This window comes from Amborella trichopoda, chromosome 9, assembly GCF_054954075.1.
Source record: "Amborella trichopoda isolate Santa Cruz 75 chromosome 9, AtrichopodaSantaCruz75HAP2 v2.0, whole genome shotgun sequence".
NCBI classification, from domain to species: Eukaryota; Viridiplantae; Streptophyta; class Magnoliopsida; order Amborellales; family Amborellaceae; genus Amborella; species Amborella trichopoda.
In genome coordinates, this window is record NC_142344.1 from 19,374,185 (window position 1) to 19,446,273 (window position 72,089).

Consider the following 72,089-nt stretch of genomic DNA (forward strand, 5'->3'; position numbering starts at 1 on the left):
AAAAAAAAAAAACATAAAAAAACAAAAAATTTGATCATGGATTACAAAAAAAAGAAAAAAACAATTCGATCATGGATTACAAAAAATTCGATCATGGATTACAAGAAAAAAAAACAAACATTTCGATCATGGATTACAAAAAATTCGATCATGGATTATAGAAAATTCTATCATGGATTACAAAAAATTCGATCATGGATTGCATAAAATTCTATCATGGATTACAAAAAAAAAAAACAAAAAAAAACAAAAAATTCGATCGTGGATTACAAAAAAAGAAAAAAACAATTCAATCATGGATTACAAAAAATTCAATCATGGATTACAAAAAACTCTATCATGGGTTACAAAAAAAACAAAAAACAAAAAATTCGATCATGGATTACAAAAAAAAAAAACAAACATTACGATCATGGATTACAAAAAAAAAAACAAACATTTCGATCATGGATTACAACAAAAAACACAAACATTTTGATCATGGATTACAAAACATTCGATCATGGATTACAAAAAATTCTATCATGGGTTACAAAAATAAAAATAAAAAAGAAAAATTCAATCATGGATTACAAGAAAAAAAAAACAAACATTTCGATCATGGATTACAAAAAATTCGATCATGAATTACAAAAAATTCTATCATGGATTACAAAAAAAAAAAACAAATTCGATCATGGATTACAAAAAAAAAAATTCGATCATGGATTACAAAAAAATCGATCAAGTATTATAAAAAATTCGATCATGGATTACAAAAAAAAAAAAAAAAAAAAAAAAAAAAAAAAAAAAAAAAAAAAACAAAGAAATTTGTTCTTCACAGAGCGATCTTACATAAGCCATTTTAACTCAAAAATCCACCTCTAAGTGAATAAATTACATCCAATTGAGTACATTTTCTGATAAACAACAATATAAGGAATCAAAACCCTAAATTTTTAACACATTATTTCTAATATATCATGAAAAAAAAATCAAAAGGCGGAAAAAAAAAAAAAAACAACGGAATTTTGGTTCCGCAGACATCTCTGTGTTCATCTCAAATTTCAAGCTATAATTGACCAAATTACATAAAATTAAAAATTTTAAATCATAGTAAACACAATAAAGATTAAAAACCCTACAAATTGAACTCATTATCTTCAAAATATGCAGTGAAATTAATCATATGGCGGGAAAAAAAAAAACCCAAACTTCTTACCTGATTTTGTGAACCGAAGCCTTCAATCTCCAAAAAACTCTGTTTTTCTCAACGATTATCACAAATTAGTAACAAAAGGTTTTGATGCACAACTTTACGATCAAAATGCTTACAAATTTTGAAAGATTCATGCCCTATTTGGCATGAAACACAAGGAAAGGCGGAAACCCTAAAAATGCAGGTTTCGTGATCCAAAAACACCAAATTTTTCAACCATTTAATCCGTGTAAAAGCTTAATAAAGTTGTTTACAGCCTGTAAATTAGGTCACATGCCAAAAAAAACAAGAAAAATGATCAAAAAATGACAAATTTCGAAGAATCCCGTGAAGAACACTGTGCAACTCGTGTTCTTCACGGGACTCGCCGATTTCGTATAGTGAATCGGCGAGTCACTGTGTAGAATCGTCCGGTGCTCTCTAGAACCGGACGATTCCCATTTTTTACAGCGATTCAATCCCTCCATGGTGATGCTCGAGTCGAACAGGGCCAGGTTCGACTCTACGTTTTTTTAAACACTGGCTTTAACAGTGAAAATAAAACTTTAAGAGAGTAAGTGGGCTTCAAACCGGCTCCTAGGAATTTTTTTTAAAGTCAAATGGGGTCAGGTATTAAAAACACCGAACAATAAATTCATTCAAGTTTAAACAAATACCAAACAATAAATTAATCCAAGTTTAAACAAACACCTAATAATAAATTCCTCCAAGTTTAAACAGAAATCGTGTCCAATGTTTGCATTGTCGAACAGGACGGCAACTTAGGAAAAAAAATTGCCGTGGAAGATGGGTGGTGCTCATAATTTTGGAGAAATGAGTTCCTAATTAGTAATTGACCCCTCAATAGTGTATGTACCTAATTTGCCCTTGATTTTTTAAAATTTTTAATCTTGAGTTCTATTTAAAAGTTATTTTTTAAAAAAATTGGCATCTAAATAATAAACTAATAGAACTTTACTAGTTGTTTGGTAAGTATGTTTATGATTAAACATAGATATTTTATTTGAGTCTCTGTCAAAATTTAGTCTTCGGAATGTTGTACATTATTCTCAATTAAGATTATTCAGAGATAATGTTGGGGGAGGCCCGAATTATCATCATTATCAAGACATTTTTCGCCCATCAGTAAAATCAAGATAAATTAAAGTTATCAATGATAATTAATTGTGTACAGGTGAGGATCACGTGCATCATGAAACATCAAGTTTTTAAATGTCTTTAAGAAAGGGTGGGCTAGGTCAGGTCTGACGAGCTCAATGGTATCTTGTCTTTTCTCTTTAATATAAGTTAACTTGGTACTTCCAAGGTGCCCCTATTACTTTTATTAATGAATTATACAATAAATCTTGGTCCAACGTTAGATGAAGATGATGACGACGATCAAAATCATCATCATCATCCGAGCCTTATCCCAGCTATTTGGCGTTAGTTACTTGAATCTTGTTATGCCAATCCACTTCAATCAGGGGCCATGCCCTCAATAAAACTATAGGTCACCTTCTCAAGCACTACTTGGGATGGATCATTTCTTGTCAGGTACTACTTGGGATGGGCAATGTTCATCTTCTTCCCCCCCCCCCCTCCCTAAAATGAATATTTTATCCTTGAATGTTACCCCCACACACAAAAAGGATGTTTTGTTTTTTGTTTCTAAATATAAACTTTGGGTGTTAATCCTTCAAGAAACCAAACTTCCTAGCCCAAGTGTCACTGGTGCTAGGGAGGTTTGGGGTTCAGGTGCGATTTCGTATTGTGGTATTGATGCCATCGGGTGGCTTGTGGGTTCTGTGGGACCTTTTGGTTCTGTAGAGTTTTATGACCATTTCCAAAGATAGGTTTTTGTTTATTGGGTTTTAGGGCCATATTCCTAGTTTCTCGTGGGGTTTAATGAATGTTTATGATTCTCATGACTCTTCCTCTAAAGACACTTTTGTTTATGATATGGACATTGTTTCACCTATTAATTCTTTGATGCGCCTTTTTAACCATTTTATTGAAAGCCTCTCTCTCTTGAATTTACCAATTGTTGGGACTAAATTTACCTGGTCCAATAATTCTATTACCTCTCTCTATGTCTAAGCTGGACAGGTTTTTAGTTTCTTCAGAGTAGGCAAATAATTTTCCTTTGGTTTTGGTCAAAGCCCTCCCTCATCTTTCTTCGGATCATACCCCTTTGCTGCTTTCTACTAGCATGAATAGAGGTGGCCCCAGACCTTTCAGATTAGAGTTGGGGTGGCTGGAAGATAGGTTCGTTGTTGACCTCATCACTTCAACCTGGCAGAATTTTATTTCAGTTGGCTCATTGGACTTTCAGTTGCATAAGAAATTGGTTAGCATTAAACATAAGCTTATTGCTTGAAAAAAAGAGCATTGTGTGAACTTCAAAGAAAAAATCAATGTCCTCTTAGAGGAAATTGGATTTCTGGATTACCAGGTTCAACTGTCTGGTGTTTTGTCCATTGAGCTTAGGGAGGCCAGAAAAACTAAGTTCAAAGACCTTCTTAGCCTTCATAGAATTTAGGAGTTATACTGGAAACAAAGATTGAGGATTAAATGGCTTAAGGGGGGTAATTTGAATATCAAATTTTTTCATTCTATTGCTAGTGCGAAGAGAAGGAAAAATGATATATCTGGGCTCATTATCCCAGGTGTGGAGTCGGATAATAGTAATCAGTGGGAGGTGCATATTGTTGCACAGTTTAGGAAGAGTTAAATTTACCCCCATCTTACCTAGAGTACCTTTTAAATGCCTCTTGACTGACTCGAGGTCCTTCTTGGAGTGGGATATTTCCATGGAAAAACTTAAGAAGGCAGTCTTTTCTTTACCAGGTGAAAAGGCCCCGGGTCTGGATGGTTTCCCTCTCTCTTTCTTCCACAGATTCTGAAATCTTACTAAGTCAGAGCTTCTTAAGATGGTCAGAGCCCTTTTTATCAGGGGTGAAATTTTTAAAGGGGTTAACGCCACTTTTATTGCTCTGATCCCCAAAAAGTCAATAATTATAGAGATGTCAGACATTCGGCCCATTAGCTTACTCTCCAATCTTTATAAGATTGTGGCTAAAGTTTTGGCTAAGAGATTGAAGTTTTTCCTCCCCTGTCTCGTCTCTCCCAATCAATCGACTTTCATCCAAAATCGTTAGATTACCGATGGCATTTTGGTGGCTCAAGAATGCTTACATTCTAGGGTGCATAGCCAACGTCCTGGGATTGTTTTAAAGCTTGACCTTGAGAAGGCTTATGATCGAGTGGAATGGGGTGTATTGTTGGAGATTCTTAAAAATATAAGCTTCAGAGAAAAATGGAGGAATTGGATATTTGATTGTCTTTCCTCAGCGCATTTCTCGATTCTTGTCATAGGTTCCCCTTTTGGTTTTTTAAGAGCTTCTAGGGGACTTCGTCAAGGAGATATGTTATCTCCATGTCTTTTCTCTATCTATACCGAGTACTTCAGCCTTATGCTTCAGAATGTGGAAAGATGCGGTAGATTTATTGGATTTAGAGTGGTTGAATCTGGTCCCATAGTTTGTCATCTACAGTAAGCCGATGACATCCTTATTTTCTGTGAGGCTTATGAACTTCAAGTCTCTTATATTGCATGCTTCTTTGATTGTTGCGAGGTGGCCTTGGGTATCAAAGTTAATTCTCGTAAGACATTTCTTTGTGGTATCAATTGTCATTCAGATTTGACCCTATCTCTGGCCAACCGGTTGGGTTGCTCGGTTGGGTCCTTTCCTTTTCGTATCTGGGTATTCCTATTTCTATCTCTAGACATTCTGCTTCCATTTGGGATAGGCTGTTAGAAAGAGTTCAAGTTAAATTGGACATGTGGAAGCCTAAGTATCTTTATCTGGGTGGTAGGGTGACTTTACTTCAATTGTGCTTAGCGAACTTACCTATTTACCTTATGTCACTTCTTCTAATGCATGCATCTGTTATTAAGAAAATTGAAATGACGATGCGCAGCTTCTTGTGGGGATATTTTGGAGTTGTTCGGAAGTTCTATTTGCTTAAATGGGATCGGGTCTGCATCCTCAAGAGTAAAGGAGGTTTGGGCATTCACAAACAAAAATTCATGAATGAGACATTGCTTTGAAAATGGTGGTGGAGAAGTTTCCAGTGTTCAAACCAGCTTTGGTTTCAAGTTTTAGCTTCCAAATATGATAGAGATAGGTTTGGCATGTGGTTAGAAGGAGACCAGCTCAATGAAGCCTTTTACAAGTGTAGACCTATGATTGCTAGCCATTTCCGTTGGAATGTGGGGAATGGTGCCTCCATTTCTTTTTGGCACCATAAGTGGTTAGGAGATGTCCCACTGAAGCTGAGCTACCCTAACCTTTTCGCAAAGGTTCTCCTACCGAATTCCATGGTTGATGATTTGGTTGAGTGTAAGGCCCCAACGTTGCTTGGAATATTTCCTTCCCATATAATCGTCTTTCTGGCGAGGCTTTCAATCAATGGCTTCATCTTTTGGGGTTATTGAAGAAGGTTTACATCTCCCATGGCCACCCGGACGAACTTATTTGGGAATTTAAATGCAATGGTCTTTTTTCGGTCAAGTCTTGCTATAGACTATTTTTCCATGACAGATGGCGTTGGTCTCTACCTACAACAGCCAAAGTTTGGAAATGGCCCATTCCCCACAAGGTGCAGGCTTTTCTATGGCTTGCCATCCAAAATAAAAATTTGACTGTCGACAATTTGATAAAAAGAGGTAAAGTGTTATTGAATATCTGTCTTATGTGCAAAATGGACGAGGAAACGTGTAATCACCTTTTCATTCACTGTCGGGTAGCCTCCAAAATTTGGTATTGGTTTTTCGGATTACTTGGGATTCATGCCCCCATTCCTATGACAATTGTGGATATAGTGTCTCAACTCGCTTTTCATCATTTACCAGCCGATGGCTACGATCTGGCAAATTGCTAGGGCACTTTGGGAAATATGGAAAGAGAGAATAGGCATATTTTTTAGGGGGTAAGTGTCACACCCCAAGTTTTATAACACTAAAATTTCTGAGATGTTACAGTTTATTTATAAAGAACAAAACAAATTCGAAATTTTTATTACATTTTGCTTCAAAACGATTGTTCCATTTAAAAGCTTTTTGTACAAAGTCTATTTCACAATTTGTAATAATAACCTGAGGTCCATATATATATACAAGTTTGATAGACAAAAGTTACATAGGAGAATGTATTCATAACTACATACTTCTTCTTCCAAACACCTCCTGCTGTGATTATTCTGGAAAAAAAATTACCACAGTTTGATGAGTTTGGCTACTCAGTAAGTGACCATCATTAACCTTAAAACAATAATCATAATTGACAAATATAGATATTTTCTAAAAAAATGCATATAAAGCAGGATTTTGACATCTTGATTTCATATATTCTAATATATGCTACTAGACATATTCATTTATGATCTTACACATGTCTTGTATTCCTTATTAGACAATGCAAATAAGCATGATACATAAACCATATGCATACGTTCATATTAAGATCAACCATAAGTATCCGATATAATCAAACAAGCATTCATAGCCATAGAAATCCTGCAATAAGCATTCACAACAACAGGAGTCATGCGATAAGCATTTACAGCAACAGAAGTCCTGCACAAGTATTCACAATAACAGAAGTCCTGCAGTAAGCATTCACAAAAACAGAAATCCTGGGAAGTTTTACAAAATTTGGAACACAAATAATTATGCCAGGTCTTTCAGTAAAAACGTAGGGCCCTGATTTCCACTGATTGCATCGCAGATGTGGAAGGTGATTTAATGTTCCAAAACCACAACCCTAAAAAAGTATGTCATTGTTTATCAGACATTCATCTCCACTGTCTGTAATTCCCTTATAACGATGAAGATTGGTGTCTTCAAAGGTATCAGACAATCATCTCTACTGTCTATAATTCCTTGATAACGATCGAGATTGATGTCTTCAAAGGAACGTTCCTTAATCTTTTACTTCCTTTGAAGACACCAATCTCCATCGTTATCAGGGAATTACAGATAGTGGAGATGATTGTCTAATACCTTTGAAGACACCAATCTTCATCGTTATCAGGGAATTACAAACAGTGGAGATGATTGTCTGATAAACAATGACATACTTTTTTAGGGTTTTGGAACATCAAATCACCTTCTGCATCTGCAATGATATTAGTGGAAATCAGGGTCCTACGTTTTTACTGAAAGACCTGGCATGATTATTTGCGTTCCAAATTTTGCAAAACTTCCCAGGATTTATGTTTTTGTAAATGCTTACTGCAAGACTTCTATTGTTGTGAATACTTATGCAGGACTTCTGTTGCTGTAAATGCTTATCGCATGACTCCTATTGTTGTGAATGCTTATTGTAGGATTTCTATGGCTGTGAATGCATGTTGGATTATATCCGATACTTATGGTTGATCTTAATATGAATCGTGTGCATATGGTTTATCTATCATTGCTTATTTGCCTTGTCTAATAAGGAATACAGCACATGTGTAAGATCATAATGAATCTGTCTAGTAGCATATATTAGAATATATGAAATCAATATGTCAAAATCCTGCTTTATATGCATTCTTTTAGAAAATATCTACATTCACTTGCTGAGTAGCCAAACTCATTAAACTATGATATATATTTTTTTAGAATAATCGTAGCAGGAGGCGTTTGGAAGAAGAAGTTTGTAGTTATGAATACATTCTCCTATGTAACTTTTGTCTATCAAAGTTGTATATATATATATATATATATATATATATATATATATATATATATATATATATATATATATGGACCTCAGGTTATTATTACAAATTGTGAAATAAACTTTGTACAAAAAGCTTTTAAATGGAAAATTTGTTTTGAAGCAATATATAGTAAAAATTTCAAATTTGTTTTGTTCTTTATAAATAAACTGTCACATCTCAGGAGTTTTAGTGTTATAAACTTGAGGTGTGACATTAAGTCTCTCGAATGCCCGACTGCTCAACAATATCAAGCTCTCCTTATGGCATTGGCTATTAGTCACCAAGGTGGTGTGAGGCATTTCTCTCCCAGATGTTATGCTAAATCTACCTAATCTTTTCCTGCTGGGTAAAATCAAGATGAGACCACGGAGCTTTTGGTTACCAATCCTGGTTTAGCTAGTATTGGGGGGGTCTTGCACAATAGTTTGGGGGAGATTATCTTCTCCTATGCTGGCTCCCTCGGCACAACCACAGCTAATCATGCGGAGCTTGTTTCGTTATTGCAAGGTTTAAAACTTTTCATCTCTAAAAACCTTGGCTGTAGTTGTATTATTGAAGGTGACTCCTTAAATGTGATTGGCTGGTGCAAGAAGGAACGGCGTATCCACTGGAAGCTTAGGTCTACTTGGATGGAAATCATAGACCTTTCGGCCTCCCTCTTGATTTCTTCTAATTCTATGGCTGATTCCCTTGCTAATGGTGGGGCTTTTTTTCCTTCTTTGTTGTTCTCTTCCGATGTAATCTCTTTTGATTAACCGCTTTAATAAAATTTTGAAAACTTTGCCAAAAAAAAAAGACTATAGGTCACCATATCTTTTGTTACTAGTTAAATCCATATCCTTTTAAGCCTTCAACTGGCCTTTTTAGAGTTTTCTACTTAAACCAAATCACCTCGCCTAACAAGTTGCATGTGGCTAGACCACTTAATTATAGTTTCTCCTATCTTATCACCTATTGGAGTCATCCTTAAGTTCCCTCGGATGTACTCATTCTAAATTTTATCCTTTCTTGCCTTGGCTAAAACCATCTTAACGTCATCATCTCAGCTATATCTATTTTATGAATATGTTGTTGCTTAACCATCTAACATTTCATCCTGTAAAGCGTGACGCGATAGCTTCATCAATCTCTCCATTTTCATAGATTATCAATCCAATATATCGAAAATACTCTCTTTTAGTTACTTATTGGTAATCAAATTTAACTAATTCCTTGTTTCCACTCATACTATTACTAACCTTGCAATCCAAATATTATCTTAGTCCTGCTAATCTTAAAACCTTTTGATAGTAGAGCATCTCTCTAAAGTTGAAATTACGTATTGATGCCCTCACTAGTCCCATTAATCAAAATTATGTCATTCGCAAACAACAAACACTGCAATACCTTATCCTGTAGATACCTAATTGACTCCTCCATAACCGAAACAAAGAGATACTGACTCAACGCTGACCCCTAGTATAGATCTATTATGTCACTATAAATTTACTTACCACTCCACTAGTCATCCTCACACTAGTTAGTGCTCCTCGTGTACCTCTTACCATGTCAATGTATCCTCTAAATATTCTTTTCTTTTTCAATGCCCTCCAATTAACTCTATAAGTACCCTATCGTATGCTTTTCCAAAATTAATATATTTATTTTCCTTGATTTTCTAGTTATCACCACATTAGAAAGTAAGAAACGTTACATAGGAAAAGAAACGTTACATAGGAACTTGAAAAAAGATGCATTATTACCGCATCAGTCATATTTTACGCTATTTCAGCTATAGGTTCTCTATTTTTCAGTTTTTATTTTTATTTTTTCTATTTTGCAAGCCGAACTTTTGAATTGCCAAAAATATAGAAAGATTGATATATTTGAGTACATCTAAAAAAAAAAAAAAAAAGCAAGAAAGGAAAAATAACTAAGTGTTGAGCGGTTCAAAATTGGAATTCGAATTATCCAAGTGCATCATTTGTTAGTGTTTTTTTATGGCTTGAAAGTCAGAATTTTGAACACAGGCTACAATGGAAATAAAAAAACTCAAAAAAGTCTTACCTCAACGTAACATAGCACAAAATATTGATCATGCGCATCTTATTTCATGTCTACACATAAAATTTCCGAAAACTTACAACTTATACCACATGTGTTTAATGCTAGCAGGAGGGCTTCGGTCCACGACCAATGGTGGTACACATGCAATATTAGTTTCTTACTTAATAGCTTTGTGCCATTCTATTAGTTCTGTATTGTACAGAAGACTCTCCATACTGTAACCATGCAACCACTTCCACTTCGACCCAGCTTGAAAGCCCAGCTTCTAACAAATGACCTAATTATCTGGCTATGGCGTAGTTTGGGTACAAAGCCCACAAGCTGTGAGCCACATAACTGACTTCCAAATCTCCTATACCTTATCAAATACATTTTAGCTGAAGTCTCCAAATGACCCAGGAAAAGATATCGTTGTCAAAGCTTGAAGATACAGCCTCAGCGTTCCCTGAAGAATCATTTCTTTTCCCTGAGGGCCGGGCTACGGCTAGGGCTGCCTGGGCACATTGCCAGGCCCACTAAGTACTAGTTTATTTTGTAAATAGTTTATTTTGTAAATCCCTTTTCTTGTTTTAAGATAACATGAGCTACGCCAAGTCAATTTTTTTAATACTAACAAACATCGTTTAAACAAAATTGTACATGAGTTCCGCTTCTTGGAGGGCATGCATCCAAAACTGTACATGGGTTTGGCTTCGTGGAGGCATCCAAGGCTTGAAGGACTCCCAACTAAACTTGGCAAGGTACAGAATAACTTACAAAATCTAAAATGAGGTCTTTTAGGCTGTTCACTGCACAATGCACAGCACAGTGAGCATATAGTTATCATGTCGTAAGGCAACAGAGGTCGATGATTTTGAATAGGTGAAGAAAACCTTGACAAAGATGAAAGCCGAGCAGTATTGCAAAGATAGCAAGAACCACAGCACAACCAATCTTCAAGGATTTCGGTACTCGCAACGGATGGGGTTTAGTGATGCCTCCACTTGAGTTGGCGTCTACATTGTCATTCCTAGTGCCTAGTCTCGGCTCCACCATGCCTCTCTTGTTGCTGCTTTCTGAGTCAGAATCGGGTATTTCTGAGTCAGAATCGGGTACATGTATCATTCAAGACACGGGCTGCATGTCTCTCTCAAGAACTTCTCTCTCCTCCAAAGGATCAGCATCCACTATTCTCTCCTCCAAAGGATCACCACTCATAGCCCTCGTTGGGCTTCCATGAAGAACTTTCTTCTTGGCATGAAGTTGCACAGGTTGAATTAATTTGATTTGGGCACCACATGGGTAGCTCTCATGTTGCAGACCTTCCTCAACTTCTGCAGCTTGCAGACTTGTAACTGGAGGTGCATCTTTCACTTGCACTGACATCTCTGCATTTCAAGTATCAGACCAGTTAGACACTAATCTACCAGGAAAAGCTGGCTGCCAAAAAGAAGAATCACTTCTTTTGATTTACCAAAATAGCCAACTACTCTGTCAAGCAAAAATTTACCAACCACTCAGTCAAGCAAAAATTTACCAACCACTCAGTCAAGCAAAAATTTATCTCAGGGACCTCATTTGGGGAAATCGAGAAGGCCAACATAAGAAACACCATTCTGGATCAAGGATTCATCTCACGTCAAACACAGTTTGTTTACTTAACAATTTTTGGCACCTACATATGCACAATCTCTTTGAAGTGCGCATAAAAACTAAGGGTTAACAATGAAAATAAAACAACCTAGAGATGGCATTAGTCCCTCCTTGGTTAAAATGAATGTTGTGATTTGGAGAGTACCAGTCTCATCCTCCAAGCCCTGGAGCACAGCAGCTAAAGTGCCACTATCCTTCTCTCTCCTGCACAGTGAATTAGAACACAATTAAGTAACCATTTTGAAAAGATAAAAATAGTTTCAAATGAAGTACAGCGGGGATCTTCAGCTCCTTTCTAATTCGTTGATTTCATCACAGAGAAAGTATGATACATTGAACAATGGAAATATGCAGCCCTAGCTCATTAGAATCGTCCAATAACACGAACAGCGAGTAGGACCCAGCATTGGGGAAAGCCAATATCCTGACTGGTTGTGCCCCATTCTCTCTCCATCAGCCCACATTATTTCATTATTGTTTCGTTATGACCCAACAGTCCATTGAGTATATATAGTTCAATAGAAACTTGGATTAAAGAATACATTCACCAAGAAACAGACACCAAGTTGAACTTAGGGCATGTACAGACCCTTCACCTCCGCCGCCATCTTTAAAACTCCCCAATGATTTTATGCATGGAAAATGAAACATAATCCAATGGATTATGTAAGATGATAGCCATATTTCTTTGCTCGTGAAATGATGGACAACAATGAAGAGAGAGCAGGACCCACCTCAGGGCCGCTTCCCGTTAAGTGTGCTACATTCTCTCTCCATCACTGCCCATTTCATTGGACTGTGAAAAACCCAAGGAACTATGGCATATCATAGTCCATTGAATTTTCCTACTGAAGGTCCTGATCTCCTCTCGTGTTTCAAAGCATTCCCCCAAAATGCCCACTGTTTGTTGGCCAATCCACCTTAGTGCAGTTCCTGTGATTTGCGGATGAGAATACTAAGATCCAATGGACTACAAAGAACCATAGTGGTAGCTCCCTGCGTCATTGTCCAAAGAAATGATGCAGCAAGCTATGAAGAGAGGTGGATCCCCCTCTGGGGTCATTTCCTGTTCAGGTAGGATCTATTTACTCTCAATCGCCATCCATCATTTCACTAGGCATAGTCCATAACAGAGTCCATGATCATAGTATACTTCCCCAGAGAAAAGACAAATTTCAATTGAAGAGTTTGTAAAGGCTCTTGACCTGCTCTTTTCTGCCTCATGGAACGCTCCTCCAATACTTGGCTTTTGTAGGCAAATACTCCTTGATGCAGTGCCCTGGAATGGGAAAACGGGAGGGTTGTACCTAGGAACAGGTTTGACGCTCTTTTCTCACAATTCCAGTCTCACTATCACCTTTAATTGAAGTATTATGACCACCATTCCATTCTCCCATATGATTTTCATCAAAATTGAGAAGGTTATCAAAAAATTCATCACTTGAGACAGAAGAGGATCTGTGCGGGTTAACAACACTTAACCCATCCAAGTCCCCTGTGCTCGCTTCAAAACCCTTACCAGCAAATTTGCCAAGATTACTGAAAACGCTTGATGAGGGAGGCACGTGAATTGGTTTCTCGAGAACAAGTGGCTCGTAGTTGGGCACGGGAAACAAATCCAAGGCTTCCTGCTCCTTATCACCCTGGAGAAAGAGAACAAGATTTTCTATTACCAGCAGAACTGCATCATGTCAAATTGTTTCAGCAAGAGTCAGGACCAGAAAGCCGCAAAGAGGATTTGGTGACCAGATAAGTGAAGCTATTCCTATATATGAAACTAGTCCAACCACATTAAGAATAAAAAATTGAAGAAAGGAGCTGATCCAACAAAGAAAAGTTAAAATTAATATAAAAAACTAACCCGGCCCTACCTCCCTGAGAGGGCCAGGCTAGGTTTAGAGCTGGCTCGGCCCAGGCCGGGCACATTGCCAGCCCTACAGAGTGAGTCAAAATAACTCAAATCCAAATAAAAAGATCACTCATGGATTTTTCCAAGCAGTACCAGATCCTCATTGCCTGAGAAGGGCCTTGCACTAACATACCAACAAATAGCCATGTCGCTTCCAGTCATTGGGAAAGGACAATATTAGAAGACCAAGTCACTTCACCCTTAGGGAGAGAAAGCAATGAAAATAGATAAATCTCAAGAAAAGGGCAATTAAAGATCAGATAAAACCTCCTCATCATCAGAAATAGGAGTAAGAGCTGCAGCCATTCTGTAAATTTCAATGAGGAGAGAATGGCTTCCATGGGGATCTTAGTTCACCATGCAAATGTTTGGAAGTCCCAAATTTGGTTTCATTTATTGTCCAAAAAAAATGGTTTGATTCCACTCTAAGCACACATGACCTCCAAACAACAGAGTATTGCATGACAATTAATCACCATTAACTACATAATATTGGCCACATGGTTGAAAAAGCATTCCACTACAAACATCATGTAAACAAAACTGTACATGGGTTCGGCTTCTTGGAGGGCATGCATCCAAGGCTCGAAGGACTCCCAACTAAACTATGCAAGGTACACAAAAATATACAAAATCTAAAATTGAAACATTTTAAGGTTGTTCACCGCACAATGCACATCACAGTGAAGGATATAGCTATCATGTCATAAAACAAAAGAGGTAGATGATTTTGAATAGGTGAAGAAAACCTTGACAAAGATGAGAACCATGATGACCAGTATTGCAACGATAGCAAGAATCACAGCACAACCAATCTTCAAGGACTTCGGTATTCGCAATGGATTGGGTTTAGTGATGCCTCTACTTGACTTGGTGTCGATTTCTTCTACATTGACATTCAGGGCGCCTAGTCTCGGCTCCGCCATGCCACTCTTGTTGCTGCTTTCTGAGTCAGAATCAGGTACATGTATCATTCTAGACATGGGCCACATGTCTCTCTCAAGAACTTCTCTCTCCTCCAAAGGATCAGCATCCACTTTTCTCTCCTCCAAAGAATCAATGCCCATGGCCCTCGTTGGGCTTCTACAAAGAACTCTCTTCTTGGCATGCTGACGCAGAGGTTGAATAAATTTGATTTGGGCACCACATGGGTAGCTCTCCTGTTGCAGACCTTCCTCAACTTCTGCAGCTGGCAGCAATCTAACTGGAGGAGTATCTTTCACTTGCACTGACATCTCTGCATTTCAAGTACCAGACCAGTTAGACACAAATCTACCAGCAAAAGCTGACTGCCAAAAAGAAGAATCACTTCTTTTGATTTACCAAAAGAGACAACTACTCTGTCAAGCAAAAATTTATCTCAGGGAATCCATTTGGGGAAATCAAGAAGGCCAACATAAGAAACACCATTCTGGATCAAGGATTCATCTCAGGTCAAACAAGGTTTGTTTACTTTACAATTTTTGGCACCTATTTATTCACAATCTGTTCGAAGTGTGCATAAAAAGTAGGGGTTAACAATGAAAATAAAACAAACTAGACATCGCATTAGTCCCTCCTTTGTTAAAATGAATGTTGTGATTTGGAGAGTACCGGTCTCATCCTCCAAGCCCTGGAGCACAGCAACTAACGTGCCTCCATCCTTCTGTGTCTCCTGCACAGTGAATTAGAGCACAAAATTAAGTAACATAAGGATAAGAACCTTAACCATAGAATCATTTCCAGTGAATAACCATTTTGAAAAGATAAAAACAGTTTCAAATGAAGTACAGCAGGGATCTTCAGCTCTTTTCTAATTCGTTGATTTCATCACAGGGAAAGTATGATACATTGGACAATGGATATATGCATCCATTGCTCATTACAATCATACAATGAAATGGACCGCGAGTACGACCCAGCATTGGGGGAAGCCAATATCGTGATGGTTGTGCCCCATTCTCTCTCCGTCAGCCCACATTATTTCATTGTTTCGTCATGACCCAACAGTCCATTGAGTATATAATAATTCAATAGATACTTGGATTAAACAATACATTGACCAAGAAACAGATACCGAGTTGAACTTAGGGCATGGGCATGTACAGACCCTTCACCTTCTCTGTCGTCTTTAAAACTCCCCCTTGTATACAAGCCATGTGTTGGCAAACCCTCCCCAGGGCAGTTCCAATGATTTTATGCATGGAAAACGAAACACAATCCAATGGATTATGGAAGATGATATCAATGTCTCATGAACTGATGGACAACGATGAAGAGAGAGCAGGACCCACCTCAGGGTCACTTCCTGTTAAGTGTGCTACATTCTCTCTCCATCACTGCCCATTTCATTGGACAGTCAAAAACCCAATGGACTCTGATACCAAAAATGAAGAAATGAAGAAGCAAAGAAGCAAAGGTCAAAATGACAAAAATGAAGAAGCAAAGAAGCAAAGCTCAAAATGACAAAAATGACGAAATGCCACTATAAAATAAAGAAATGCTATAAATAAAGAAGCAAATAAGCATAGCTAACAACTCAAAATGAACATATATATTTAAAGAGAAAACTTACATAGCACTTAGGTAGTAAGCACGCAGGTATTACAATTGTTGAGAAGGGGCAGAAACCAGAAGGCTTGATACACAACCAGATATACAATAGGAAAGAAGTATTACAGGGGAACAGAGAAAAAAGACTCAGAGAGAACGAGAGCACTTGAGAGAATATTACAAGACTCAAAAGTAAGAAGCTACAACTTGACGTGCCTTCAACAAGAGAGGTCGTCTCCTTTTATAGACGTTCATATTCGGTAGACTTAATGCTCTTTTAAGTCTGCACTGTAGTGTCGATGGACTTGAAATCTTTGAAAGTCGGCACAATAGTGTCGGTGGACTTGAAATCCTTTAAAGTCCGCACAGTAGTGTCGGTGGACTAGAAATCCTTTGAAGTCCGCACAGTATTTCTCTAATAGTCAACAATGCTACAATGTTTGCTACAGTGACCTCTGCTACAGTAACTGCTACTGTAGTTATAAACTATATTAACAGATCATGTTTCTATTAAAACCTTCTCATAATATTATCGGGTTTTTAAACCATTAGAAGGATGAATATAATCCTTAAGATATATGGCTGCAATATTAGCCAGAGAACTAAACTTGTGTCCATTTTCCACTACGATTAATGGAATTATTGTTGTGCGTATATAAGGTGTTTTTTCACCTTTAGATTTAGGATTTTGTATCCTTATAGGTTGAGGAGATATTTTAATCTCTTTTCTTTGAGCTTGTAATAAAGCTTTGGCAGATTTAGATGGTGATGGTGTTGCCAAGCATTTACTTGAGCTTAGGACGATCTCCATTGGCTATTTTCCTTTCCTCTCCACCCTGCAAAAATTCTCGAGTCAACAAGCAGGGAGAGAATTCGAATGGCCCGTTATATGTTCAATTGTAAAATCGAAGGCTGAAAGAATTGCTTGCCATCGAGCAAATATTTATTTGGAAACTAAATGTTTTACATCTTTTTTGAAAATCTCTTTAACAGATTCACAATCTATGCGGATTAAGAATTTTTTATTGAGTACGTCACTTTGAAATTTAGTGACAGTGAATAATGGCCAAAACTTCATTTTTATCTGAAGAATATTTCCACTGAGTAGGATTCCAAACTTTAGAAGTGAATCTAACCAATTGTTCTCTGTCTTGAAGTTTTTTTTTTTAAATTCCGCCAAATCCATTATCAAAAAGATCAATTTCAACTATTTTAAAGGCATTAGAATTAGAAAGGGCCAAGCATGGTAATTCCTTGGCTTTTAACTTAAGTTTCCAAACAACTTTTGTACGTTCATCAATCCAATCAGGAGGATTCTTTTTAGCCGTTGGAAAAGAGGTTTTGCGTCTAGGGCAAGATTCTTATAAAAATCAGATATGTAATTTAAACATCCGAGAAATCTTTGCTACTCTTTTTTGTCTTTTAGAACATCAAGAAATTTATCAGCAAATTGAATTGCCCTGTCAATAGGAAAAATTCTTCCTTGGTAAATATTGTGACCAAGAAATCTTATTTCAGTTTGAAATAACGCCATTTTCTCAATAGATAAGACCAGGCCAGCATTTTTAACTGCTTTAAGGAATATATTCAGGTGCTTCTAGTGTTGGTGGCCAGCATTTCTAACTGCTTTAAGAAATATATTAATGTGCTTCTAGTGTTGGTCAACAGTGCTGAAGAAAATTAACATATCATCAATATAAACAATCAGAAATTTAGTAAAAAGATTAAAAATATCATTTATTATATTTTGAAATTCTGAGGGAGCATTTTTAATCCAAATGGCATTACATTCCATTCATAATGCCCAAAAGGAACATTAAATGTTGTTTTATATCGATCTTTTTCAGCAATCTAAATTTGTCAGTAACCAGATTTTAAATCAAATTTTGAAAATATACAGGCGTCAATTAACCTGTCAAGAAGATCTTTTTTATTTTGGATTGGATATCGAATCCATCTTAAAGCTTTATTCAAAAGCTTGTAATTTATAACAAGTCTTGGAGCGCCTAGCTCAAGTTCAAAGGCCTTTTCCACATAAAAAGCCGATCAACTCCAAGGAGAAGAACTTTTTCTAATAAGCTTCTTATTAAGCAGATCTTGAATTTCAGTTTTACAAATTTCTAAAAGCCTACTATTCATTTGGATAGATCTAGCTTTAGTAGGAATATTTCTTTCATTAAAATCAGGTTCATACGAGAGTCCAACAATGTGTTGTTTTCTAATCCAAAAAGCATTTGGGATTGCAGCACAGACTTCCTTTTCTAGAAGGTTTTTAAAAGTACTAATATCGTGTTGGAGTTTTTGAAAAAAAAGTTTTTCTTCAACTATTTTATATTTGATTGCTTCTTTTAAAGAGAATAAGAATTTTTCTTTAGTAAGAATCTTATCTTTTATATTATTAATTTCATGAACTCTTGGTTTATCAATAAAATCAAACTTAACCTCGTGCTCTTCAATTTTTGCTTTAATTCCATTAATATCAATTTTAATTGGATAATGCATGTTTAAAAAAGGAATTCCTAAGGTAACAGGTTGACTTGATCCCTTTACTATAATGAAGGGAAAATTGAAACTGTAATACAGACCAAATTAGTATTTTATGAGGAGATATATAAAGAGGATATAACTAAGCAAACAATACATAAGAAGACAGATACATTAACTGCAAAGCAATAAGCTTAACATGCATAATAAAGGTAACACTTACATATGGCACTTGCAAAAACTTGAAAATAACTTCCACTCTTCTGGACAGAAACTTGGTAGAGACTCCCAGTTACAATCACACATATATATAATCTTCACACTCTTCACTCTTATAGATTCGGTATGGCTAGGTACACCACCCGATATACAGTAAGTAATATTTAAAAGAGAGAGATAATGCAGAGATTGCAGAGAGAGAACAGAGAGATGCAGAGGTTGCAGAGAGACAATAGAGAGATGCAGAGGTTGCAGAGAGACAACAGAGAGATGCAGAGGTTGCAGAGAGACAACGGAGAGATGCAGAGGTTGTAGAGAGATAACAGAGAGATGTAGAGGTTGCAGAGAGAGAACAGAGAGATGCAAAGGTTGCAGAGAGACAACGGAGAGATGCAGAGGTTGCAGAGAGACAACGGAGAGATGCAGAGGTTGCAGAGAGACGATGGAGAGATGCAGAGGTTGCAAAGAGACAACGGAGAGATGCAGAAGTTGCAGAGAGAGAACAGGGAGATGCAGAGGTTGCAGAGAGAGAACAGCGAGATGTAGAGGAGACTGAGGAAGAAAAATGTATCATTATTGTTATATTCAATGAATTTCTTTTGTGAGGCTTGGATATGTGGAGGTAATATTTCAGTTCCTGATCCCCATAATTGGAACCAGTTCTTCAACCAATTAGGGAACTCTTCTATTATAGGTATTTTTATTTGTACGAACCAAGTATGGGAATTATTATTATTCTGGAAGGAAAAAACTTTATGCCAAGCTTCCACATATTCAGCATATCGAAAATATTTATTATTGAACCCCTCTATTTGCAGTCTTCGGGGTTTTGATGAATCCATTCCCCATTCCTTATATGATATTATTTTTTGTATCTGGAACTTTGAGAATGCTATTATATTGGTATTTTTTCTGTATAAATGGACCATTGTAATTGATCCTGTTTCCAAGAGTATGGCTTCATACCATTCTCGAGTTTTATCATTATTGGATGGGTGTAGGTGATTATTCAAATTTATATTTGCTATTTCATATGGATCAATATTCTTATGATTTCCTGATATCGAGACTATGTCCATCTTTCCCTTCCCCTTGTTTGGTAATATTATTCTCCTGTCCAAATTCACGAGTTAAAAAGTCAGGAAGATAGTTAGTATTACCTTTAATATGTTCTAATTCAAGTCGAAGGAAGATAGTATACCTTCCCAACGTGCAAAAATTTGCTCAAATATAAGGTTTTTGACATCTTTTTGAAGGATATCTTTTACAGCTTTACAATCAGTTCGGATAAGGAATTTTTGGTTTAGTAAATAGCTTAGGAATATTGTTACACAGTGTACAATAGCCAAAATTTCTTTTTTAACTGTAGAGTAATTTTGCTGTGTCTAATTCCAAGCTAGAGAGGTAAAACGAACTAATTGTTCTTTATTTGAAAGTCTTTATTTTAATATTCCTCCTAATCCTATCTCTGAGGCGTCACATTCAATTATTTTGAAAGCAATAAATCATCAATTTCTTTCTTGTAAATTTCTAATAACTGAGGGTTCATTTGTATTGGCTTGGCTTTAGTCGGTATATTTTTCTCATGAAAGTCTGCCTCATAGGGTAGTTTTACAATATGCTTCTTTCTATCCCAGAAGGCATTTGGTAATTCGGAGCAGATTTCCTTTCTATTTTCTTTTTCATATTTTTTATTAGTCTTTTATTTTCTGGCGACGAAAGCTTTTCATCTATCATTTTGTATTTTATTTCTTCTTTAAGGTGGTATAAGAATCTTTCTGTATTCAAAATTGTTTCTTTGATGTTATTAACTTCTCGGATTTTGGGTTTCTCCACGAACTCAAATTTTACACAATGTCCTTCAATATTAGCTTCTATGCCAGAGCTATATATTTTTATTGGATATAACATGTTTAGGAATGGAGTTCCTAATATTACGAACTGGCTTAGCCCTTTAACCATGATAAAAGGGAATTTAAAACAATTCTCATTATTGCAGACTGCCGTATTTGAGAGTTTATAGTTTATAATAAGTCTACTACCATCTGTTGTATTTAGGATTTGAGTTGTTTTACTAAGATATTTAGTGGGAACTAATCCTTCATTTATACAGTTTAGGTCAGCTCCTAAGTCTATTAGTGCTGGGGTTTGAAAATTGTATTCTTGATGGACTATTATTCTACCTATAGTAAACCGCTTTTGAGTAACTACTTTTTTCCCTAAATGTTTTAAAACTATTTTTGGGAGAGAATTTTTTAGTAAATCTTTCTTTGGTAGTTTTTGTGGTATTTGACGTGTATTTTTTATTCTTATGTATTTTTCTATTAGTATTCTTGACTGTAGGCAGCGTATTATATCCAAACTGTTCGCATAAATCTCCTAACTCTTTTCTGCCTGTCATTTTCTGTTTTTCCAACTGCCTTTTTAACTTCGGATCTGTACAGAGGGCAAGGCCTTCTGCACAAATTTCTGCCGATAGTTCCCCTAATGTGTATAGGGAATATGGGATTATTCCTCGATGCTTATTTTTTTAATCTAGTTCTAACCTTTTCGGCAAACAGATGGGGTAAACCAGCAATAAATTTGTCTTTCCAGTGGTTTGATTTACTATCTTCTCTGGAGAGAAGCCTAGAGAAGAATACATCCTTATACCACTTATAATGGGACAATGTTGGGCATCTAAGGTTGGAGAGAAGGTCTTCAGATCTGGTATCAAGTAGTGCAGTACTCCCTACAAAGTGGAGGGTAATAGTGTATATTACGGTTTTGACTGCATCACTTTCATTATTGACCATATCTTGACCAAATTCATTTTTTACTGACCATTGTCTTGTGGCGGCCAATATTTCTTTCTTTGTATTTTCTTCGAGGTGAAAATCTCACCATCCTGTTAGCCATCGCCTAAAACCACAAATGATGGCTTTTGCTATTTCTTGATCATGGTTCCACTTATTTTGCACGTTGTTGCGTACATAATCATATGTTTCATTGCATCAAGTATCTGATTCTCAGACATTCCATCAATATTCCAGTTTACTATTGTTCTTCCTGAATATGACACAGTACTGGTAATTAAATCTTCTTCAAACTGGATATCCACAAGGGTTGGTCTTGGATAATACATCCTAGTTTGGGAAGTTGGCCTTACCTTTCTTCCATAGTCTATTTTTCCTACTTCAAGTTCTTTAAAACCTTCTTCTATTTGTTGTATTTCACTATTGGTTAGTGACTCTTCTTGTAATACCATGGCCTCTTGTTCAATGGTTGTTCCTTTCCCCTTTATATTAAGCTTGGCTAGCTTGTTGACCAATTCACCCCATTATTACAAACAGCAGCGTCAGAAAGTTTATAGTTTATCAGCGTTTTACAGCCGTCAGCAGTATTTAATACTTGGGTAGTTTTGCTAAATATTTAGTATGAACAAGACCTTCATTAATAAAATTTAAATCTGCTCCATAATCAATAAGACCAGTGGTTTGACAACTAAATTCCTTTTGAATCATAATCTTTATTAAAGTAGACCATCGTTGGGATATAACCCTATCAATAAGATTGATGTATTTAAAATCTTTTATATGAGTTTTTTCTAGGGTATTGCAACCCTGTGGCTCTTCTTCTTCTAAGTGAGAAAGAGTGTCTTCAATTTCAAGAGATAGAAGATTTTGATGATACTCATTGACTAAATTTTCAAATTCTCCTTTATTGAGTAACATTTCATTTCCTTTTAAAGAAATTAATTCTAAAGCTTGGACTCTAGCTTTAAGAGTTATGAGTTCATTCTGAACCTCATTAAGTTCATGTTTAAGCTCAAGAATAGAGGGTTCACGAGCAATCTAATTCTTATCATGTACTCGTTTCAAGATTTCAAAGAAGCTACAGTCTTCTCTAGTTGGGACCAAAGAAGGCTTAGGTGAAGAAGGCCTAGAATGACTCTTAGCCATATCAATATATGGTATTAAAGCTTCTTTTTTAGCTTCTAGGTCAGTTATTTACCAATTAAATCAATAATCATATTTTCTTCTTCTGTAAGAACATCAAGACTTAACCCATTCATATCAATAATAGCTTTGTAATAATTAAAATGGCAGGGATTGTCACTAACATTACCAGAATCAAAGTCAGAGCTTGAAATAATAAACTCCTCGTCTTCAATTTCGCCGATTAGCATTTCATCATCAGAATTGAAAGAGCTATCAGAAGATTCTTCTTTAATTAAAAGAATATCAAAAAGTTGTTTCTTAATTTCATTATCAACCACAAGAGCATTGATTTTTTTCTTAATCCTGCACTTATTTTTATAGAGCCCTACTTTTCAACAATTATAGCAGACAAGTATTTTTCTCTTGCCTTGTTGTTTAAAGGACTGGTCTTTTGAAAACTTTTTATAAAATTTCTTTTTCTTCCTAGGACAGGAGTTTTACCTAGACTAATGGAAGGATTTCTTTTCCCCATATTTTCCTTTAAAATGGGATTTAACAGATAAGAGAGTATTAAATCCAAATTGTTCACAAAAATCACCAAGCTCTTTCTTGCCCATCATCCTCTGCTTATCCAACTGTCTTTTAAGCTTAAGATCAGTACACAGGGCAAGATCTTCCGCACATGATTCCGTAGATAATTCTCCCAAAGTATATTGAGAATAAAGAATAATCCCACCATGCTTATTTTTAAGCTTGGTTTTAACCTTCTCAACAAAGAGGTTGAGAAGTCCTGAAATCAATTTTTCTTTCCAATGATCAGCCTTACTGTCTTCCCTTGAAAGTAACCTAAAAAAGAACACATCTTTATTCCACTTCAAATGTGAAAGGATCTGAGATTAGATAATAAATCTTCCGACCTGGCTGCTAAAAGGGCAATGCTACCAGCAAAGTGAAGAGTAATAGTGTAAATGAGTGCATTAACTATCTCCTTTATCAACAACAGATTCATGAATTTGTCCAGAAGCAATTTCAGTTTTAACAATCCATTGATTGGTGGCATTTAATATTTGATCTCTGGCAGCTTCATCATGATGGAAATCCCATCAGCCTCTAAGTCGGCCAGTAAAACCACAAACTATTACTTTGGCAATTTCGTGGTCCTTATTACCACTAGTTTTGCACGCAGCAGCGTACATGGTCATATGCTTCATTAAATCAAGAATTTGATTTTCAAACATTTCATCAATATTCTAATTAACTATGGATTTGTCTGAGTAAGAAACAGAGCTGGCAATCAAATCTTCTTCAATTTGAAGATCTACAGGAGTAAGTTGAGGGTAATACATCCTAGTTTGAGACACAGGCCCCACTTTTCTTCCTTAATCTATTCTATTAACATCTAAGCTTTCGACTTTAAAAGCATCCTTAATGTCATTTATTTCATGATCAGAATAGTGTTGGCCTTCTTGTAAGACCTGAACATTTCCAACAATGGGGGCTTTTCCTTTATCCTCATCAGAAATATTCAAGTTTGATAGTCGTTTAACTAATTCATCTACAAGCTCTTTTTTGTCCTCTTTTTTCTTTCTACCTTGCAGACTAAACTTTCCGATCTCAATAACAAGTGGAGGTTTGAATAATAAAGCCTTTTAGGTTTTTCTGGCTTTTCTTCCATTTTATCAGTTTTGTCACTATTTTTAATGGCATTTAGAGTATTTTCTGTCATGCCTATTTGGTTTCCCAAAGTTTGTAGAAATAAATATGTATAATTATTTTGTTCAATTATGTGGGGGATACCATCAAGCTTAGAAATTTGATTTTCACTTTCTTTTAACCCTTGTTTAAAAGGGGAAGCTTTGGTTGCCATTTTTTCTCCTTTGAGCTAAAGGTTAGTTTCAGGAGGATGAATAAATTCGATAGTTTTACCATCTCTCATGTGCAAGGTTCGAAAAGTTTTTTCAATCATATAAATCTTGGACTCAGGCTCAGGGAAGGTTGGTACAGGTATTCCCTTTTGTTTAAGGATATATCTTAACCATTTAAAGAACTTAACATTTGCTTTGTGTCCGAACATAAATTCAATAAACTTTTTGTGCAAAGCATCTTGAAGGGGTTTTTTAAATTCTTTAAAAAACCATTCTCTAATTTTTGTGTTTTCTTTAGAATAAAAATCTTTTCTAATCCATTATTTGTCAATTTGAAATTAATCAATTTTTTGAAGAACATATAGGCTGAACTCAAAAGTCTGAAAGAGTAGGTTTAGCTTGCTCCTCCTTTTGTTAGTATAAAAAATCGAGGGTTTTAGCTATGTACACAGGTTGTTGAACATGTTCTGTAGATTTCCTTAAACCTTCAAGAACAATTTTCTCATTATGGATCTTTTCATAATTTGTTTCAAGAACTGAAGAAGTAGAAGCCCTACCTGGTATTCTAGGAGGGAAGTTTGTAACAGTGAGTTTGGCTCCTTTGGTAGAAGGAAATTGAATCTCAATTTCTCCATTGGGGTATTCAATTATTTGTTCTGGTTTTTTATTTTCAAGAACCTTAAGTTGAGTCCCAGATTGTTGAGACCATTGTTCAGGCAAATTTTATTTGAGACCAGGAATACCATTTTAGGTATTACAAAAATTTGATTTTTCAATATTTGTCTGAAAGAAGACAGTCTGACCTTTAGTGTCCATTTACTTAGCAGTTTGACATAAAGTATTCATGCCTTTGTAACATTTCCGTAAACAAAAGCCAAATTTTGAGAACCAGGGTCCATATCAAACCCTTGTGTTTTTAGGTTTAAGGTTAAAACCTTTAAAAGATTTGGATCAAAAAGAGATACAAAGAAATTTGGAAAACAATTACAATAAATTGGGCCCTAGCAAAGACTAGATTCAACGATTCCTAAAAGAGAGTCAATGAACCTTCTATGTCTGTTATCTCTTAAACATAATAAAACCGAGTTATTTAACCCAATCCTAGTTAAGGGTTTAACTGCAACTTGGACTAAACCAATATGCAGATATTTAAAGTCTTTTTTCTTATGTCCATCTATCATCCTTGTAGATAGAAGCTAGAAACTATCTTGAGTCTCCATTACAAAGATTGTTTTCTCAATTGTTTTAATTGAAAAATTACTTTTAAAATCGAAAGTTCCCTTTTTATAAACATCATAAACTAGTAACTTAGGTATATTCCAGTTTTGTATCTGTTTTTTAATATTATCTATTATGACCTCTTCTCTATTATTGACTCATAGTATATTACTGCTGCTACTAGAAGCTAATCTATTAGATAGGGTTCTGATAAAATTTGTCATAAGAATTATTTTATAACCCAGATCCGAGTCAATAGGAAACAGTCCCTATGCTTTCACACGCCTTCTCTAGGCTTAACAGCGATTATTGGGTCACCACGACTTTAGATCCAATTACAAAATAAATACTTACAAACAGATTTTACAGTTTACCACTGAAGAAACATGGCTCTGATACCAAAAATGAGAAAATGAAGAAAACCCAAGCAACTATAAAATGTCATATCATAGTCCCTTGAATTTCACCAATGGATATGGCATATCATAGTCCATTGAATTTTCCTACTGAAGTTGTCCTGAAATCCTCTCGTGTTTCAAAGGATTCCCCCAAAATGCTCACTGTTCATTGGCCAATCTACCTTAGTGCAGTTCCTATGATCTGTGGATGAGAATACTATGATCCAATGGACAACAAAGAACCTTAGTGATAGCTCCTTTCGTCATTGTTCAATGAAATGATGCGGCGAGTTATGAAGAAAGAGGTGGATCCACCTCTGGAGTCATTTCCTGTTCAGGTAGGATCTGTTTACTCTCAATCACCATCCATCATTTCACTAGACATTGTCCATAATGGACTATAACAGAGTCCATGATCATAGTATACTTTCCCAGAGAAAAGACAAATTTCAATAGAAGAATTTGTAAAGGCTCTTCACCTCATGTTCTTCTGCCTCATGGAACGCTCCTCCAATACTTAGCATTTGTAGGCAAACTCTCCTCGATGCAGCGCCCTGGAATCGAACGTTGTCCCGAGGAACCGGTTGACGCTCACGTCTCACAATTCCAGACTCACAATGACCTATAAAGTTAATTGAAGGAATATGACCACCATCCCATTCTCCCACTTGACCTTCATCAAAATTCAAAAGATCATCAAAAGATTCAGATCTTGGGACAGAAGAGGGTCTGTACGAGTTAACAACACCTAATCCATCCCAACCCTCCATGCTTGCTTCGAAACCCCCATCATCAAATGTGCCAGGATTACTACAAAAGCTAGATGAGGAAGGCATGTGATTTTCAAGAACAAGTGGCTCGTAGTTGGGCACGTGAAACAAATCTGAGGCTTCCTGCTCTTCATCACCCTGGAGAAAGAGAACAAGTTTTTCTATTATCAGTAGAACTGTATAATGTCAATTTATTTCAGCACGAGTAAGGACCAGAAAGCCATAAAGAGGATTTGGTGACCAGATAAACGAAGCCATTCCTATATATGGAATTAGTCCAACCACATTAAGAACAAAAAATTGAAGAAAGGAACTGATCCAAGAAAAAAAAGTTAAAATTAATATAAAAAACTACCTCATAAAGTGTACTTCAAAGAAAGATCATGAGTCAATTTAACAAGTAAAACTCTATCCTGAACTAACTGCATGACTATCATAAGAATATATGGATGCCTAATATTCCACGTAATTCGGAATAGGAAAACTGCGAAATAGCAGAAGCATGTCATACAGAAATAACAATTTGAGAACTCATATAGGTGAAGGATACAAATTTTATCGAGTGTAAATATAGAGGTTTCTTTGAAACAGCCATTACATTTCATTAAAAAAATTAAGCAGTTATCCAGGATAGTGGATTTTCTCAATTTATCCAATATTTTCGTGGAACTAGTAGTCAACATGGCTCAATTTTCTCCTCCTCAAATCCTCATTACAATATAAGACTGTGCCAAGTTCATTTATCACTTTTTAAAATAAAAAACAGGCCCCAATCCATTAGAACCAAACAGGGCCAATTCAATGCCAATTCAATGATCGAAACATCCTTATCAACCAGGAATCTTTTCTTGAAAAAATAAATAATCACAAAATAGAAGGATTCTCATCATTTTAGTGGGCAAGTATACTATGGACCATGGAAAACGATGGCAAAATGGGCAGTGATGAAGAGAGTAGGACCATAGCATGATCCTAATGGTGCTTTCCGAATTCTCTCCATCACCACTGACCATTTCAATAGCCAGTGATGGGGCGACCATTGGAAACCGAATGAATTGTAGTATATTTTTTCCGTAGTCCATTGGACTACATTTCCTTCCATTCACTACCACAATTACATCTCATTCTCAAACAAATGGACTTGCCTTATGAGAGTACGTAACATGAAGAGAGAATCACAAACCTTATAGTGCTGCTCACTCTCAATTGGTTGGAGAGAATCATCAGTAGCCAGCAACTCTAACAAAAACTTAGTTAAATAGTTTGAATCCATTATTTTAGGTGATGAGGTTTCTTGCACATTTGTCTCCTTAACATCCAACTTTGAGGTCTGGTCGAATTGCTCTCCATGTTCTCCATCGATCACTGTCCTAGCAGCAGAAGACTTGCTAGGGTTAGGCGATAAGTCACTCAGCTCCACCCCATCATAGCGTGGATCATCGCTCTTCTCATTCAAACCATCCTTATTGAAAAGGCGGCACAGGACATAGGCATCCTGCAAACCAAGGATACCTCAACACATTGGTAAAAAACATGGCATATGAACGGTAATATGCTCGTAACTCACCGGGGCAAAGGAAGGAGAAGAGAGCTGCTATATATTTCAGATGATCCCCAACTGGTGTATAGTCATTGTAATAATCACCCCAAAGACAACATACCAAAATGCATAGCAACCATACCCAATTATATTAACCTTGGAGTTCATTTTGGCACGGGAAGAGAAGTGCTGTTGGGAAAAGCCTCCAGGTATTAAAAGTACATGAGTTTTTGGTCGATTCAGTCTCAGTTGGAAGCAACTTCACTACGCTTTGGGGTTGGAGGGGAGAAAGGATTTTTTTTTTTTTTTTTTTTTTTTTTTTTTTTTTTGGGTTTTTGTTGTTTGGAAAGAGAAAGGGGAGGGTTGAGGTTGGAAGATGGGGGTGGTTTCAAAGCCAAAGTCTTCCTCCTCCTTGGTATAGGCAAAGGAAAACTAAAACAACTGGTTTGCAGGAATTCGCATGGTTCTTTAGGATTGACTGGAAATTATAGCCAAGGTTTTCCTTTTTCCACATTTTCAAACTTAACATCTACCCAGATAATAATTGTGAAAGGGTTTGAAAATCCAGTACGCAAAAAAAATCATAGATGTGCATAACTACTTGTAAAACACAAATAACTGTAGTCCCTAGAAATGAATTTATTTTCCAGTCTTATTATCTACTAGCATGATTCCCAATTTCATCTGGAAGCTAGCCAAAATTAACAACAACTCCAATTTCAACAGTGAGGAAGAGCTGCACGGATAAGTGAAGCAAGCTTTTGAACTATCAAATAACATAAAAATTGTTGCAACATATTGAAAAAAAGTAGGTGGTTGTAAAGAAAATAAAGCCCTATATGAAACTTTTTTTTTTTTTGGTGCAGGGTGTGGAGAAGAAACTATAAGGTAAAAGTAGAGAAGTTTTCACCTGAGAGCCATTCAAATCCTGAAGAGCATGTCCATCAACACGGTACTCATGCATTATCCAAGGAGTTCTTTTTCCGGGAGATCGTCCCTCATGGAAAACCAGTGTTCTCTTCGTACCAATCAAAAACCCATGAAACTTGGATTTGATTTTTCGGTCCTTTCCTGTTGCTTTCCAGTGACCAGCTGCAGTGGCTCTATTAGATCGCCGCCCATTTGGGTACTTTATATCACGGGGGCAGAAGAAGTGCCACTCTGGATATCTGGTTTTAATTGGGGACTTGCCTAGAAGGAGAAACATAAGTGTATCAACATTGATTATAATAAAAAAAATGCAAAAAGCCTACGGCACATACTAAGAACATCAAAAATCACAAATAGAAAAAATATGCATTGGTAAATTGGCACATGTTTTCTGTATCAACCATCCAACACTGAGAAGGAATAAAAATCCAGGACAAAGGATAATTTCTCATTCATTAAGAATTTAAGCGACAGATGTCCTCCTTTCCCTCCTCCCAAACCTAAAGGAAAAAATTTTCTTTTTATTTTTAGTTTTGGGCCTTTAGGCACAAAGATCTTAACAAAAAAGACAACAATTAGACCATGTTGCTGCTTAAGATATCCAGAATTCAGCTACTTATAAGAACAGAACTAAATAGGAAAATTTATTGATTTGACCAATCACAAAAACCAATAATCAGAGGAAAAGGAAAAATCTCAAACCCCAATTACTTAAACTAAACAACAAAAGACCAAAAGAAAATTCAAGCCCATAAAATATGGATCAATGAAATTACCAGGCAAATCCCATGGCTCGCACTTGCACATGTCAACCTCCGGTATAACCTGCACATCCCCTTTTCCATTAATCTTTTTTGTAAGGTAATGTGAAATGAGCTCGTCATCAGTGGGGTGAAACCTGAAGCCAGGTAAATCATATAAATTCATCGCAACAACCTTCAATAGAAGTAAAAAAAACTCAAGAGTGGTTCTTCGATGGAAACCGAAAAAGCTCAGGTAAGTGATACTTCAATGTAATCCAGGCATCTGTTTGTCAGCATTCAAACTTCATTTGATACCAAATCGAGGGAATAGGAGTTTCAGGAAAGCTTGTAAAAGATTTGCGCAAGGAATTCTTCGGTGAAAGATCTTCACAGTATCCGTCACTTGAGAGAGAAGATCAGTGTTTAGTAAAGTTGATGAACAGAGGGGGCCGTTCAATACAGATAGAGAGAGAAACTCTCCCGCCTTCGAGGCAAAGTTAAGAGCCCGTGAGGCCGTACATACCAGGTGGAAGCAACTTACACAAATGCCACCCTATTTTCCCTTATTTGCGGATTGTGCCCTCTAATGGAAATTGCCTGAAAACTACTCGTTGGGTGGATGGAACAATAATCGTGGCACTGCATAGTTTACGATTAGGGTGCAGTTGGCATACGGATGCATCCTAGAGGTAAGGTGCACCTTCAAATTTTATAATTTTAAAAATGGTTAAAATAAAGTAGATTTATAAACATATGAAAATTTTGAAAATAGATGGTGTAGATAATATGTTGTACAATGTATTATTTTTAAGATTTAAAATCTTTTTATTTTTCATAGTCATATATCTCAATGTCAAGATGATTAATCGTAGCATTTTTCAACAATAAAACTACCTTTTCCGATGGATTTTATAAGATCGCCTCGAGCCATTGAGCATTTTAAATTACAATTTTACGAGCGAACAAGGTTTTGGTGAAGCCGCGGTCCTAAGAAATTGTTTTAGTTGAGGTGTAAATGAATCATTTGTAAATTTTAAAAATAGTTAAAATAAGGCTTAAGTCTTATATAAAAAATAAAGTCACATCTCAAATCTTATCAAAATTACGATTCTAATATCATAATACTATTTGATCATCTCTATCTTGACTAGTAGATAAGTAAGGATTTCAAACCTTAAAAATAATGTACACCATAACACATTACCCAAACTGTAAAATTTTGAGTGTTTGCATCTGTACTATTTTTAAGCTATAATTTTCATAATCAATAGTGGAAATAGATTTTAGAGCTATCGTATAGGCTTTTTTTTACGTTCATAGTATTTTTCAAACGGACAAGGCTTTACCTTTTTTTCATAAGACCTAAGCCTTGCAGACACTCCGTCCATAAATTTCTAACTTCAAATTCCTTATTTTACATTTGTGTTGGACTGGCTCTTTATTCTAGTTGTGCCTAAGTGTCAATGGGGTATCTGTAATTTTCCTTTATAATATATTTCTGTCTTGGTTTATTATATGGGGGATTTAATTTATTAGTAGATAAAGCATGTGGATGTGCAGCATATGCATGGAAAAGTTTCGTTTGTTCATGCATGAGGCTTCTTATGGATAAAGATCCGAAAGTTATTTTAAAGGGAAAAGTTTATACAGATCTTCAGCTCTAAACAATCAAATTAGAGTCTACCTCAAAAAGTTTTACGAGAAGATAAGATGCTACCTCAAAAGTTTTACTAGAAGATATTGTTTTGATGTCCAAATATCCTCAGATTAATCATTTCGACATCCAGTTCCATGGACGTGAGAAAAAAATTGGATTTCAAGTTTTGGAAATAGTGCATCTTGTAACGTATTTTTAGATTGTCAATTTTCAAGATTTTTAAGTATTCATATATCCGCTCAACTTACACTATTTTTAAAGCTTTAAATTTTATAATTAAAGGTGAAAATATATTTTAAGGCTATCATAAAGATTTCCAAACCATATTTTTTCAATATATTTGAAGGTGGGCTCTAATTTGATTGTTTAGAGTTTCGGCTCTATACTAACCGCACCTTATTTTAAATCACTTCAAATGCGTGTTGCTTTCAATAAACGATTTTATTTTTCAAAAAATAGTTCACTAAAATGAATGATAAAAAGGATAAATTACCTAATTTTTGGCGTTTAAAACTTGGTTTTTTTGTTTTTTTTTTCTTTCTTTTTTTTTCTTCCGTAAAGATCGTAAAAGGTGTAAAATTAGTGTTTCAAAATTCCTCGGTTTGGATCCAGAATCCCAAATTCGGACAAGGGATCAGTAAGGACCAACCATGTACCTAGTTAGAAGTTAGAACTAAGAATCCGTATGATTCCCATAGACTCGCCCAATCCCAATCTCAATCCCATTGAGCAAAATGAGGGAACCCAGCTTGTCCGAATCTCCCATTCCTATCTATTTTATTTTCATTGTTTTTAGTTTTTATTTCTTCGGATGTAGAATTGTTATTTAATTTTTTTAGGACCGATTTGCCCCAGGAATCAGAAAACGGTTTTGGACCACGTGCGTTAGGCAAAAACCCTATCCGACATTACTTGCCCACAAAGGATTCTTTGGAGGGAAAATTTTCACCCAAATTCAAAATGTATATCTCATAATTAGCCCTTGTCGTATTAGAAAACAATTTTATCAAAAGAATCTCGGGTTTTTTTTAAGTAAGTTAAGACCTTCGGGTCTTCAAAAGTTCTTCAATTGCTTTTTATTTTAAAGGTGTCAGTTTGTATAAAGCCGAATATCTACACCATCAAATTAGAGCCCATCTTGAAATAGTGTTGAGAAATATTATTTCATTACTGAAAATTTTTATGATAGCCTTAAAATGTATTTTTTTTTTTACTATAAAATTTAAAGCTTAAAAAATAGTGTAGATCAAGCATATCCATACAAATTTGAAAATCTTTAAAATTGATGGTCCAAAAATGCGTTATAAAATGCACCATTTCTAAAACTTGAAATCCATTTTTTTCTGATGTCTATGTATCTTGATGTCGAGATAATCAATTTGAAGATATTTGAGCATCAAAACAAACTTATTCGAGTGAAATTTTTGAGGTGGGCTCTAATTTAATTGTTTAGAGCCTCGGCTCTATATAAAATTTTTCCTTTTCTTTAATAGAGATGAAGGGGTATTTTTGTCTTTTTAAAAAGAAAACTTTTTGAAAAAAATTATTTTCTATGATTTCCATTGAACGTCAAATTCTCTCCATTGATTTGATATCTTTGAGTTTCCGTTTTGATATAAGCACATTAAAAGTGGAAATAAATTAAGAATCTTGATTTAAAAAAATTTTCCATGAAATTTTCCACCAACAAATTCTTTCAGAAATTACATTAAAAAACACAAATAATATTTTTCTAAAAATAATTTCTCAAAATAACTATATATCTCAAAATAATACGTAGAATTAGAGCAAGAGTAAGGCAAATGAAAAATCTTCTCTCCAAATCACGAGCATCATTAAAAGAGCAAAAGAGTGATTTAATCATAACTAAAGATTTAGTTAGTGGACAATTCAGGTCAGGATCAAATGTTTAGTTTGCTTGCACATATTGTTATGTATAAGTAAGCATTTTATTGGTTCTTTTTATATATGAGTTTGATTAATTTCAACTTTTAAAATTTTTGGTTATTTCATTGATATCTACAACATAACCCTTGATAGACAACTATCTGACATTTTTGGACTTTTGTGCTTTTAGTAATTGATATTATATACTGAGGGTCCTTTTTTATTTATTTATTTGCCTTCTAACAGTAGTCATGTACCTTAAATTACACTTTTTCTTATTTGTTAATACAATTATTGTGTTTATTATTGTTATTTAGGGGTGGGTAATAGTTCGAGTCGACCCGTTAACTTGACGGGTCGACCCAACTTCGGTCTAGGTTTGGGTCTTATTTCTCGACCCGATGGGTCGGGTCTGGGTCCGAAAGTATGGAGCCGACGTCAGGTCAGGTCGGGACCAGGTCTAGGTTTCCGACCAACCTAACCCAACCCAAATATTTAGTTGTACAATTATTTTATTATAATACTATTATATATTATATAATATACTATAATTTCTTCATAATTTATTATAATTTATAATATACTATAATTTCTTTATAATATATAATTTATATAACATTATAATACTATAAGATAATATACTATAATATATAATATTATATACTATAATATGTAATATATAAGATATAATAATATATTTTATAATAATATATAATTTCTTTATAATTTCTTTTTATAATTTCTATATAATTTCTTTATAATTTACAATATACTATAATTTCTTTATAATTTTTTAGCAGATATCAGTTTTAATATAATATACTATTATATACTATCTTATAGTTAGAAGTTTAAAAGAGATTTTTAAGGAGGTTTCTCTCTTTTTCCCTTCAACTATTTTGAGAGTTAGAGGCATAAATAAAAGAGAGAGAGAGAGAGATTATGAAAAGTAAGCCGTGCTTAACGCAATGGGTCGAGTCTAGGTCCAATTGACTTGGACCCACCCCTGGCCCAGGTCTATCTTAGACCTATTCCCACCCATAGTGTTATTGTTGTTTCCATATACACTTCCAATACTCCATCTTATATGTTTTGTTCTGATAGTATAGCAAGTATTATTGTTATATTAAATGAAATTTTAAACAAAAATATGTCAAATATTACCCTTAATGACACCGGGTAAGGACATAAAAATTTATGGGCAAGCTTGCTACGCCTCTTCTACAACATAAAAGTTATATTATTTCCCTTATCCAACCGTCATTCTGAATGGAAGGCTAAAATTGCCCCAATCACAATGTCACATCTTTACACTATTTTATTTTTAATTTTTTTTCTACAAACAATCTTTAAAGAAAATTTTGTAAGTCCAATCCTCTATTAAACTCGCACTAGCGAAAAATATAAAAAAAATATTTTCAATAAAATAAAATGATCAAAATATCCCTGAAAGTTGCAAAGGTATTTTGGTCATTATATTTTATCAAAAAATTATTTTTAATATTTTTTATAGATGCGCCCCAATAAGAAGATGACACGTACCAAATTCCATATTCATACAATTTGTATAAAAAAAATAAAAATAAAATACTTTTCTTCTTTTTTTTGAGAGAAAGTTCAAAAATATTATTAATCTAGAACGAGATTACAGAATCCAAAATAATGGCTTCAGAGAGGGTAGAACGTCCTTTGGCCAGGGAATCAGTTAGCACATTAGTCGCCCTATACAGATGAACAAAAAAGACAGAAAAGGAGGCGAGATCCAAAATATGAAATAACAAAGATTTCAACTCCCAAGGAAGTTTCTGATCCCCTTTGCACCCTTTCACAACATTGAGGGAATCTCCTTCAATAATGTAAGACGTCTCCACATGGGAACGAAGGCCAACGAGAATGCCAAAGATATCTACATAATTCGCAGTCTGCATCCCAAGTGGCCCTGCATAGGAGAAGATCACATTACCCATCCAATCCTAAAGAACCCTTCCAAAACCAGCAAGACGCGGGTTACCTAATGAGCTACCATCAAACTTGATCTTATAAACCCCCAAAGGTGGGACCATCAATCTGCTTTTGAGCATACACTTTTAGAAACCCAAATGAATTAAAAATAAAATACTTTGAGACGTCGGATCTAAGATCAAACAGTGAGTACTCTCTTCATCAAAATTGGATGGCTGGAAGGTAGGGAAACATAAAACTTCAGTGTTGTAGGGGAAGTATAGAAATCTTTCCCAAAATTTATTCAATGACTTTTATATATATTTATATAATAACTACAAATCGTAATTTTTGAGTCAAATACAAAATGTTTATGATTCATTAATTGACCTATTTTTTTGATATCTACATTTTTTACTTAATTTTTGGCCTTTGACTTTTTGGAACAAAACATATTAATTGTCGATGTTTCGGTTTATCCATATATTGTTATGAAAAAGTATATAAAAAGATTATTTATCTTTTATACAAGGAGGTCACAATCACTCTTGTTTCTGAATATTCAAAATGGGTGGTTGCATGAGTGTCATTGAATAAACACAAAATTCAAAAAAAATTCTCAAACTTTGTGACTCAACCCAAACCATTCAATTTGACATCTAATGTGTGAGAATAGTTGTGATCTATTGGATTTATGTAGCCTTTAAAGGCCTTATGAGTGTATAATGAAAAACTTTTTAATTTATTATAGTGGAACATAAACTCAGTGGGAGTGTGGTCCCTCGAGGACCATACTAAGCAAATGATGTTTACTGATACCAGACTATGCTTGACGATCTAGGCCAGTCGGTTGAAAAACCCAAGGTTCCTAAGCATAAAAAATAAACATATAAGGGTTTTTTGGTTAGCCCTTGATGAGGTCGGAGTTTATGCCTAGATGAGTGAGCCGAGGGACTGTGGTAACCCTTGTGTGTGATGGTAGGCCTACAGAGACGGGGGTCAAAACCTCATCCATGTTCCATCAAACGGCATACATATAGAGAGATCGTTCGGAAAGCCAGATATCCACCTTTGGGTGAAGCGTATGCATGTGCGAGAGATACCCCTATGCGCCATAGAGCTGTGGTCGCATCAGGTCGTGGTGACCTTGACTTGTCTCTAGGGGAGGACTTGTAATCCACAGACTGGGATTGCGACTCTTTGGCTCATCGATCATACTGTTGTGACCCGCTAATGAGCCCCTGCTTGGGCTGTGGGTCATGGGAAACACTGGGTCGGTTCGATAAAGCAAGTGTGGCATGTAGTCCACAGTTGAAGGTGAAGTACCCTGTGATCGTTGATAGAATTCCTGAACCGTATAGATCCACTTCCCATCATGTTAATTTAATTGTATTCATTTTATTATAGAAATTATTTTAGATTTATTATTTAAATTTTTATGAATATTTCAATATTTTATTTATGATTTTGGGAATTATAAATATGAAGTTATTGATTTTACAAATTATAGAAAATTCAAGTAATGTTTAAATAAAATTTTAAAATATTTATAAAATTTTCATGGGTGCCCATAGTGTACATGAGCCCACCATGTGGCAAATTGGTGGGGGCCCACATATGCGACATATGGGTGGCACGCCCCACCCATTGCTCCATTTGTTATTCCTTTGATATCAAGTTTTTTAATTTTTGGAAAGTCCATCTTATAAGCATATGGTCAAATATTGTTTGGGAAATATTGACCATATCTTATTTTGATTATTAAAGGAATATCTTGACTTGATATTATTGAAATATTCTTATGGAAAATATGAGATGGATTATGTAAATTTATGGAATGCATGATATTTTAATAGATTTAATTTATTTAAATATATTGATGAGAAAAATGGTTTAAGGAAAGGGGGATAATGGTTCATGCACCTTTCATAATGTTGATGACCCATCTATGGAATGAATGGCTCAGATCTCTCACTCCACAAGTCACATTGATCAATGGTCCATATTCAATCTCCAGAAAGAGACAAACTATGGGAAACCCTAAATAAACCCTAGACCTAAATTTCACTATAAATAGGGGTTCTCTCCCCCATCTCTAGACACCTCTCTCTCACCCATAACCTCTCTCTCACACAAACTCTCTCTTTCTCTTCCCTTAAGGACATTCCCCTCTCTCTCTCTACTCTTTGATTTTCTCTCTCTACTCTCTCTCTCTCTCCTAAAAATACCCTAGGGGGCACGCCACAACATTGAGACTCTTTCTCTCATGATCTAATCTAAGGGTTGGGAAAATTAGGGTTTTAGCCTAATTATTTTGAAGTTAGGGTTTTGTAAAGATTTAATGGTGGTTACCTAGTTTGACCGAAATTAGCTTTCTCGATTCGAGATTGAAGCTAGACCGCTGATCCTGCGCCATTGAATGTGGTGACTTGGTGTGAGGTGTAAAAAGCCCGATTGAGATAATCTCCGACATCTTTTCATTTATTTGTTTGTTCTTTTATTTTATATTCTCAAGCACAGTATTAGGTTGTATGAATGACATCAAGTAGTTGAGATTTATTGATGTGTCATTTATTTTTGGAATTTCTATTGTTTGTAATAAGTCCAGTTGTGAGTGATCTAATTGCCAAAATTATAAGGGGTGATTATTATTAAAAAAAAAAATTGTATTTCCTCAGCAAAAGATCACATAGGTCTTTCTTTCATTGGTATTAGAGCTAGTTGTACTTGATTGTCATTAGGAGTCTTTTCTTATTTTTGCTTGAGAATAAAAATATAATGGCTGCTCATACCTTCATCTCTAAGATCCTGAAAACCTGGGACCAACTTTGCTTCATGGAAAAGAAAATCAAATTTATGCTCTATGAAGAAAACTTGCATGATGTACTCTTTGAGGACCGACCTCGTCGTCCAATTGACTACTCATCTCAAATACTCAAAGATGAGTATGCCAATTGGAAGAGGAGGAACTTGAGATGCAAACACATTCTTTTATGTACCATGATTGACTCGTATGCTTTTGAGTACGAGTCAATCTATATTGCAAGTGAGATTTTTTATAAACTTGAAAGAGAGTATGTTGAACCCTCTCTCATGAAGCAAACTATGGCTATGAGAAGGTACAATGATTTAAAATGGCAAAAAATACCAAGTTTGCGGATCATGTGCACGTGTTTCGTGTGCTAGTCAGATATTTGGAAGATACAGGCCTGAAGCCCAATGAATCTATGCAAGTGATTCATTTAATGAATTCTCTTCCTAATTCATGGGAGACTTTCATATCTTCCATCTCTGCTATAAGAAAGACACTAAAATTACAGGAACTCATCACGACCATCAAATCTGAAGAAGAAATGAGGAGTTCAAGGCAAACCCCAAAGGATGCTGTGCATATGGTAAAATCTCAATCATCTTTTAAATTTAAGAAAGGAAAAGGAAGAAATACTTTTGAGAAGAAAATATATTTCAAAAGAAGAGATTTTGGAAATAAGGGAGCAAAGAGAGAGATTCGAAATTTGTTTTATTTGCAAGAAGGTGAGCCATATAGCCAATAGTTGTCGATTCAACAAATCTGGTGGAACTAACAAGGAATTTGCATGTGTGGTCTTCGAGTCCATGCTAGTTGACCCCAAGGGAGCTTCTTGGTGTCTTGACTCGGGGGCTATGACTGATGTCACAAACACCAAGGAAGGTTACCGTTCTTTCACTCCCATGGGGTCAGGACAACAACATATTTATATGTGAGGAAATCAGAAGACTGATGTACTTGAAGTTAGAGATTTTGAGATGAAACTGAAGAGTGGGAGCACCTTGATCCTAAAGCAAGCACTTTATGCTCCTGTTATGAGGAAGTGCTTGGTTTCTATTCTTAAGATGCCTATGGCTGGATTCATAACCACTTTCATTGAGGAGAAAGTGGTGGTCAAGAAGGGGAAAGATGTGATCATGACTGGACGACTTGTAGACGGGCTATTTACTATTAAAATAAACAGAACGTTGCTTATGTCTCGTCCCCTAATGAATCAGATGTTACCCTATGACATATGAGGTTAGGACACATTAATATCAAACGAATGGAGAGATTAAAAAGGGATGGGATTCTTCAAAATTATAAGGGAGATTTATCGAAAGTGTGGGAGTCTTGTGTGCAAGGAAAACAAATAAGGAAGAATACCACTAGGGCAAAAAGAGCTACTAACGTATTGGAAATCATTCATAGTGACATATGTGGACCTATGAATGTGGTCACAAAAAGTGGAAAAAGATATTTTATCTCTTTTATAGATGACCATTCACGATATGGCCATGTGTACCTTATTCATGCAAAATCAAATGCCCTAGAAAAATTCAAAGAATATAAGGCCCAAGTAGGGAATCAAATCAACTTGAAAATTAAAGTCCTTAGAATCGATAAAGGGAGACAATAATCTTCTAACCTTTTCAAAGAATTGTACATTGAAAATGGGATTATTCATCAGTACACCATGCCTTATACTCTTGAGCAAAATGGTGTAGTTGAGAGAAAGAATAAGACCTTAATGGAAATGGTAAGGAGTATAATGGGGTATGCAAATCTCTCATTGGAGTTTTGGGGAGAAGCCGTATTAACGGCATGTCACATCCTTAACTGGACTCCCACAAAAGCTGCCCCACTTACTCCTCACGAAATTTTCACAGGTCGTACTCCCTCCCTTGAACACCTGAAAGTTTGGGGTTGCTCAGCCCATGTCTTTATCCTACATCAAAATAGAACCAAATTGCAACCCCAAACTGTCAAATCCATTTTCATTGGTTACCTAGATCATGGTAAGGGATATCAATTCTACAACCTTGAAACTAGTACGGTTATTGAAAGTCACGATGCTCACTTTTTTGAGGAAGAGTTCCTTGAAGCAAGGGCTAGTAGAAAACAAGTCAACTTTTATGAGGAGACCAAAAACAAGGATGTAGTTCGAGACCCTGAACCTGAAACTTCTAAACCAACCCAACCTATTTCTGAACTCCTTAAAAAAAGTGAGCCTTTACCTGAACCAAGACGAAGTAACCGAGTCAGTAGACCACCTCTTTACCTAGAATAGTTTGTCTACCTTGGAGAACATTTTGATAAGGTTGGGGAAGATCCAGATTCAGAACCTAGAACTCACCGTGAAGCCTTGACCTGTCTTAAAAGGGAATACTGGGTAGAAGCCATGAAAGATAAGTATACTTCCATTAACCAAAACCATGTATGTGAATTAATACCCCTACTTGAAAAACGTAATGACATTGGTTGTAAGTGGATTTTTTAAAAAAAGTTGAACTCTGAAGGAAAAATAGAAAAATACAAATCTAGGTTGGTTGCAAAGGGTTTCACCCAGAAAGAAGGGATAGATTATGAGGAAACCTTGTTCCCCTGTTGCCAAATTTCCATCCATCCGAATCCTTATAGCTATAGCAGCCCATTTTGACTTTGAGGTTCATCAAATGGATGTCAAAATAGCCTTTCTAAATGGGGATTTAGAAGAAGAAATTTACATGACCCAACCTAGGGATTTGAGGAGAAAGGGAAAGAGAACTTAGTATGCAAACTTAATAAATCCCTTTATGGCCTGAAACAAGCATCGCGACAGTGGTACATAAAATTTTAAGAGACTCTTGCTCTTGCAGGATTCTCTACAAATAATGAGGATTATTACATATATCAAAAGGTCAGTGGGAGTGATGCGATCTTTATATTATTATATGTGGATGATATGCTAATTGTTAGTAACTCAATTACCCTAGTAGTAAGGACGAAAAATTTCTTTGCACAACATTTCGATATGAAGGATCTTGGAGAAGCTTCATATTTGTTGAGCATCAAGAAAATAAGAAACAGGAGAGAGAAGACTATTCAACTTTCCCAAGCAACCTACTGTAAGAGGATACTGGAAAAGTTTGATGTCAGTATGTATAAGCCCATGTAAAAAAAAAGAAGCTTAGTAATAAAATGTATTCTACCGAAGACATAAATATAAGAGCCATGGAGAGAGTGCCATACAGGAGCGTAATTGGGTCCCTTATGTAGGCCATGACGGGAACAAGGCTTGACTTGTCATTCGTCATGAGTCTGGTGAGCCGTTTCCAAAGCAATTTAGGGAGGAACATTGGAAAACAGTAAAACGATTTATTAGATATTTATAGGGGACCATGAATTATGCGCTCACATATAAGGGGAGAATTAAAATAGCAATAGAAGGATATTCAGATGTAAGCTATCTCACAGATCCAGATGATACGAAATCTATATCTGGGTATGTGTTTATACTTGGAGGGGGTGCGATTTCTTGGAAGTCAAAGAAATAAGATATTATGACTTTTTCCACCATGGAATCCGAGTATGTGGCATGCTGTCTAGCAGCCAAGGAGGCTGTGTGGATTAAGAAGTTTCTTAATCAACTTAATTTTCATCATGTACGTTGTGAGACAATGCGAAATTTCTGCGATAACACGGCGGCTATTTGTGTCTCTAAGGAGCCTCGGTTTCACAAGAATTCCAAGCATATCAAGCCATACTTCTATCACCTGAGAAATGAGGTGAGATTGAAAGAGATCGAGATCAGCTACATATCTATAAATTTGATGATTGCAGACCCTCTGACTAAGGGAGTCGTCCCTAATGTTTTTGTAAGACATGTGAGAGAGATGGGGATGAGAGAAAGTGAAGAAGAGAGAATGTAAGGCCTTCAAAGGCCAAGTGGGAGATGTTGGCTTCATGTCGCCTTTAAAGGCCTTATGAGTGTATAATGAAAGACATTTATTATAGTGGAAAATAAACCCAGTGGGAGTGTGGTCCCTCGAGGACCATACTAAGCAAATGATGTTTGCTGATATCGGACTGTGCTTGATGATCTAGGCAGTCAGTTGGAAAACTCAAGGTACCTGGGCATAAAAAATAAACTAAAAAAGGTTTTTAGGTTAGCCCTTGATGATGTCGGAGCTTATGCCTAGATGAGTGAGCCGAGGGACTGTGTAACCCTTGTGTGTGATGGTAGGCCTACAGAGACGGGGGTCAAAACCTCATCCATGTTCCATCAAACGGCATACATATAGATAGATTATTCAAAAAAGCCAGATATCCACCTTTGGGTGAAGCGTATGTATGTGCGAGAGATACCCCTATGCGCTATAAAGCTGTGGTCGCATCAGGTAGTGGTGACCTTGACTTGTCTCTAGGGAGGACCTGTAATTCATAGACTGGGATTGCGATTCCTTGGCGCATCGATCAGACTTTGGTGACCCGCTAATGAGCCCCTTCTTGGACTGTGGGTCATGGGAAATACTGGGTCGGTTCGATAAAACAAGTGTGGTCTGTAGTCCACAGTTGAAGGTGGACTACCCCGTGATCGTTGACAGAATTCCTTAACTATATGGATCCACTTCCCACCATATTAATTTAATTGTGTTCATTGTATTATATAAATTATTTTAGATTTATTATTTGAATTTTTATAAATCCTTCAATATTTTATTTATGATTTTTGAAATTATAAATATGAAGTTATTGATTTTATAAATTATATAAAATTCTAATAATGTTTAAATAAAATTTTAAAATATTTATAAAATTTTGGTAATTTTAAAATACTTTATAAAATTTAAAGTCTTTGGTAATTTTGTTTGTCTCCAAAGTTTTTTCGGTATCCAATAAAGCTATCTCCATTTTTTTTTACCATATCATCATTTTGGGCTTGGAAGAGGTCGATTGAGTCTCAACTACATCATCATCCATACATAGTACAAAAAGAGCTATTATCAAGAGACATACCTACTACCAAAACGAGTTGTCCCAACCTTCATACACAATTCCATAGAAATTTGAATAGGAACTAGCAAGCAATTTCAAGTTCATATGATTGTATATTAATTAATAATAGAAAGACAATGTAAGGATATGTTAAAAATAACTTAAAATATAGAAGAAACTTATCTCTTTTACAAAGTATTTAGGGTGGTATGGTCATCTTTGGAGGTTTAATGAAATCCTCATGAAGTCCTATGATTGTGTCCAATACTCGGTTGGAGTGCCAGCTGACAGTCTCACCCGAATGGCCAAAATCATGATTGAACTTATCACTCTTCAAGTTCTGACTCAAAGTATGTAGGAACATCACTACTTGTTCTTCTAGTGATACTTCCCATCGTGTCATTTATCTATCCTCTTTCCCCAAGGAGATTTCATAAGGTGAAGAATGCTGCCCTACTCATACGAAGTTGGTCCCGACAATCCACCTCTCCTTTATTTCGAGGTAGTAATTGATACCCAATGACTTACGTATATGACCTTCTTGTCTACAACTACAAGCATCTAGAAATGTTGTTATCGCACATAGAGTTGCGGTGTAAAAACTATCATTTTTCTCTTCCTCTATTGTTCATCAGTTTCCTTCATTTTGTATGACACAAACAATATGTATTCCCTAATTTCTATAAAAGCAAAGATATTCACCATTTAAACTTCAAACTAGAATAATTTGCAGACCTAACAATATGAATAAATAAATTGGTAAGTCAGTAAAGATGTAGAATTATAATTGGAAAAATTCCGTATAGAAACTTAATTCCTTGTATAATTTCATGGTAGACCCTTCTTCCGTTTTTCTTTCAAGTGGCATAAGAAAACTCCTAAAGATTTCACCATACCCCATCAACTCTTATCTCCCTCTTTTATTGACTTTTAATTATAAAAATTAGCCCTAACAAATCTTTTTATACCATCTAAACACAAAAACTTTTTTAATTGGTGGAAAGGGAAAAAGAGGGTTAAAAACGCTTTTGGGATGAAATGGTATAAAAAGATTTGTTGGGACTAATTTTTATGGTCAAAAGTCAATAAAAGAGGGAAATAAGAGATAATGGGGTACGGTGAAATCTTTAAGGATTTTCTTATGCCGCTTGAAAAAAAAAAAAGGAAAGAGTGTCTACCATGAAATGATATGAAGAATTAGGGTTCTATACAAAATTTTTCCAATTAAAAAACATTGAGAGGTGGTATAAAATAGTAGACCTTGTGAACTAGATACAGGGCATTGAACATGATCATTTATTACACAAATATTTCATTTTTATAATACAGAAAGAAATCGTCCAAACAATACACTGCTAATGTCCAATGCTCACATCTAGCTTCACTATGAGGTTCTAGACTATCAATGGTTCATGTTTTTTATTGCATGTGGATTCGTATGCATGGTTAACTGTCAATAAGCATATTCACGGACATTCATCAACAAAAAACAACAACATATTCACGGATATTCATCAACAAAAAACAACAACATATTCACGGACATTCATCAACAAAAAAAGCTGCTTACACAATAAGCAAAAAACAACAACATATTCAAATAAATAGCAGCATATTCACAGACATTCATCAATTAAAAACAACATCACATCCATGGACATTCATCAACAATTTAACCAACATTCACAACAATTTAAAGACTTGCTCAACAATCTGCTCCGCCTAATTCAAAAGCCCAAGAATAGGAACAAGGAAAGGCTACTTCAAAGGCCCCATAACGAATTTTCAATTGCAATGGCTACTTGTTGGTATAATGCATATCGGGAAACCCAAAAACGAAAACAAAAAAAAAAAAGAATAAAAACATCACTAGTTTCATACCACAGGATAACATTTCCATCCAAATAACTACAAAAGCCCCAAATACCTTCCTTGCAAGCTTACAGTTTACTAAACAACAGACTGATAAAGATGTACACAACAAATCAAAGCATACATCAAAACTCCACCAACCCAAAATATAAAATTCAAAATTAAATAACAAAAAATGATCAAGCCTATGCAATATCTTTAGAAAGATAAACCGACAAAGCATATCCCCAATATCTTTAAGACTGCAAATAGCTGGTTTCCTTCAGCAATCACAAAATAAAATTGAAAAAATAGCCATAGAAGAAGCATTCAGAATCTCCAAAAAACAATATGGTAAGTATGCAGAATACCAGAGAACATTACTAGAAGAGGGAATCCAATGATATGTATCTAAAATTATCTCATAAATTAATGTTCATGTCAAATAACCAAGAGATAGAGAGAAAAGCGAAAAGTGAGAGATGCAAGAAGCGAAAACTTCATATAGTAATGGCGTAGAGAAGGATAGAAGGGAGAGAGGCAGAGAGAGAAAGACCCCCATCTCCTCTATAAAGCTTCACAAAAAAAAAGTCTTCCCCACTGAATTACCCAAAAAACAAACCCCGCTGGCACTGCCCTTTATAAAACAGGTAGGGATCTGTGTTCCCCACTGAATTACCCTAAAAAACGTCTTCCCCAATGAATTACCCAGAAACCTGTCTTCCCCACTGAATTACCCTAAAAAACGTCTTCCCCAATGAATTACCCAGAAACCTGTCTTCCCCACTGAATTACACCAAAAAAAAGAAAACCTAGATCACATGCAGGATTCAGCTGAAAAGAGTAGTCCGTCCGTGGAAGTGGAGGAGCCACTTAAGAGGGATAAGAGGATATTGCAAACATAGATGTGCCTTATGGGCGAGGATGACGATGAAGATGGTGGGAAAGAAGAAGATGAGAAGTAAAGGAAAGACCACAATTTGAACTGATGAGCAAGTGGATATATAAGGAGACGTGGAGGGAGAAACATGAGGAGAATATGCTTCTTTTGATATCACCATGACAGAAGATGTGGTGACACCGGAGAGCCCCAAGTTAGTTGCATGCAAGAGGCAGAGTAGCTTTGAGCATTTCAAATTAGGAGCAGGTTTTCCTTAGTAGACACCTTCCTCGACCAATATCAAATATGTACTTAGTTGCAAAAATTATAAAAAAAACTCTCAAGAAAAGACTTGCTCTGCAACTTACCCCGAATCAAACTTTCTGTGCCCACTTTTTACCCTAAACTATGGTTTCCTAACAAATACCCCCCAACCAAAAAACTAAACTTTTTTTTTCCCCACTTTTTACCTCAAAATATATCTTCCTAGCAAATACCCCCCAACTGAAAAAATAAATAAATAAAGACTAAACTTCACTTCTTTGACTTTTACCCACGGCTCTCTCTCCTATGGAAAAAGTGTCGTCCGACATATATACATGGTTGTTCGGCACTATTCTTTATGGATAAACATGCGGTCTGACACTTTTTTCTTGGGCAAAATGTGGCTCGGCAGGTCCTCTGATACTTCTGTTCCTAGACAAACATGCGGTCCGGTATATCTATATGGCGGTCCGACATTTTTATATATGCAGTCCAGCAAAATCTATATATGCGGTTCGACAGATATGCGGTCCGATAGATAATGAAGACGGTCCAACACTTTTTTTAGTTTAATGGGGTTCGACAATTGGTACATGGTGGTCCGGCAACCCATGTAACTTTTGGTACTGTGCGTAAGCCCACGTGAATTTCCGGCCAAAATTAATTGTTTTGTATGAAAAAGGGTATTTTTTGTCAAAAGATAGTAACTTTTTTTACTTGGGGGTGTTTGCTAGAAAATATATTTTGGGGTAAAAAGTGAGAAGAAAAGTTTCGTTGGAGGTAAGTTGCATAGAAAGTCTATTATTGAGTGTTTTTTGTACTGTGACAGGTTTCTATACGTCCCCTACATCATAGAAGATCTATCCTTCCCCTACCATCTAGTCGTCCAATTTTGATCAAGAGAGTCATTCACCATTTGATCTTAGATCCGATGTCTCAAAGTATTTTATTTTTAGTTTTTTTTATACAAGTTGTATGAATATGAAATTTGGTATGTGTCATCTTCTCATTGGGGCTCACCTATAAAAAATATTAAAAATAATTTTTCGATAAAATATAATGATCAAAATACCCCTTTAAACTTTTAGAAGTAAAAAGTATTAAAAATAATTTTTTAATAAAATATAATGATCAAAATACCCCCTTAAACTTTTAGAGGTATTTTAGTTATTTTATTTTATTAAAAATAAATTATTTTTTTTTATATTTTTCGCTAATGCGAGTTTAATAAAGGATTGGATGTTCAAAATTTAGTGTCAAAATAGTTTATAAAAAAAAACATTAAAAATAAAATAGTGTAGAGATGTGACATTGTGATTGAGACAATCTTAGGCCTCCATTCAGAATAAACGGTTGGATAAGAGGAAGTATATAAGTTTTATGATGTGAGAGAAGCATAAAAAGCTTGCCCTTTGCAATTTTCCCGATTATGTAATTTTCCCTACTTAGTTTGTTTCCCAGTTCCCATGCCCACAGACTTATTTATCGACCAACTCGATATTATGCAGAACAATGTGGCGTTGGTCAGATTGACTTTGAGCCACCTGGTTGTTTATTTTGGCTCTTGATATTGTAATTTACTTTATTCTAAACTGTGATATGCAAGGTAATCAAAACCAAAAATATGAAGATCAGACCTGACCGGAAGTTAGACATGTAAACTTGGCAATCGGATCACCCTGGCTGGTTCGATGAAGATAACGAATTGGAATCAACAAAGAAACAATGAATCGGCATCAAGTTATCAACAAAGAAACAATGAATCGGTGTCAACAAAAACTCAATCAAACCTCGAGCATTAGTAGCAGTTGGATCGACCATTATTGTTGATTTTCTTGGCCACCTCGTTCAAACCATTTTTTTTTTTTTTCAAGATTCTGGTTCAGTATTTTGTTTTTCATTCTATATTTTTCTTTTTTATTGCATTGGATTTTTTATTGCCGAAAATTCTACCTAAAAATTTGGAAGATTTTACCTTGGGTTGGGGATGGCATGGGAATTAGCCACGCCAATCCTAGCCTTAGCCTTGTCCTAACATAGCCAAAGAAACCCTAACTCAGGCCCAATACAACTGACGGAAACGAGAAAAAAAAGGAAACAAATGATTGAACAGGACCAGGCTGCGCCGATCATGGCCTTTGCCCAGTACTAGCTCGACACTATCTTTGGTCCACAATTTGTGGCCCAATACCTAATTTTACCGGGTGGGCCTGACACAAATAGACAAGTCGCCAGCCAATTGTTTGTCCTAATTTTGCCACTGATTATAAGGAAACTTATACAACTTTTATTTTTCAAATAAAATTCAAATTGGTTAAAATCACTGTCATTAGTTTGTTTTTTTTTCTTTTTTATTGCACATTTTTTTTTTTTTATCCCATTGAAGCATACTCTCTCTCTCTACCATGTGGACACGTATCTATGCAATGCATTCCCTTGTTCTTTTTAATTGAGGAGGTTTGCATGATTTATTTATATTTTGGTAAAGTCAAATATTAGAGATTATGTAATATGAGATCATTTATAATTATTACAAAGAGATCACAATTACTTCTGGCCAGTAGATGTCAAATTAGATTGTTTGAGATATGGTGCGAAGTTTGAAAAATCTTTTTTGAATTTTGAGTTTAGTCAATAACATATTTACAACTACCTAATTTGAAATCCAACCGATAAGAGTGATTATGATCTCCTTGTTCAAAAAGTAAATGGTCTCTTTATATATTTTCTCCAAATATTATATATTATGCAGTGTAGATAATAATAATTGATGAATGGCGATGATTACTATAAATTGGATAAATTTTGGCACTAAATTAAAAAGATAACCTTGCCTTATTTTTATTGAATTTTAATCTTTTTTTTAATTCTTTATATTTTTTTAAAAATAGTCCAACTAGTCTGATCGTCAATCAAATTGGGTTTTGTGGGTCCATAACATTGATAACTAAGGGTGTGGTTTGTATAGAGCCTAGGCTCTAAACAATCAAATTAGAACCTACCTTCAAATAGTGTCGACAAATGTGGTTTCAATATTATAAATATTTGTGATAGCTTTAAAATATATTTTTATCTTTATTTATAAAGTTTAAAGCTTTAAAAATAATGTAGATTGACATATCTATGAAAACTTGAAAATTTTGAAAATTAACGGCCCAAAAATGTGTTACAAAATACATTATTCTAAAACTTGAAATCCATTTTTTTTTCATGTCTATGCATCTTGATGTTATGATGATCAATTTGAGGATATTTGGGTATCAAAACAACCTCTTCTAGTGAAATTTTTGAAGTAGGCTTTAATTTGATTGTTTAGAACCTCAGCTCTATATAAACTTTTTTCCAAAAAAAAGAATTCTAGGTAGTTTCCATAATTTCATAACTAAATATCTTTATTAAATATAGTATTTAAAAATATTTTATGACTTTTTCTCAAGGTTGGCTAGGTATATGGGCGGGGACAAAGTACCATGTTTCTGAATTTTCGTATTTTCTCAAAAGATGGGAAAAGTTCACAATCCAATCAGCTAGTGCCAAGTAACTCATAGCACCATTGCAATTAGTTTCGGGTCTCTAGGATATCTGTTTAGATAAACTTACGTATAACCCCCAAGACCTTCTCTCACTTTTTTTTTTCCAAAATAATATTTTTTAGCAAATTTCCCCCAGTCAACCCAAAAATAAAAAAAAAGCAAAACTACCTTTATTTGAACCCTTTACCTCTCTTATCCCTTACTTTACCTTTTGCCTTTTACCCACGCCTGTCACTGTCTCCCCTTCTCAACGAGACCTAAAAAACATTATTCTGACAAGACCCATAGTCTACGTATGCACACATGGCATAGGGTCCCTCCCCTTTCTTTGCGCGCCGTCCCGGCCCGAGCTCTCTTCCTCTCTCTATTCGAAGAATTTTTTAGCTCGGTCCTACCGTTTCTCTCTTCTACTATTTTCTTGAATCCATAGCCTAATCTCTCTTTCTCTGAAACAACTATCAATTTTTTTGGCCCGGCCTGAGCTTAATTTCTCAGCCGTCAAATCCATCTGCCACTTAAAAACATTGTCACCACCACCTAAAAACAACACATAACTCCAATTCTCTTTATTATTAGCTAACGTGTAACACCACCCAAAAGCAAAAAAGAAAAAAACAAAAAGTTGAGGGACAGAGAGAGAGATATGGGTCCGGCAATCTATGAGAGCAGCCTAGACGAAGAGTTTCTGGAATCATAGTACTTTGGAATTGTGTAAGTACGGTCCGGCAATGGAACACTCTAGAGCAACAGGGCTCCGACACTATGTAAGTGCAGTCCGACAGTGGATCAAGCGCTCCGGCACTGTGTAAGTGTGGTTCGGCAGTGGAACACTCTGAAGTCATAGGGTTCCGGCAATGAAACACTCTGGAATACCTCGCTCTGGTGCTATATAAGTGCGGTTTGGCAATAAATGTTCTAGAGTCAAAGGGCTCCGACAGTTGCTAAAGGCAGGCATAAGAACTTCTGGAGTCACCGGGCTTCGGCAATTGCAAAGGGTAGTTTGACGGTACTAAGTTTCAATCCAATAGGTGTGTCAGGGCGGTCCGGCACTTAAGTTTTCGGAATATTGGGTCTGGCAATGTGATGGTACGCTCCGACAATGTGCTATTGAGGTTCGACAGTCAACGTTAAATCTGGCCAAATTGATTTTTGTGTACAAGAAAAAAATTTTCGTCTAAAAAAAATAAACTTTTTCTCTTAGAGGGTATTTGCATATAAAGGTCCTTTTTTACGAAAAAAGTGAGAAAACAAGAGTTAGGTTGGAGTAAGTTTCATACAACGCGTGGCCTTTTTTAAAAAAAAAAAAAAAAAAAATTTCCCATCTTTTTATTAGGGCCGTTTCTGAAAATTATTCTGTTCTAGGATGCATTTTGCTCCTACATCTCGAAAATAAACGAGAGGGAATTTAAAGTCGATTGGCACCCAAGTGAGAAACTTCTCCACGTGTCCACACAGGAAGCTTCCTCGAGATACAAAGGATCAAAATACGGGAAAGAGGGTGAACATGAATTAAAAAAAATTAAAAAAGACGCGAGTTACCCTGATTACAAACAGTTTATTTATATTTAATGTGTTTACAATGATTTAATTTCGAAGTTAAAAATGAATTAGAACCTTCCTCTCTTGTACATGCAATAATCATCTTCTGCCAATCCAAAACGATGTTTTCTTTATTCCTCTTGTGGGCAAGTGATGATTGAAACCTTGAAGGCTTTAAATTTTTTATTTTTTGGAACTCCAGAAGAATGAACGTAGATTTTCTCATGGCTTAGGTTCATTCCTATTTCTATGTTGTCAAAAGATACTATCGTTTTGTTCACTCCCTCAATTGCAATTCAATCTAGGAGTATTTTTAGGTTCTCAAATGTTTTGGAGATGTAATTCTTTCAACCTAGTGACCAACCTAGAAAGCAAAAATCCAATTAGTATGACCCTGCAAAATGTCCAAGTGCTTACGATCTCAAAATCTAATTTCCTTCTTACGCCTGATCGATGAGGACTTCATGTAACAAGTGCATCCCACAGCCACATCCCCCCATTTCTCAACAGGAATGAATACAAGCTGTTGGTGGGGCCAGGATTTTCGTCGCTCGGGGACCCAGATGGGACATGGCTCGAGAACACTATCTTAAACAACTGTGTGCCGACACGTGTGTGTGCGTGATGTGCGGATAGGAACCAATAGAAGAGAAAATTTTTATGGTGAGAAGGGGATCGAACACCCACCTTGCCTGTTGGGTTCAGGGACTCATTTGGGCTTTGTGCACTCGTAGATCACATGTGGAAAGCCCCTCCGCTTTACAACTCAGTTTGAATTTAGCTCCCTTGTGTCACAACACAGCCTTGCATCCACTTATCGATGGTGTTTGGGCTTTAACTCTTGGCTTAACTCCTAATGGAAATTTATGGGGTTTGAAAATTATAGCTAATGGTTGAGGGGGAGAATTATAGGTTGAAAGTGATAGAAAGAGGACATAAGAGATAGATTGTAAAAGAGAGGATGATTGACTAAAAAATTGGCAGTCTTCCGGTGATATCTTTCCTAAGAGGTATTACCAGATACATAAAAAATAATAGGCTTGAAGCCTAAGTATTCTCAAAGATTCAGGAGAGTGGAGTCTGTGGGTCTAGGCCATTGAGAACGCTTTCCGAAGAGCCTTCTAATAGGTAGCCAGAACATGGGTGAAGAATGGAGATGATGATATAGAAGCAAAGTGAGGGAAGAGAAGAGAAACAGAGAATATATATTAATACAAATATTTTAATAATTTTGTATTAAAATTATTAAAGTATTATATATAAGAGAGAAAATTATATAACTTTACAATATTATATATAATGCAAACATATATATTAATAAAATAAATATAAAATTCACTATAATATATTACATTATGTTACATATATATATATATATATATATATATATATATATATATATATATATATATATATATATATATATATATATATATATATATATATATATATTATTTTGATTTAAATCATTAATATAAATTTGTATAATATGTAATATTCCAACATGTTTTCAAACATAGGCACTTAGAACTTCTTTAACATTCCAGCAGGTTATCAAACACAGACACCCAAAACTTCTTTTGAGATCTTCTTTCTTCCCAGCAAAGAAGAACTTATCATTTCTAAAAAACATTTACCTTACAATTATTAAACATGCCCTAAGAGTACAAGCTTCTTTGTTTGCAAATTTAAATACATGGTATTAGATCGATTGGATAAAGGAAAAACTTTGTATAAGGTTGTAACCTTAAAATGTAAAATCAAAGATGCACCTCAAAAATCTATCGAAAAAGGTTGTTTTTATGTTGAAACACCCTCTAATTGATCATCTCGACATCAAGATGTATGAATATAAAAAAAATAAAAAGATTTTGAGTCCCAAAAATAGTGCATCTTGCAACACATTATCTAGACCGTCCATTTTGATTTTCATATATTTATAGATCCACTTGATTTTAACCATTTATTAAGTTTAAGATTTTATAATTAAATATAAAAATAGATTTTGAGATAATCCGAAGAATGTTTTACACCAAAATTACATGTTATGATAAAATTTGGAGGTGCGCTTTAATTGAATTGTTTAAGATTGCAACCTTATAGAGATAAATCAGTGGACAAAAACTCATTTCAAAATGGGAAAACCCACGTGAGTCAACTGGTCAAATGGACAAGTTCAATAGATGCAAAACTTAGGTTTTGTCCAAGTTTTTATATTTATAAATTATATATGTAAATTCTACTTGCACATGTTTTCTTCTAATTGGTAGCCTTGTGGTCTGACATTCGTGAGTAGAGCTAGGTTGATTCCGACAAAGGAGGTTTTTTTTTTTTCTTGTTTCTTTTCTTTTTTTAGACTTTTTCTTCTTTGTTTTTCGATTCTTGAGAAAAATTTGAATCCATTAAGTTTTACAAACTTGACAATTTGATTTACCAAGTTAACATAATCTTTGCACTCACCATATTGATCACTAAGTCTTTAGTTTTTGGACACTGATACCAATATCACCGGCTACAATGTTACACGTTGTATTTTGCATTGGAAAATACCTTATATTATTTCAAAAGCCTTAGAAAACATTTTATGTTATTTTAAAATAATATCCATTTTGTTGTTGAAAAGTCAGTTATGTAGAAAAAAATTAGGAGTTATTTGAAGACGTGGATAAAGAAGGAATTGTTTAAACATGGATTCTTCTTTCCTCTAAGAACTAGAGGCTAAAAAGTTTTTACATAGTGTGCAAAATGCGATGATTACTTACCCAAAACCCCGTTGGATGTGCTAGTGTATAATATGCGCAATTCTTGACTTTTAAAATGACGTGTTTAAGTGTTTTGTGAATAGTCACATTAAAAAGAAGTAACTCCAGTGCTTTAGATCACACATAAATTTATAATATGCGCAATTCTTGACTCTACAATGACATGGAGAAGGTGAAATGCACTTCTTTCTATAAATAAGGAATCTTCGAGTTTTTTAAACATAAGCAATGCGAAGTTTTTAAGTGTTTTGTGAATAGTCACTTTAAACCAATGGTTTAAAAAACGGATCGGTGATCCGGATCGAGCTTCCAAACAACCGATCCGGATCGGCGAATCGGCGATTCGGATCGGGAATCGGGTGAATCGGTCAGAATAAAGCTTAAAAAAAATTCGAAAAAATTATTAAAATTCATTATAAATATTGTTTTTTAGGAATTAAATAAAAAATGAGGGTACTCCATTAAGAATTTTCATGTTTTTGAATGAATATGCGAATATTGATATGTTCTTTCCCTGCATGAACCGCCATTCAGCATTTAATTTACAGTATTTCGTGCTCATCCCTACACTGTTGCTGTTGGGACTCGATATGTGAATAATATGGCTAGGATAGGGTGGCCTCAGAATTATCATCTCTCTCGTTTTTTCTTAGAATAATATGGATTAAAAAAAAAAAAAAACAAAATTTCAAAAAAATCGATTATGAATTAAAAAAAAAATCACAAATTTTCAAAAAATTCTATCATGGATTACAAAAAAAAATTCGATCATGGATTAAACAAAAAAAATCACAAATTTTCAAAAAATACAATCATGGATTACATAAAATTCGATCATGGATTACATAAAATTCGATCATGGATTACATAAAATTCGATCATGGATTACAAAAAAAACAAACAAAAAAAAACAAAAAATTCAATCGTGGATTACAAAAAAAGAAAAAAATAGTTCGATCATGGATTACAAAAAATTCAATCATGAATTACAAAAAACTCTATCATGGGTTACAAAAAAAGCAAAAAACAAAAAATTCAATCATGGATTACAAAAAAAAAAACAAACATTTCGATCATGGATTACAAAAAAAAAACAAACATTTCGATCATGTATTACAAAACATTCGATCATGGATTACAAAAAATTCTATCATGGGTTACAAAAAAAAAAAAAAAACAAAAAAATCGATCATGGATTACAAGAAAAGAAAACAAACATTTCGATCATGGATTACAAAAAATTCTATTATGGGTTACAAAAAACCAAAAAATTCGATCATGGATTACAAAAAATTCTATTATGGGTTACAAAAAACCAAAAAATTCGATCATGGATTACAAAAAAACAAAAACAATTCGGTCATGGATTACAAAAAAATTGATCAAGTATTACAAAAAAATCTATCATGGATTACAACAAAAAAAAAAAAAAAAAAAAAAAAAAAAAAAAAAAAAAATCCGTACGGAATCGCCGATTCACTGTTCGGACTCGCCGATTCCGTACAGTGAATCGGCGATTCACTGTACAAAATCGTCCGGTTCTAGAGAGAACCGGACGATTTCCGATTTTTTGGGCGATCCGGTCCCTTTTCACGATTTTCCGAGTCGAACCGGGCGAGTCCGGTTCGACTCGGCGTTTTTTAAAACGCTGCTTTAAACATAAGTAACTCTAGTGCTTTAGATCACACATAACTTGTCCATTTATATTAGATTCGCCTCGTAGAAACTTAGATTCGCCTCGTAGAAACTTAGATACATACTATATTCCTATAGTAAGGGGTAAATATTGTCTTGATACATGGTGTCTTGGATAAGAGGAATTGAAACACCTTTAGTTTGTTACATCTTTATTTTGCCTCATTTCACCCTCGATTTCCAACATTATATTGGAAGATATAATTTCTTTGATCAATATACTTTGCACTTCACGGTGCATTAAAATTCGAAATAAGAATGTCGAATTTATTTGTGAATTATTCAACGTGAACTACCTATATGAGGCCATTCAACATAAAATATATCATGAAGAGTAAACAAAATGAGAGAGAGAGAGAGAGAGAGAGAGAGAGAGAGAGAGGAAAAGGAGAAGAATTTCACCTGCTGCATACCTCTAATGTCGAATTTTAGTGAAGGATGCTCCTCATTTTTTCCTCCAAAAGTGCTATAATCTTTGATTTCACAAAGCATACAAAGGTAGGTGCAAGTTTCCATTATTTTCCAGAATCAGTGATCAAATAAGCATGCAAGCAGAAGCAATTAGAAGGCACACGATGATATTCATTGACACAAAAACTCATATCCAAAGGAAGCTTAATTTCTTACATGGAAGATATAATGTTTATCCTACTCAAAAAAAGGCATAACAGGATAAACATGGTTTCACTGGTCGGTACATTACAAGGCAAACCATACCATAAACCGTATTGACTTTGGCAAATCCAGTAATGAGAGTCACTACCATTAGATTAAAGGTAGCATGTCAATTTTGAGAGCGTAGGACCCATCAGAACATGATACAACTCCAATGGTGATCATTATCCAGCCATCGCATGGATGGCCCCCATGACTAGATTTTTTATAGCCATTAGGATTATGGTATCATCTCCCATATTACCAAACCCCTCCAAAACACCCACCTTTTAAAAATCCATCAAGACAAGCAAAGGATGAAAACCACGACCAATAACAGAAGAAGAGTCGGTTACCAACAGAGAAATACCCAATAATGGAGGACTGCCAGACAGCAAAAGTAAACTAAAGTAAACTAAAGACTAAATAATCTGGAGTCATCCAGCTCAGGAAAGCTCAGTTTCTCAATCACTAGTGAAATTTGAAGCAATGTTTGTTATGAAATAAGTTCGTATTTTTTATAGCTTAGTGAGGATATGGTCCCTAACCCATAATAAGAATAGAACTTAAGAAGTCACCGTAGCACCCACCACCCTAACCACCAAGCCTTCAACCTTCAACCCATTCCTGTTATGAAAATAAGTTTGTTGATAAAAAACATAAATTTCCCAATTATCAATATTGTTACTAAAATTTGCTACTAACTATTATTCTTTATAACTGGAGTTTAGGGCAGAAGGGCAGCGGCACTTCATGCAAGGCTGAAACCCCAAATAAACTATCCAATCAAATAGAAAAGGAATGCCACCCTTGTGGTGTACCATAAAACTGTTTGGACATTTGCATTTTCCCCATTTCCTATTCTATTCATAATCGACCTAATATCACATCTAATACCCATTGCTTTCAAGGATAAAAGAAAAGTGAATCCCACAAGATACTCGTTCTTTTGTTTTATAGTTTGACCATCACGACCTCTTTATCAAAGGTCACAATCTGATTCACAATAGCTGTTTCATACTTGCTATCCTATGATGACTTTGTATCCAACAGAAAGGAACTGATGACATCAAGATGCAAGATAATTATATATTGCTGTTCGGATTTATTACAAGAATAATCTATTAAACAATGTTTAACTACATAATATGGCTGAATGTGCTCACTCATTGATTGATTTGTGAAATTTCTCAATGTGCTTCATGAATTACAATTAATAAAAATTTCAGATAAAATGCATAACACGTATTTCACATGATATAGATTAAGTACAAATGAAAATTAGATTTTATAGCAATCATTGAAAGAATACTGATAAAAAAGTGCACGAAATAAATTACACTGGTCACCAGTTTCCGCACTCAACTTTATTTAGACTTTTGTTCCATATATGTACATTGTGGAAATGTGGTTGTTGCCGCTTCCTATAGACACCTCCCTCGAAATTCTGGCCAAGAGAACTCTTAAAAACCTCAATTCTGGTCCTAAAGGACAACACAAACCCTAGTAGACTTCACGCAATCTAGACCCAATATAATTATCCCAAAACTTTCCAAAACCTATTCCATCTTGAAGTAAAGCTGAGAGCTTTCAAACGGTCAAAGAATTGCCTGAATCGGACCTATGGATAAAAAGATATAACAAATGACAATTTGGTCCATGTGAGACCCAAGTGTCGAGCTACGGGCCGGGCTATAACTCGTCCCGACAGGCCCAGACGCGGGTTGATGATACAGTCAATACATCTGATAATGCAGTAAACACGTTTTCTTTAATTAGATAAGACTAAAACTTCAAGATACATATAAAAACTTCTGAAAAAATCAGGAAAAATCACTAATATAATTTTATAAAAACCCATTCATAACCCAAAAAAGGGAGACCAGAAACCAGAACGAAATCCTTTAGAAATTTTTAAAATTAAAAAAATAGCCCAAAAATACCTAAAAATAGGAAAAACCTTTAGAAAATTCCTTAAAAATTAGAAAAAAACTCCAAAAATCAGATAAAATCCCATAATTCATATTCAACATCTGGATATCCCAAAACCCTTAGAAAACTAAAGAAATTCTTCTCCAATCCTAAGAAAAGCCTTGGTAGACTATATCTAAAATTTCTAGATTTTCCTCCTACCTTAGGAACCCTAGATCTAGGTCAAAGAATTTTAGATCTACCAATTCCAGCAAACAAAAGGCATCCAAAAAAGGAGATGGTGATGTAAATCGGAAGAGTGGGCTGATCCAAGCCCGAAACTTTGGGTTTCGGGTCCTTTAAGGTAAGTATATATTTCTTTGCTTAATTTATTTTATTTTTCTTCATTTAATTATTTGCTTTAAATTATTTTTTTAGAAATATTAGATTTCATTAAATTTAGAAGCATTTTTTTGTCAAAATATGGATTTGGAGTTGGCATTGCCAGTGGACTCAGAAAAAGACCGGATTTGCATAGATCTGAGATTTTCTTGAGCCCATAATTCAAGCAACCCCACTCTCTATACTCTTCAGATCATCTTTTAGATTTCTCTCAATCTTTAGTTTTTTTTATATCCATCTTGATCATCTTTATCTTTAGATCATCTTTCTTTTTTATCCATCTTGATCATCTTTATCTTTAGATCATCTTTTTATATAATCTTTTAGATCATCTTTGTTTTTTTAAAACATCTTTAGATTCATCTTGATATCGTCTATATTATCACTATCATCTTTTTCATATCGTCTTTCATTTATGCTTATCTTATTTAGATCATAATTATCTTCTTTAAGTGCATATTTATCTTTTTAGAATATATCTTTTAGAAATAATCTTTTTTTTTTCTTTCCTAACAAATAAAAAAAAGAAGAAAATAATTTTTATCTCTTTTGAAAAATACTTCTTTGAAAAAATCAAAAAAAGAAAGAAACAAAAGATAGATATGGGCTTTCTCCTCTTTGTCAGTTTAGATTAAAAATATATTTCTTCTTTTTTTTTTGTCATATGATCTTTTGTGATTAAGCCTTATCTGCATAACTTAGAATTTTCTTGACTTTATCTTCTTTAGAAGCATCCTTTATTCTCTCTAAATAAAAATTAATAATAATAGGATTAAAAAAAAAAAAAAAGAGAAGATTTTTGTTGCATAATTTCTAGTCATGTCTGTAGTTCATGATGACTCGGATACTGAGTCTACTGCGTCTTCTAGACCCCCTAGGATGACTAGACCCACATGACTTTATGGCTCAGTTCCTTGGGCCTACCCTATCTCATGTCAGTCGAGATCAGGCTTCAGTGGGTCCATTTGTCCCACACCCAAGGTTAAATATTGCTAACATATATGTAAGTCAATGGAGTCGTGAAGTCTAGCAGGTATGTATGGCCCGAGGCATCCTCTATAGTCAAGGTATTTGACCTGAGTCTAAAAAACCAGAGTTGAACCCAACTTCATCTTCTAGGTTTAAGTCTAAGGGAGATGCTACCCAATCCGGGGCACATTTCTCACAAAACTCTAGTTCTAGGGGACATGCTTCCCAATCAATAACTAAAACCCCTCTATCTTCCAAATCTAGGGGAGATGTTGCCCAACTAAGGTCGCATCGCCCACAAGTGCCTAAGTCTAAGGGAAGTCTCGCTAAACTGGCAGTTCACCCCACATCATCATCGAAGTCTAAGAGTGATGCTGCCCATCTAGGGGCACACCACCCACATCTATCTAGCTCTAGATTTGATGCTACCCAACTAGGGGCGCACCATCCACCTCTACAAAAGTCGAAGTCTGAGGGAGGTGCTGCTGAAATTTACACTATCGGCAACACCTCAGCACCCCCTAACTTGCCTAATCCACATGCTCAAGTAGACCCGAGTCTACCTCTTCAAGGTGAGAGTTTAATCAAATCATGTCGGGATCCTCAAAAAACTCATTCTAAGAGCTCTAATAGTCAAAATCCGAGCCATCATAGTTCATCCAACAAGGGCATGTATTCTGAGATCCATCAGTTTGATCAAGAACTCTCCGAGTTCTATGAGACCTTTGAGAGGCTCCAGAGTTACCCGAGGTCAAGGATTTTTTGAAGTGTGCTGCCATGTTGAGCCACATGCCTCACCCAGGGCATCGATTCATCAGTCAGGTCAGAATCATAGGACCTCTTTAGCCCATGACCGATATAGTTTTGTGAGTTCCACCCCGTCGGCGAGCCGGCATTGCCAATCTTCTCATCCTCCAACTCCTATAGATTCGGCTCGACCACAGGACCGTCCATCCCATAGTCAGTCCAGACCTGACCCTCCACAAATTATGTATAGTCATCGGCCCGTGCAGCTTCTTCAGACCGCCCAGTTCCATACCATCAATCACAGGCACCGTATTCGGCTCCTATTCCAACTTAGTATCCCCCTAGTCAGCCATACAAGTTGACTCCATACCCTTCGGTTGCTGTCCCAACCTCTAGTCACCCATACGTAGGATATCATGTGCACCAGGCCTCGACTGTCCATTTCTAAGCCATGCACCGGCTTTTCAGCCTCCGGCTCCTCCAATCCAGGTCGCTCCTCAGACTTACCCATACCATCCTCCAACCATCTCGCAGGCCCCACCTATGTCTAGTCTAGTGCAGCCTATATCAGCAGCATCCCTTGTACCACAAATTATGCCATCAACTTCGGGCAACCAACCGATTCCTGAGTGGGTTGAGCTTGCTCAGCTGAAAGGTGAATTAGCCACGTTTAAAGAGACCTTGGCTAAGATCAGAGTTCCAAAGAAACTCTTTTCAAGATCTTATGTCAAGGATGTTTTTGGGGATTATAAATAGTTCTAGCGGGAATGAATGAATCAGCCTCTGCTGATTCCTTCCTTGGGTAACCCCCTGGAGCCGCTGATTTGCGTTTGTCTTATTCGTCTTATTATTCTGTTGATTATTCGTCTTATTATTCATCCTACTAGTGTTATGGTCCACTTGCTGGCCTCTATTGGTTGAAGTACTATAAATGATGTTCTATTTTCTTTTCGTTGGATGGGGACATTGTTGATGCTTCAGCTGATTGTTGGCGTCTTGCGCGTGCGTCAGTTGATTATGTGGTAGTAATTTTATGTTAAAGAATTTGAATCATCAGTTTCAGGGGGCGATGCGGGTTCATAGTGGACGTTTTCCTGGCCAATCTAGAGCCACCCTAAGACGCGCCCAAGGTTTGTTGCGAATAGCCGGATATGAGCCTTAAGACCGGTAGCCAGCACCACCCAAACGCATAAGTGTACGAAAGGATTGTATCTTATACCTATCACGCAGAGTGACGAGCCCTAAGGTCATCCGAGACATCAACAATGCACGGGCCAAGACGGGAGAGAAATCCACCATCCCATGCCGTACACGGAATCTCTTTGCAAACTCAAAAGCACCCGGCGAGGAGATGAGGGACTTAGACTCAGATATAGTAACCCCCAAGTCTCCAAGTAGAGCCTTATACTCTAGAGCGACCTCGCGATCTCCAATGACAACATCGTCACCGAGGACCGCATAGTCAGAGAACCGTTTACCAAGGTAAACCCTCTCCGCAGCCATCCACACTACCCAATGATGGGATAGTGCGAACAGAGGCCAAGAACAGTAGTAGCTTAACCGCCAGGGGGGCTGCTCAGTCGTGAAGCAGACCTCATAATGCCTTCGCACATGGGGAGGACCCACATGGAAAACATTATACCCTTTGGCCGATTGCACAACTGAAGAAGCCAATGCAGGTGACCTCAATAGACACGCCATCAAACTATACAACACAGTCAACGGCCACCGGTCCGTTGCAGACTTTAAGTCAAAACTATAACAGTCTGACTTGCCTACTAGGAAAGCCAGCGTAGCTGGCCAACCTGGTTGTACGTACCATCACCCCTTCCTTCAGGTTTCGTGTTCCCAAAGTTTGAAAACAAGTTCAGTGGGAAGGGTGACCCTGATAATCACGTCACCGCTTACTTGTTGATTGTTCCAGCATTAGAGGACAAACCGCGCCATCTAAAGGCCATATTTCAATACACTCTCTCCAGACCACCTCTAACGTGGTTCCGAGAAAGAATATCCAGGTACCGTGAGCAAACTCCTGACGAATTGTTTCGACGATTCATTGAACACTATCAAGGGACCAAGCAACAACCAATGGCCCTCGGAGAGTTGGTTGCGACCAAACAAAACATTGACGAGTCGTTTCCCGACTTTGCTAATCGATTCTGGGAATCTGCATCAAAGGTCATTGATTGCGCACTTCTCGAGACCTCTCAGATGAGCATGTGCTTAGAGAATTCCCTACCAGAGTACATGAATTTCTTCAGTCACGGGTTGCGGCCTTTCTCATTTCAACAAATGATAGATCAAGTTGCTTTCTATGAAAGGTCAAAGGTTGCCGCTTCTAGTGCATGGTTTGAGAATTTGACAGTGGTTGTACCATCACAGACTAAAACAAGGGGCAATTATAACAACAATCACAAAAAGGATAATACTGCCCAGGTAGGCCACATTGTCGTTGCACCAGTTCCACCCTAATCTCAAAAGATAAATGATCGGCTCAAGGGTACCTGTAAGACCAATAACTTAAACTCCAGTAATAACGCAAACACTGGATACAGGGGGACCCTTTCTAGAAGTTAACCTTCCACCACTGCAGGAACCTCTGTCCACGATATTAACTAAGATCATGCAAGAGGGGCTCATTGTTCTTCCAAACCCTATTCAACTAACGTATGAGGTTAAAAATAAATCCATATGGTGTTGATACCATAGAAATCACATTCATAGCACTCAAGACTGTTATAACTTAAAGCGTATCATCCGAAAACTCTTAGATAAGGGTGCTATCAACTACACTCCCAACGATGCACTGGTGGAGGCCTCTCATCAGAAGATGGGAATATTTGCCAATCCACTCTCGAATAATGGCAAGAAAGTTTAAATTGAATCCCCCAAGGAGGCAAGTTCAGTTAGTTTAAATTGAATCCTCCAAGGAGGCAAGTTCAGTTGTCATTATAACGATTGAAGATAAACTACCCAGGGTATACCTTAAAGTGTAAAATCATAACGATACCCAAGAAAATCTCTCAGTTTTCCCTTGGGATTATGCCATCTTCAAAAGCAAAGAAGCCGTAGTCAACAGAGATCCATGCATAAACATGATTTCAATTAACCAGGACTACACTCCATCTCAAGATGAGAAAGCTAAACATCCAGTAGAATCTAGACTCGGTGTCATCGTCGTGGCTAGTAAAAACCCTCCAGAGGTTGACCACCTCACGAGGAGAGGAAGCCACTTCAAGCCACCTCGATTGATGACCGACACTCTGAGGAAAGGCTCGAGAATCTTCCCAAAGTTTATCAAAATCCCAGCATGCCCAATGAAACAACAATGGAACAAGAAATGGAAACTGCTGAGCCTATCACACAATACAACTTGCCAGCTCATCTCAGTAAAATTCTAGCATCCATTTCTATCATGGATTTAATGAATAACTCGCCCAATCATCGGGCCCAAATTGAGGGAAGGACTCATGTCTGTGCCCATACTAGACCCGAAGAGCTAAGCAACATGATCAAGCTTTTAACAACACCGACCCCCATTACATTTACTGATGATGACATACCTTCAGGGCTCGATCGTTTTCACACCCATCCACTTTATATCATTGTTTTAATGAGCGATGAAATCAAGAGGGTGATGGTTGACAATGGGGCATCTCTGAACATCTGTCACTTGAAAACTATTCTAAGAGTAGGGTTATCACGAACAGACCTTGAGGTCTCAAACATCTCAATTGCAGCCTATGATGGGGCTCAAAGAGAAACATTAGGGATCATCCCTCTCACTCTTAATATTGGGCCTGTGGTCCAAATAATGAGGTTTTATGTCCTTGACATTGAACCTTCCTCCAATCTACTCATTGACAGGCCTTGGCTACATAAAAATCTTGTTGTGGCCTCCACTTTGCACTAATGCTTGAAGTTCCCAATTGCTTGAGGAGTGGTTCACGTACGTTCAGATGCAGTCAAAGCAGAAAAAGAGAAACTCTCTGGAAATTTCAAAATCCAAGAGATCCCACTTCTAACATATAAGGAAAATTGGGCCATGATCCACAAAACGCATGAAGTGTCTGAGAAATTGAAAGATTGTTGTAGTCATTACAATTTCGGTTTGTGCACGGCATGGAATATGTTATTGGCTCAGAGGTACTGCCCTGGCTTTGGCCTTGGAAAAAATGGGCAAGGTGTTGCTGAGGCAATTACTCAGTCCCCTCATGCTAAAGTAGACACCGACGATCGAAGAGGGTTGGGTTGCACACTTTCTAAGCTTCAATGCAAACTCAAATCTTCTCGGCATCCAGGTTTTATTTTTGGAGGAATTCAAGGTCTTGATCTCCGAAAGACTGAATCTCTTCCAAAACCGAAGATCATAATTGAAATTCCTCTAGAAGAAGAGTTGTTAGAATGACAACTTTCCCGGCTTACACTTGGCATCCATATTGTGGCTACCACCTCCTCGAGTCCTAAGCAAACTAGGGAAATTATAGAAAATCGGAGCATTACTCCCTTTATCTATTAAATCCAAGGTTTTAAAAATCGGCGGGTCGCAACGGACTCACCCTAGTCGATTCTCGAGTTGATTCTTCTGTAACGATTCTTTTGTAAAACGGTGAATTGCCCGATCCTAGAAGAGAATCAGTGATTTTGAACGTGAATCGCTTTGATTATGTCATAAATCGCGACTCCAGACACTTTGGGACGTCACAGGACGAGTCCTTAACTGAGGACATTATAGTAATTTTGTTCAGAATATGACCGCAGATGTACCATTTCTCTCTAACGCATTATTGTTGTATAGGTATTTATACCGTGTAAACTATCTCAAATTCTTCGATGTGGGACTTGCGCTACGTGATATTATGTTAAAAAGTCATTCAATATGAGTAATTATTGTAGCAGACCCTTCAGCAGTGCGTGAAGAGCTGCGGTGGTTACCAGCAGCTTGAATCCCAGTTGGGATGCTATTGTGCAATTCACTTTATGTCTTCATAAAAAATAATAATAATAGTAATTGTCTTCATAAAAATAATGATAATAATAATAATAATATCATAAAAAAAACAAATAAAAAGAAGATAGGTTTTTAGTTTTGTCTTAGAAAAAAACTAAAATGAAGAAAATAATATCATTAAAAAAAAAAAAAAAAGTAATACAACAAGTATTTCTCGCTAACAAACAAAAAAGACAATACATCTTCTTTTTTTTCTTGTAAAAAAAAGGTAATAAAACAAATATTTATTGTCAAGAAAATAAAATAAAAGGTATAAAAAATAAAAGGTATCAACAACATTATTTTCTTATTTTCTTGTAAAAAAATAAAAAGTAATACAACAAGTAAAAAAAAAGAGTAATATAGCATCTTCTTTTTTTTCTTGTCAAAAAAAAAAAAAAAAGGTAATACACCAAATATCATATTTTCTCGTAAAAAAAAAATACAACAAGTATTTCTTGTCAAAAAAATAAAAGATATTTCTTAATACAACGAATATTTTTTAATAAAAACTAGGAATGACTGATCGAATTATAATTTTATTTTTATAATATGGTAAGCTTTAACATAAATTTAAGAATATTAATTTTAAGATATGATTCATATACATTTGAAATATCTCTCTGTCTCTAACAATCTCTTCCATTAATTTATTCTAGAATTCTAAGAAATTATATTTTTTACAATTTTGAAGTGTTATTTCAAAAATTGATGAGCATTGGAATAATTTTTATATTAATAATTAAATATTTTATTTATTTATTTACATTTTAAATCTTGTAATATATTATTTTTCCTATAGTTGTCAATAATACATTTTAAATTAATGATATTATAAAATATTTTAAATTTGTTCTTATTTAGATAATAAAATATAAACCAACAATTTTCGTCGCAATATATAATATTATAGTTAGATAGGTTGTAATAATTTTGGATTATAGTTAGTTAGGTTGTAATAATTTGGTTTTTTTTTTTTTTTAGTGGATTAGGGTTTTCCGCCAATTCGAGATTTTAGTGGTCATTTTTCATCGATTTAATCCATTATTTATTGTAGTTTATGTATGATTATATACTTTATCTATGATAATTCTATGTTTTTTATTTTATGTGATACAAATTTAATGGTTAATATAAATTCATACATGGAAAGAACATCTTAATTACTCACAAATTGATTAAAAATGAAAGTTAATAATGTAATACCTATATTTCTTATTGGATTATTAAAAAATAACATTTATAATGAATTTTTATAATTTTTTTAAATTTATTTTAAGATTTAATCGGACCGAGGCAACCCAAAAGTTTCAAATTTTAGTCAAGCTCCCAAACTGCGAAACCCATTTTCCTCTGTAATGGTAAGCCCTAATCAAACCCTTGGCAATATCAAATCCATCAAATCCTCTCTCTTTTCTTCTTTCTCCTTTGATACCAAAACCCTAGATTCGTTCTTCTTCACTCTCAATGGGAAACCCCTTTCCGATTCCTGTAAATTACGGGACTGTGGGGTTTCTCAACTCTCAAACCTAAATTCAAGGGTTGGAGTTTTGGGTGGAGGTGACGATGGAGGAGCTACGCGTGGAGAGTCAAAAGATTGCTATTTCAGCATGTATGCCTCCAAGAAACCAGACAAGTTCGACTCCAATGAAACTCGTCTTTCAAAAATGGTCCACTTGTGCTTATCTTGTGAACCTTTGAAACCTGCATGTGTTATTGGTTAACTTGGAAACATAGTTAATAAGGAGATTCTTGTTGAAGCTTTGTAAGGGAAGAAGATTCCCATACAATTTGGTCATATTAGGGGTGTTCATCTCTCTGAAATTTAAAGAGACATCAGGTTTCAAGGAGACCTGTACTTGCAGATCTCTTCCACTTGATAGGAATTGAGTTTGATGGAGTTGAATGTAATGAATAAGAGATGAATTGTGTGCCACTGGGCATTTACAATTTCTATTGCAGAACTATGCACATACAAAAGGGTGAATGAAATATGGATTTCTTAGTTTTCCTTTTTTTGAGTAAACAAGCAGGGGAAGAGGTCCTTGTTCATTTTTGTTAATTTTGAAAAATTAAGAACTTACATACAATCAAAGAGGTCTAACTAAAGGACCAAAAGATGTATTGAGATCAATAAATAATTTATGAATTCTGGCCTTGTGTTCTCATCAAAACTCATGTGGATATTGCCTTCACATATTAGAATACAAAGTAGTTTTAATTTGAAATGATATTTGATCCCAAAGAAGGAAAAATATTAAGAATTGTACAAAGCAAACACAATACTATAGGTAAAATTTATGTATTATTTTCAAGCCAAAATGATGGTAATGCAATGTTTAGATTTCTTTCAGACATAGCCAAACATTAGTAATGTATTTCCCAGGTTGCATCTAGATATTACCCAAACAGCAAAAATTCATCTCCAGGTAATGTATGATGCTAGTAATGTATAACGCCTGTAATATATTTTACAGACAAACAACAAAAATTTATTTCCAGATAATGTATGATGCTAGTAAGGTATTACACCCGTAATATATTTCATAGACTATATTTTTTAAGTACGCAAACAACCTTTAAGTACAATTATCCTTAGGATACATAAACAAAAGATTGAATGATATCTTACTGATAGTAATGCATAGGTAAAAACAAGGTTTAGAGTACCAAAGTTACAGGTAGAGAAAGTCAACAAGAAAAAGAAGGGCCGCAAAACAAGTGCAAAATTGTATTAGTAAAAGTAATGGAGTCCAAAATATATAGAAAGGGAAAATTCTTGCAACTTCATCGAATATGACCGTTCAATGCACCTGAAAAATTGTAGAATTGTGACTCTTAATTTTAACCATAAAAAAAGATGCCCATGAAGACTTTTTGGAAAGAATTGTGATTGTTAATTTTAACCTTAAAAGAAGTGCTCATGAAGACTACTTTTTGGGTTCCAAAAAGTGAATGTTGCACCTAAAAGCACAATTAAATTGGTAGCCTCAATGTGATACACAAAATGGCATTTACCTCCATTTTGAAATGGGGCGTGGTGCACCAATTCCACTATCCCAAATTACCAGCCTGCCCTTTTTTTGTCTTGGATATGGTGATATGCAATATCATCCATGTAAGAAAATCTCATCTAATATGATATATGATGTACTTATTGCTTTTGCTCTTCGCCTCCTCTTGTATTTGGATAATGATGTGATCAATAAAGTTCAATAGCAAGCATAAACTAGATACTAATGTTAACCCCCACACGACGCAACAAACTAACTTTTCTTTTTGTATCACACTTTATGGATCTTTCCAAATTCCTCTTTTCTAGGAATTTAGAAATTTTTGAAAGGAAAAATATGTTGAAGCTCTAAAAGCACATGTGAGGCCAAAACGAATTTGATGTAACTAATTTAATACATATTTCACGTCCTAAAACTCTCAAAAAGTTGGGAGTCACCATAAAGCTTTTCGATAGTGACTCTACTATGTAGGGACCTAAGATGCTAAACGGCCCAAGCCTCATGAGTCCCATATGCTTCTTTATAAAAAGAATTTAAAAATATGAAAAGTATATTTCAAACATAATCAAAGCACATCCAAATGAAGTTGAAATTTAATGAAAAAAATAGATCTTAAAAAATTAATTTGTGTCAGGGTATTTTTGAATTTTTTTCTAAAAAAATAAAAAATATAAAAATAAGTATTATAGCCAAAACACTTTCCAATCTTTGCCAAAATGATAAAGAAACATTTTCAAATACATTACAAACAAATTGATTATTTTTTTGAGATTTTATACAAAAAGTGTGGTTACTACGAATCCGTATCATGGAAATGAAGATCGGGCCCTTCCACTCAATTGGTCGAGTGCATGGCAGTGGTAATCTATTAACCTCTATCACGACTCAACCTGCAACATTTCTATAGCCCTTCACACTTATTTGCACCATTTCATAAATATCCGAGGTTTCTCCCAAGAACGAGCCACACATGCTCAACAAATTCCGAATTGAGGTCTGCACATGGACTTATTTTCATTAAGGGCCCGTTTGGGCAACGTCGATTTTAATATCTTGGATATTACTGAAATTTACTGGTTTGCTCAATGGTTAGGATACTAAAATTTCGTAGAAAATAAATCTTAAAATTTGCTTAACTTTTTTCTGTTTTCATTTCCATACCAAAACCTTTTTCTTTTTTTTTTTTAATTTCCAAGGCCTATGGATTCTATTTCCAAGGCCTATGGATTCTACTCGTTGGCTCCCTCGACCTGAAATATAGGGCATATTTGGTAGGTATGAAAATTTTAGAGAGTGAGTACCTAAAATTTTTTAAAGAAAGAAGCTATCTCATATAATTTTAGAGAGAGAAACTAGCCTGTTTGGATAGGAGGAAATTTGGAATCTTAGGGCTCATTTGGGTACTTGGAGAATCCTGCCTTGAAGATAGGCTTATACTGAAATTGGCTTCTTTGGAATTTGTCTGTCCCTGGGATAGGGCTATCTATTATTTGGATAGCACCTGATAAAAAGTAGGGACTGTCTTGTCAACTATTTGGATTGCCAGGAAGATGTTAATCCATGAAAATTCAGCTGCAGTTTTTGTATTATTACTCTACATTTAATTTTATATGAATTAACTGTGAACATTCATTCCAAACTTCAATATTATTTCTTAACTATGATGAATTCCTTCTTCTTTTTTTCTTATTCCTTTCCATCCTTATGTACATATGGGAATCAATGGGGTGCGCAGTCTCACGTAGAAAATGGCATTATGCCCAATAGCGTCGATTTCACGAAGCTAAATCAATGGAGGGAGTGAGAAAACCATTTGAAATTTGAGAAAGGGTGTAGTTTGTATAGAGTTGAGGCTCTAAACAATCAAAGTAGAGCCTACCTTCAAATAGTGTCAAGAAATGTGGTTTCAATACTGGAAATATTTTTGTTAGCGTTAAAATATATTTTCATCTTTAATTATAAAATTTAAAGTATAAAAAATAATGTAGATCGACGTATCTATGAAACCTTGAAAATTGACGGTCTAAAATGCGTCACAAGATGCACAATTTCCAAAACTTGAAATCCATTTTTTTCTCTTATCCATGCATCTTGATGTCGAGAAGATCAATTTGAGGATATTTTGGTATCAAACAACCTCTTCTAGTAAAATTTTTGAGGTAGGCTCTAATTTGATTGTTTAGAGCATTGGCTCTATATAAGCCTTTTCCATTAAAAAACCCATTTCTAATGGGTTTTCGTATAGGCCAGTAAATGTTAGAGGTGAACCGTACAGGGCCCACATATGCCATCTCTCTCTCTCTCACCATGATCCTCACCTCACTCTCTACCATTTCCCCTCTACCTCTCTCCACCATCTCCCTCTCTCTCTCTCTCTGCCATTCCCCTCTCTCTCTCTCCCCGCCATTTCCAAACACTCTCTCTCTCTTTCTCTCAGCCATTCTGGTTGGACGCCCTTCATCTTATCCACAGAGACTACACATCAAATTCCATCTCTCTCCACAGCAGCAACTGCTTCACAGTAGTGTGTCTCCCTCTCGCTATACTGATGTGAGTTTTTTGTCTTCACCTCTTTTCTTTTTTTTTGTTTAAATGCACAACGGTGTGTTGGATATACTGATGGGCCTGCATTCTGCCTCTCGTAATGAATCTGTAGATTTCCCTACGTTTCCTCTGCATTTTTTTGACTTCATCTCTCTTTTTCTTCATATTATAATGCTTTGAATTTTCATCCAATTCGTATTTAGTTCTTTTGAGTGGCATCAACAATATTCTCTCTGCAACTCATTAGAATACAATTTGATTTTGTGATTTAGGTTAGGACCGACAAAGGGGGGTCGAGCTTAGCCCACCTTTGTGGTGATGTGATATGGTCTAAGCTTGACCACCTTCTTTGCTCAAACGTGGTATGGTCCTTATGAGTTCATGTCTCAAAACTGGTATGGTCCGTATGACAATTTGTCCAATTTGCAAATGGTTGATTTAGTGGCTACTCAAAAGTGGTGCTGCTCAAAAGAAACTACAAAACTAAGGGAGGTATGGTCCTCACTCTCTCTTCGTTGCTACCACCTCTGTATAGCGAGAGGGAGACATACTACGGTGAAGCAATTGCTGCTGTGAAGAGAGATGGAATTTGATGTTGTGGTCTCTGTGGATAAAATGAAGGTTGTCCAACGAGAATGGTTGAGGGAAAATGGCTGAGAGAAAGAGAAAGAGAGTATTTGAAAATGGTCGGGAGAGAGAGAGAGAGTAGAGAAATGGTGAAGAGAGAGAGAAAGAGGGAGAATGGTGGAGAGAGGTAGAGGGGAAATGGCAGAGAGTAAGGTGAGGATCACGATGAGAGAGAGAAATGGCCTTTGTCGGCTCTGTACGGTTCACCTTTGAAATTTACCGGCCTGTACGAAAATCCATTTGAAATGGGTTTTTTCAGTAGAAAAGGTTTATATAGAGCCGAGGCTCTAAACAAACAAA

General features: G+C 35.6%; 1 protein-coding gene and 1 long non-coding RNA gene across 15 annotated transcripts; both read right to left on the reverse strand.

Moving 5' to 3' along the window:
• Positions 1 to 10,009: 10,009 nt before the first annotated feature.
• On the reverse strand, positions 10,010 to 30,721 carry LOC18436363 (NAC domain-containing protein 45). 13 transcript variants are annotated; one of them, XR_002281281.2, is made up of 10 exons: positions 30,351 to 30,721; positions 30,191 to 30,239; positions 29,395 to 29,675; positions 28,128 to 28,439; positions 26,654 to 27,082; positions 15,132 to 15,192; positions 14,288 to 14,775; positions 12,835 to 13,272; positions 11,775 to 11,833; positions 10,010 to 11,364 (listed from the first exon to the last, which is right to left on the reverse strand). XR_002281281.2 is itself a non-coding variant. In XM_088846722.1 (10 exons), exons 2-9 carry the CDS (start codon positions 30,219 to 30,221, stop codon positions 11,808 to 11,810), a joined length of 1,752 nt encoding a protein of 583 aa, XP_088702848.1. In that variant the 5' UTR covers positions 30,222 to 30,239; positions 30,351 to 30,721; the 3' UTR covers positions 10,010 to 11,364; positions 11,775 to 11,807. The 13 variants fall into 13 exon arrangements, 4 of the variants coding, with proteins under 4 accessions (XP_088702848.1, XP_088702847.1, XP_020524269.2 ...); XR_016040733.1 differs by having other exon boundaries at positions 11,718 to 11,833; XR_002281279.2 differs by having other exon boundaries at positions 30,191 to 30,312; positions 30,422 to 30,645.
• Positions 30,722 to 35,240: 4,519 nt separating this feature from the next.
• On the reverse strand, positions 35,241 to 48,413 carry LOC110007449 (uncharacterized). 2 transcript variants are annotated; one of them, XR_016040737.1, is made up of 3 exons: positions 48,193 to 48,413; positions 48,040 to 48,085; positions 35,241 to 35,640 (listed from the first exon to the last, which is right to left on the reverse strand). It is a non-coding gene; the product is annotated as an uncharacterized LOC110007449 (long non-coding RNA). The 2 variants fall into 2 exon arrangements; XR_016040736.1 differs by having other exon boundaries at positions 48,040 to 48,371.
• Positions 48,414 to 72,089: the final 23,676 nt, after the last annotated feature.

Excerpts from the sequence above, each read along its gene's own strand:
- LOC18436363 (XM_020668610.2), bottom strand. The coding sequence starts at position 30,341 with ATGAATTTATATGATTTACCTGGCTTCAGGTTTCACCCCACTGATGAC. Across the intron at positions 27,083-28,127 it reads AGAGTGAGCAGCACTATAAG|GGTGATGAAGAGCAGGAAGC; the intron begins GTTTGTGATTCT and ends CTCTTTCTCCAG. Across the intron at positions 13,273-14,287 it reads TGGTTCTCATCTTTGTCAAG|GGTGATAAGGAGCAGGAAGC; the intron begins GTTTTCTTCACC and ends CTCTTTCTCCAG.